At 50.1% G+C, this 71,172-nt stretch overlaps 1 protein-coding gene and 1 long non-coding RNA gene across 3 annotated transcripts; one reads left to right on the top strand and one right to left on the bottom strand.

Annotated features, from left to right (window-relative positions):
• Positions 1 to 497: 497 nt before the first annotated feature.
• SLC2A1 (solute carrier family 2 member 1) lies at positions 498 to 39,774 on the bottom strand. 2 transcript variants are annotated; one of them, XM_008169803.4, is made up of 10 exons: positions 39,573 to 39,774; positions 25,052 to 25,144; positions 11,130 to 11,290; positions 8,181 to 8,421; positions 6,757 to 6,919; positions 6,483 to 6,670; positions 5,982 to 6,086; positions 4,257 to 4,358; positions 3,550 to 3,753; positions 498 to 2,325 (listed from the first exon to the last, which is right to left on the bottom strand). In XM_008169803.4, the coding sequence occupies exons 1-10, from the start codon at positions 39,588 to 39,590 to the stop codon at positions 2,128 to 2,130; spliced, it is 1,473 nt and encodes a 490-aa protein (XP_008168025.2). In that variant the 5' UTR covers positions 39,591 to 39,774; the 3' UTR covers positions 498 to 2,127. The 2 variants fall into 2 exon arrangements, with proteins under 2 accessions (XP_008168025.2, XP_042700900.2); XM_042844966.2 differs by having other exon boundaries at positions 25,032 to 25,144; positions 39,573 to 39,665.
• On the top strand, positions 14,491 to 15,649 carry LOC135976968 (uncharacterized). Its single transcript, XR_010594247.1, has 2 exons — positions 14,491 to 14,641; positions 15,061 to 15,649. It is a non-coding gene; the product is annotated as an uncharacterized LOC135976968 (long non-coding RNA).
• Positions 39,775 to 71,172: the final 31,398 nt, after the last annotated feature.

The raw sequence follows: 71,172 nt of genomic DNA on the forward strand, positions 1-71,172 counted from the left end.
TTAGCTTAGATTTTTTTTGGTTTGGCCACTGAACTAATATAATAAAAAAGTAAATCCACTTATTTCCACAGTTCTAAATGAAAAACAGGGACAGGAGTGTAGGTGTTAGGGTCAAAACAAAGGACCTCAGCAAAGAACTCTGGACAATGCGGAATCACCTGTAGAATGAAGTGGGCTGTAGCCCACGAAAGCTTATGCTCAAATAAATGTGTTAGTCTCTAAGGTGCCACAAGTCCTCCTGTTCTTTCTGCAGATACAGACTAACACGGCTGCTACTCTGAATCCTCTGGTAAATTGCCCCTTGAAGCCCTGAGCTGGCCACAGTCTGAGCATCGCCCCCTAATAGAACAAATCCACACAACACTGCACAGCTTGTCCTGTGGACTTAATTCTTTCCACACCACACACGGTTTTTCTTCCTTCTCTTGGCACTTTTATTTATTTTTTTAAAAAAACAAAACAAATTAGTCTTTCAGACTTTGCGCTGTACACAGAGATGATTTTTTGCTAAGTTTATTTTCTTCCAAGTGTGGTCACTTTAAAAACAGACAAATAAATAAAAAAATACTATTAAATAGCTGTATGTGGCTTTGGAAATGTGCCATGAGCCTCTAAAACATATGCACTCTAGGGGAGCAGTTTGTTTTGTAAATGACAGGGTTTTTTTTTTGTTTGTTTGTAATATGCTAAGACTAAAATTCAGTGCAACAGATGCAACTACAGTGCAGGTAAGTTAACTATACAAAAGTCATTCATTCTATTGAACAAGCCTTTCAGTACAGTTGCTATAGAAACTATAAGTCTGTATCTCTACTTTGTTTACATTGTACAATGTGAATATAGTTCAAGAATATTTACAGTACTTTGCTTGTCAATCAGAAACACTATAACTTAATGTCCACTATTAACACCATTGAACAAATATATATATTTATAAATATCTTCCAGTCTATACACAAAGCAGGAAATGTATGTCTCCATTCAACTGACTAATTTCTGAGAGTCTCGGACTTACAGGGTAGTGACTGGGCTAGTGTTCGTATTGTCTCATCAGCCAGTTTATTTTGCCCAAAACTGGCTTTTGCGGCCTGTAAACATACCACTCCTGCTTCTCAGCTAAACCTTCAACGCAAGGGTTGCTTGTGGTGGGAGCAAAGCAAGACTGGATTTCAATTCTGGAGTGTTGGTTTGTTTTTAACAATGAGCCGAGGGGGCAGGTTGCTGCTGGTTTTTCAGTAGTGAGGCTTCCCTGCCCACATACTCTGCAATTGACCTATAAGGCAAATATTGCCAGACTAAAAAAAAACACCACAGTAGTTTTTAACTCTCCCCAAACCCCTCAAAAAACCCAACCCCCAAACAAAAACCTCATCCCATCCAAACTGTACCCATCTGACTCAGAGGAAATGATTCATCCAGGTGAGGGAAGTATATTCGTCTGGGGACAGGTTCAGAAGGACTGAAGCTGCCACTGGAGGTTCTAAATCCTGGGAGATGTGGTGGTGACCCCAGAAGGCAGGTCCCCCTAGGACTGTCCACGTATCACTACAGTACTACAGCCCTTTCAGAGCTTCTCCTGCAGCCCAGTTCAGGGGTAGCTACTGCTCAGAGTTGTAGAGGAACAGAACGAATCCATTAACATTACAATCCTTGCCAACTTCCCCCCTAGTCTCCTCTTCCCCCAACCCACCGGGGGTTTGAAATTTTAGACTGTTTGAGACATTAAAAATCTGTTTTAAATACTTAATAAAGCAACAGGCTTTCTTCAGTGATTAAAACCCTTGAAAGTATTGACCTTTAAAAACTTCTCGTTAAAGAACCTGTTGCTTCATTAATAAGGGAGCTGCCTCCAGCTCACAAAATTGGAGGTGGGTGGTTGGTTGAAAACATTAGTTGTAGTTTCTGAACCTATCATCTTTGAAATCCTGGACGTGAAACCAGCTAAAATTGTTCCTAGCAAATGTGTGTCAGTATATTGCTGGCCAACCAGGTGGCTGGTGGGGGACTCTGGAGATGGAACAAATGCACCCGACCCCCCAAATCCCTCCTGCCTGGTTTCTGTACAAGCATTAAAACACTCGGGAGAGAAGTTCAGCGGCTGGAGCAGAGGGACGAGCTGCTGGCTTGTTAGACCTGCGAGTCCGCTCCCAAGCTGTGGAACTCGTCAGGCGTCTTGTCGCTCTGGCTGGCACCGCCCTGGCGGAACCCGGAGGCGATCTCGTCGAAGGTCCGGCCCCTCGTCTCGGGCACCTTGAAGTAGGTGAAGATGAAGAAGAGGATCAGCACCGCCGTGAAGATGATGAAGACGTAGGGGCCGCAGAGTTGCTGAAAAGGAAGAGCCAGAGAAGCGGTGAGGTGCCGACGGGCATTGGCACAGGGCTTGCCTGGTGTGGGGTGCTCAGAGGCACCACACAGCTTGCCAGGCACTAGGTTACAAATCCTTAAGCAGCACCCACTGCCTCCTGATCTAGTAACTATTTCTATGCAGAGTGTAGAACACTCCGGAATCCGACCCCAGGCGAACTTTCCAACCCGTCCCTCCCAGTGCAGGGCAACAAACGGCTCTGCCCCAGCTCTGCCTGTATGATGGAGCTAGGCAGCTTTGTACCTAGAGGGCCATGTACAGAGCTGCTCCTGGGGTTAGAAAGGCACCAGCAGCACCTCAGCTCAGTCGCTGCCTCACGAAGAGGAGCTGCACACCTGCATCTCCCCCGCCCAAGTAGCTTGGGGAGCTCCCTCATTCAGAGCGAAGTCTGAAGCTGTGCTGACCATGAGCCTCGTGCTCTCACAGGGCCCTGGTCAAACCCATTCGTGTGGAAAGCAGGAGATTTTCCTGGCTGAGCAATGCTGAGCTGTTCGGGTTGGGTGGGCCCTTTCAGCAGGTGACCTGGCCTGTGTCTTTGTACCATTCACTGTGAGTGAAACTCAGCTCCGGGCATGGAGCCAGCACATGGCTGAGGCACCCCTGAAGCCTTTGAGGCACTGGGCAGAGGCAGAGCCGTGCCAGACTCCTGCTGGGGAAAATACACATGGGTCTTTCTGGTTAGCTGGAAGGCGGCAGGGTCGTGTGGTGGGCACTGCTGGGGGCTCCGAAGAGCCGGGTGCTATCCCTGGCTCTGCTACGAGTCCTTTAGTCTCCCTGGGCCGTACTTTCTCCATCTGTACAACAGGGATAAGGATAATGACTTTCCTTTGCACGGGGCTTGCAAGAGATCCATGGATGAGACAGTCCTACTTGACTAGCGTCATCCAACGCGCTGCTGCTCATTCGGTCTTTACAGAAAGCCAAGGAACCAAACTGAGCCAGGCTAAGTCTGAACTCCTGGATGCTAATCAGTCTCGGTCTTACTCGCTCACCCCTGCACTGCAGGTGTCTGCATCCATTAGAGCTTCCTTCTCTAGCCATTTGCCAGCCTATCTGGCTGCAGAGAGAGATGGGCCCAAGCCCCACTGCAGATGTGGATGCAGGGAAATCCTGCGAGTGGCTCAAAGCAGCCCCATCCCCTCAGCACTCGCAGAGCTGGAGGAGAGGCAGGGCAGGGGAATTACCTCCACATACTGGAAGCCCATGCCCACGATGAAGTTGGAGGTCCAATTGGACAAGCCGGCGACGGCGAAGGCGGCAGGGCGAGGGCCTTGGCTGAACAATTCTGCCACGATAAACCAAGGGATGGGGCCCGGGCCAATCTCAAAGAAAGCCACAAACCCAAAGATGGCAATGATGCTGATGTAGGACATCCAGGCCATTTGGTCCTAGGACAGGGAAAGAGAGAAGAGTGTTATTTGCTTCAAACGTACGTGGACCCTGCATCTCTGGTACAACCATATTCCAGGGGCACCGAAACGGATGTGAGGGGCAGGGGGCTTTGGCCCCACCACTTTTAGGAAGCTTCCGCCACTCCTGCCGTATTCCTTTGACAAATGATCTCAAGGCGCTTCCCTCCAGTGCTGGGCGAGCCTGGCGGCAGGTGTCTTGCAGCAATGAGCACGGCCATCCCAGGAGCCAGCGCTCTCCAGAATTACGACCCCATGGAGGAAGAGCTTCTTGAAATGACATCAGGGATTCAGGCAGCGCTGATTGGCCAACAATGTGACATCATCCCCGCAAGGTCTCCCTTTCCACCAGCCCTCAGAGTAACCACCCCCTGGGGCTGATGAGTGCTCAGTGCCCCACCCCCTCCTTTCCTTGGGTTACTCAGGAGGGGGTCTCCAGGTGGCCCCAAACCAGTTACTCTGAACTCGGCGCACTCACTCACCAGCAGCACCAGGGCGATGGTCATGAGCACTGCGCAGCCAGCCATCCCAGCCAGGCCAACGAGGTGCAGAGTCCTGCGCCCGGCTCGCTCCACCACAAAGAGCTGTCAGACAGAGGGAGGCAAGCACTGTTCAGCACATCAGACCCACATCCTGCCCCACCAATACCCCACCCTGGGGAACACGCTCATGCTCTCTAACCTGACTGCAGCCCCACCTTGTGCCTCCAACAAGGGGTAAAGTCAGTCACCCTAAAAAAAGGCACCCAAGCAACTTAATGTGAGCTAGGTACAAATTGGCAATGCCGTGGCAATGCCAGGGTGCCTAGGATGTGATGGAGCCCAGGAAGCAGCTGGTCTGTTGGAGCGGGAGGAGCCGTGCTTCAGCGGGAGTCGAGTGGAGATGGGGCAGCAGACGGGAGGGAGGGAGGAGAGGAGATTGGCTGGATCAGCGTCTAGCACTAGGGACCTTTGCTTTTTATTGCTCTAGCCACTCTAGCCAAGCAGCGCCTAAGGCAGAGGAGGGCAAACTGCGGCCCGTGGGACCCACCTGCCCAGCCCCTGAGGCTCGCCCCCGGCCCCTCCCCCTCCCCTGCAGCCTCAGCTCGCTGCGCCGCCGGCGCAATGCTCTGGGTGGCGGGGCTGCGAGCTCCTGACCTGCAGCTCTGTGCTGTGCGCGGCTGCGTGTCCTGATGCTCTGGGCGGCGCGGTAAGGGGGTAGGGAGCAGAGGGGTTGGATAGAGGGCAGGGAAGTTTGGGGTGGTGGTCGGGGGGTGTGGATGGGGTCAGGGCAGTCAGAGGGCAGGGAACAGGGGGGGTTGAATGGAGGCAAGGGTCCCAGGGGGGCAGTCAGGAAGGAGAGGGGGGGTTGGATGGGGCGGTGGGGGGGAGTCAGGGGTAGGGGTTCTGGGGGTGGTCAGGGGACAGGGAGTGGTGGGGGAGATGGGGTAGGGTCGGGGGGGGGGGCATCAGGGAGCAAGAAGCCGGGGGGGGGGGGGGGGGGGGGGTGTCGGATAATTTCCAAAACCCGATGCGGCCCTCAGGCCAAAAAAAGTTTGCCCGCCCCAGTCTAAGGCAGCGGTTCCCAAACTGTGGGCCGGACCCCAAAGCGGGTCACAACCCTATTTTAAATGGGTTGCCAGGGCTGGCATTAGACTTGCTGAGGCCCGTGGCTGAAGCCCAAGCCCCACCACCTGGGGCAGTGGGGTTTGGCCTTCGCCACCCGCCCCTCCCCCGGGGTGGTGGAGCTCGGGCAGGCTCAGGCTTTGGTCGTGTAGTAATTTTGGTTGTCAGAAGGGAGCTGCAGTGCAATGAAGTTGGAGAACCCCTGATCGAAGGCATTAAACAGCCAGAGGCCGATGTTCTAATCCCAGCGTTGCTGCTGTTTCATTCCATGGCCTTGGGTAAGTCACTCGTGGCCCAGTTTTCAGAGGCACTAATGCCAGTGGGACCTGCAGGGCTCGACATCTCTAACGAGGCTGCCATTAACTACACCATGCCTCAGTTTCTCCAGCTGTGAAATGGGGGACGTTCCTCACATTTGGCGAAGTGTTCGGAGATTAACGGAGGAGGAGTGCTAGAGCAGCGTGAAGTAGCATCACATTTGGGTATGTGTTTATCTAATGGGGCCTTGCTCACAGCCATATCCACACACATTAGCACTGGCCCCAATCCTGCAAGGACTTACAGACAGGCAGTGAGAAGGAAGACTATTCAGCAGACACTCACCGAGACAACCGTGAAAGCTGTGTTCACCACCCCGGAGCCTATGGTGGCGTAGACGGGCTGCTCCACGCCTGACTTTTCAAAGATGCTGGTAGAATAGTAGAAGACCTACAAAACAAAGCAACACGCCATGAACAAGCTTTGCAGATCCCAGCCTGAGACGTCTCTGAGCATCTACAGGCACAGCAGGACTTCAAACCGTCTGACCAATGCTGTGTGTGTGTGTGTGTGTGTGTGTGTGTGTGTGTGTGTGTGTGTGTGTGTGTGTGTGTGTGTGTGGTTATATAGAACACCACAGGGCTTGGTTGTGGTGTTCAGCACAGCCCTGTGTGGAGCGTTGTGCAAAGCTCCACCAATGGGAGGCATTGTGGCCAAGTGGGCAGGGCACTGGCCCCAGGGTTCCATTCTGAGTGGGACCCTGGATGTGGAGAGCTCACTGCCCTCCCCTCCTGGTACAGCCCCGTGAGATTCCCCGAGGCCGGTACTCGGCAGCTCTGCACTCACCGCATTGATCCCCGAGAGCTGCTGAGACAGCTGCAGCACAATGGCAATGAGGATCGGCTGCTGATACAAAGGGGAGCGGAAGAGCTCCAGTATTGTGACCTTCTTCTCCCTCATCATCTGCCGACTCTCTTCCTTCATCTCCTGCAGGTCGCTGCTGACGTCCGTCGTCCCTCTGAGCTTCTTCAGGACTGAGGGGAAGGAGGTGGAGAGGTGAGGAACGCTGAAGGGTGCAGGCCCTGCACGGCCTTTTCCCGGGCGGGGGCAGCCAACTCACCACTCTTGGCTTTGTTCTCCTCATTGCGGTTGATTAGGAGGAACCGGGGGCTCTCGGGGGCGAAGGGCAGGATGATACATTGCAGCAAGGAAGGGACAAAGGTGAAGCCCAGCAGGAGCGGCCAGAGCGACTCGTTCCCCATGATCAAGTCCATCCCAAACACCTGTGGAGAGACAGCGAGCTTAGCCCTTCCTGCGTAACAGCCAGGGGGTAAGGCCAGTTTCTCTAGTCCAGTGGGTCTCCAACTTTCGTACTGGTGACGACCCCTTTCACAGAGCAAGCCTCTGCGTGCGACCCTCCCTTAAAAATTAAAACCACTTCTTTACATATTTAACACCATTATAACTGCTGGAGGCAAAGCGAGGTTTGGGGTGGAGGCTGGCAGGTCACGACCCCCCATGTAATAGCCTCATGCCCCCCGAGGGGTCCCAAACCCCAGTTTGAGAACCCCTGCTCTAATCCAACCTCCACTGTATCACCTTCACACTAAACCCAACAACCGATGGGCAGGGACTGAACCTGGCATGTCTGGATCTGAAACCGTGCGCTTCTACTGCCTGAGCGAAAGGAGCAGGCCGAGGGTTGGAGGCAGCAGCAGACTCAAACCTCATTAGGTGGTCAGCAGGGAGAGAAAGCTACACTGCGTTAGAGACAATACTGTCCCCCACCAGTTCCTGCTCTTCCCGCCTGAGCCATGCCATGAATGCAGGAACCGTAGACAATCAGACAAAGGATAAGGTAGATCACATAGGTCTGCAGGACCAGCATGAGAACCTGGGAATTACAGCACCAGGATCACAGCCCTAGGTCTAGATCTCTCGCCCTCTCTGTGCATAGCCACTAGAGAACATCACAGGCCAAGCCAGCACACCGTGCAGCACCAGACCCCAGTCTCTCTAGAGGAGCCAGACCACACAGGATAATTGAGCATCTTCAGTCCCCATGGACACCAGACCACAATGAGATGATGTGTACAGTGGACCTCATGAGCACCAAACCTAGATCTGCCCATTATACATTAGCCCCTCAAGAACAAGGCCCCATTGTATTAGATGCTGCACAGACACCCCACAATGAGCGCACAATCGACAGTCACGGGGACAGTCATTATAACCATTCTACAGGTGAGGAACAAGCACAGAGAAATTACAAGACTTGCCCAAGTCACACAGCAAGTCACTAGCAGAGCTCAGAACGGAACCCAGAGCTCCTGAATCCCAATCCAGCGCCCTGGCCCCAGATAACCCTTTGTCTCCCAAAGCACCTCAGACAGCTCCAATCAGTGTTGATAAAAACTCACCAACTGGTCAATGCAACGTTAAAAACAAAGGCAGGAAACCAGATGAATTCTTGAGAAACGGACCATTTGTCAGCACACCAGGGACTGGCCAGTGCAGCAGCAGGTGCCTTGGAGAACAACTCACCTGTGCGATGAGGATGCCCACGACTATGCCGAGCTGGTGGACCGTTCCAAGAGCCCCTCTCAGCGCCGTCGGAGACACCTCACCCACATACATGGGCACGAAGCCAGTGGTGAGGCCAGAATACAACCCGACGACGAAGCGGCCCAGGATCAACATCTCGAAGGAATAAGCCACCTTGGAGAACCCCATCAGGATGGCCGCCAGGAAGGCAAGACTGTTTGACATCAGCATGGAGTTCCGTCTGGGGAGGCAAAGACAGGGAGATCAGGACCAGCTGCAGGGCAGCTGTACCAATGCTGTATCCAAGAGGCACTGGGAAAATCACATAAGCCCAAAACAACGTAAGATTTAATTCTTGGGAGAAAGAAAAGAGGAAGGTTTCCAAAGCCTAATCGTGGAAAGAGAATCAGTGACACAGGCAATAGGTGCAGAACATGTGAACGAGAACCAAGTGGAATAAAGAAGTAGAAAATGAAACACACAAAGTAGTTTCCAGTGTCCAAGCTGCATGAAATACAAAAAATTATAAACAATGGATGGGTGAAAAACTTGACTTGGTTTTCAAATACTTGGTTGCAATGATCTGAGGCTAGGGTTGCCAACTTTCTACTCGCACAAAACTGAACACCCTTGCCCTGCCCCTCCCCTGAGGCCCCGCCCATGGCCCACCTCTTCTGAGGCCCCACCTCCTGTTCACTTCATTCCCCTGTCGCTCGCACTCCCCACCCTCACTCACTGGGCTGGCTCAGGGGGTGGGGGGGCTCCTGGGTGGGGCAAGAAATGAGTTTAGAGTGCAGGAGAGGGCCTCTGGCTGAGGCAGTGGGTTGGGATGCGAGGGGTCCGGCTGGGAGTGCGGGCTCTGGTGTGGGGCCAGGGATGAGAGTTTTGGGGTGCAGGAGGAGGCTCTGGGCTGAGAGGTGGAGCCGAGGGGTTCCGAGTATGGGAGGGGGCTCCGTGCTGAGGCAGGGGGTTGGAGTGTGGGAGGAGGTATGGGCTGGGGCTGTGTGTTCCAGGATGGGACCAGAAATGAGGGGTTCAGAGGGCAGGGAAGCAATCAGGGCTGGGGCAGGGTGGGGTGTTGGGAGGGCACTCAGGGGTGCAGGCTCCGGGCAGCGCTTACCTCAAGCAGCTCCCAGAAGCAACGGCGTGTCCCGCCTCCAGCTCCTATGGTGAGGCACGGCCAGGTGGCTCTGCACGCCGCCCCGTCCACAGGCGCCACCCCTGCAGGTCCCATTAGCTGCAGTTCCTGGCCAACGGGAGCTGCAGGGGCGGTGCTTGGGTGGAGCCCCCTAGCTGCCCCTACGTGTAGGAGCTGGAGGGAGACATGCCGCTGCTTCCGGGAGCCGCGCAGAGGGTAGCAGGGAGCCTGCCAGCCCCGCTGTATAGTGCCGCCAACTGGGTAGTCACTGGCCCAGTCAGCGGTGCTGTCCGGAGCCACCAGGATCTCTCTTTGACCGGGTGTTCAGGGTGAAAACCAGACACCTGGTCACCCTCTCCGAGGCTGAAGCCACCCACCAAACAAGGCCTAACACCAGCGTGGGGTAATAATTAAGCTCATGAGCCTTCACACAAAGTATGAGCAAAACGCTCCAAGCAGCTGTGATGAATGGAGACACTGGGTCTGGTCATGAAGGGAGAGATGAAGTTCTCCTTTGACAGCAAGCGGCAACCTGAGGACCCAAGCACAATAAGAACATAAGAATGGCCCTATTGGGTCAGACCAAGGGTCCATCTAGCCCAGTCTCCTGTCTTCCAACAGTGGCCAGTGCCAGGTGCCCCAGAGGGAATGAACAGAACAGGGAATCAAGTGATCCATCCCATTTGCCCATTCTGGCAAACAGAGGCTAGGGACACCATTCCTGCCCAGCGTGGCTGATAGCCATTGATGGACCTATCCTCCATGAACTTATCTAGTTCTTTTTTTGAAATCTGTTATGGTCTTGGCCTTCACAACATCCTCTGGCAAGGAGTTCCACAGGTTGACTGTGTTGTGTGAATAAATACTGCCTTTTATTTGTTTTAAACCTGCTGCCTATTAATTTCATTTGGTGCCCCCTAGTTCTTGTGTTATGAGTCGTAGTAAACAACACTTCCTTATCTACTTTCTCAATGAAGCTTTGTTTGACAGGAGTGTGCACGCAGAGCTGGAGAGGCCAATAGAGAGACTCTATGGGACATGGAGATTACACACTTTTGGCCCATGTGGAGGAGATTCTGCAATTAGCAGCCCCGGCTCCAGGTTCCCCATCTTCTCAGAAGAGTGAGTGAGGTAGAGCTGCCCGAGTGCAGCTGGGTGGTTTTATGGGTAACGCCATGGCTTAGGACTCAAGAGCTCTGTGCTCCGTTCCTGCCTCTCTGAGGCTGTGGGTAAGTCAATGAATTCTGCTGTCCCTCAGGACTCGCTCCATAGTGCCCACTGGCTGCTGGGCATTTTCCAGACATCGAAGAAGGGCAAGGGAACAGCCACAGGCAGCGGATACCCAAATCAATTCACGGTAGGCAGCACAGCCGAAGAGGGACTGAAACCCAGCAGAGCAGGGGCCTTGTGGATGAGCTCATGGAGTTGGTACCATGCATGGTGGGGCAGGACGGAAAAGGCAGAGGTGCCTGGGGGGGAGGGAGGGAGGATGAGGCGGCAGGGGCAGAGTTATGCAGTGACAAGAAGCTTAGATCTGATGAGGAGCCAGTGGAGGGATTTCAAGAGGATTCCGATGTGATGAAATTAACAGACAAGGAAGAGGATTTAAGAGGCTGCCTTTTATACAGCCTGACGGAGGTGATGGTGTGCGCGCTTGGGAGGCCAGAGGACGACGGTACGGGAGGCACGGGGGGATAATGGTATCGCCCTACCACTTGGGGGAGCTGACTGAGATGTACCCAGATACTAAGGTGATGGGTCCCCACCAGCCCCAGGATGGACAGAGCAGTTCCAGCACACACGGTACTTACCGGCCAAAGCGATTGACGAACAGCCCAACGGAGAAAGACCCAACCATTCCCCCTACGGAGAATATGGCAACGGAGAGGGACCACAGGGTGGTGAGGGTGCCAGCGGTGATCGGCTCCTCATAGCGAGTTAGCCATGTCTGGTTGTAGAACTCTTCAATCACCTGCATCAGGGTAGAGGGAAATCCAATCAGTTAGGGACAGACCCAGGTTCACACCAAATGACATTCACCCTGCTCACAGGCCCCGCACGAAGCCTAGACAACAATGAAGTCTCACTCCTCGCTCATTATCTGCACAGATCCACCCACACTCTGTGCTGAAACTTTTGAGATTTTACACATTAAGCTCCCACCCCAAACAGAGACTCCTTAATATGGGATAGTCCAGCTAGAATTAACCAGACATTTATCTACCTACGGTTCTTATCCGGCTCTCCTCACTGTAGCAGCTGAGGATCTCACAATCCTTAATGTATTTATCCTCACACACCCCTGAGGCAGGGCAGGGCTATTATCTCCATTGATCAGTGGGGAAACTGTGGCACATAATACAAGCAACTTGCCCAAGTCACACAGGAAAGCTGTGGGAATTGAACTGGAATCTAAGTCCCAGGCCAATGTCCATAAGCACTCCACCATCTAGCCTCTCACAAGCTCAGAGAGTTCCCAGACCTGGCAGCCAGACAGGGCCATCCTTAGACATATGCAGCTGTGTAGGGCACCTGAAAATTTGGGGCACTCCTGGGTCTTAGTGTCCACCCTCCCGGCTCTTCCTATCCCTGTTCTGACCCTTCCTACAGGCTCCAACAACTACCTGCTGCAGCCTGGTGAGTCCTCCTCTGGAGGGGATCTAATAACTTAGAAGTGAAAAAGCCTCCAGCCTGCCAGGCCTATCAGCACAACATTGAAACTGTTGAAGAGCCAGTCAAGGGGTAATGAAGCCATTTGCCAACCCCCAGGTTTCTGAATTTACTGACAAAACCAGTTGTGCGTCACGGTCATATTTACTCAGAACATGTCAGTCCACAGGCCCTTAGTTTAAAATTTGCTTTAAAAATATTTCATCAGTGTGTTGCTGAAGATTATAAAAATCACATCTCTAAAAAATCCTTGCATACATTTTTAGATGCACAATCTGAGTATTAATCTTTAGCCTTAAATGCTTGGATCTTCAGACAATAGTTTTTTAAATAAATCCTTCAAAAGACCACCCTGATCTAAAATACACATTTTAATTTTAATGACTATAATACAAAAACCTTGCTTCCAAAGTCTTCCTATCCATCCGTTTCTCCCTTCACCCCCTGTTGAAGAGAGCCCTTAAAGGGACAACACCCCTTTCCTGCTAGATAGCTAAACAAACATGTTTCTCTTTCTTTTTCTTCTATTTGATGAACTAGTTTTAAGAGAACCCTCCAGCAAAATCAGTACCTTAGTAAAATAAAACCCTTTGTTGTGCCTAAAAGCTTTGGAACATTTCTTAAAGTTGGTGAAATTTCATAAACAGGTCTATTGTTACGGAGATCACACAAAGTAAATTAGTTTCCCTTTTTCTAAAAGCAATGAACATTGTTTTGAACACACTAAACCTCTGTGACGGATTAATTTAAAATAGTGTCTTTGTTTCAGTGAGTTAAATATGTAGTAATCTGGAATGATAACTTTAGGATGCTAAAGAGTACATTTAAAATCAGCTTAGAAATACTGATTAAGAAAATATAAAACAGAAGAGCTGCATCGTGTATTCCATAATATTGAATGTTGGATTCAGCAAGACAGCTGACTTGCCCTTACTATGAAGTTTTTGCAAATAAATCTCTGACAAACTTCAGGGTGTATCAAAAAACCTGTGACTGAAATTTTTTATTCCCAAATTTAGTGCTTTTAATTAGGTCCCTTCTGCATGTCCAGTCTTCACCATCTGGCATGCAGTGGAAAACATGCGCCCTTTTCTTTAGAAAGAAATTGCAGAACAGTGGGTTTTTTTCCAAATGTCATTTGCTTCATTTGGGTTCAGGGATTTGGCTGGAAGGGGGTGAGCAGGGAGGAGGAGGGAAGAGGAGGGAGACAGTGGGGAGAGGGCGGGGCCTGCGCAGAGCAGGGGTGGAGTATGGGCAGGGTCACAGGTAGAAGAGGTGGGCGGGGGAGCTAGCCTCCCCAAGCGGCAGCTTCACCCTCTGCCCATGACAGCAGGTAAGAGCGGGTTGGCTCCTGCACGCCCAGCACGCGCTGCAGTGTCCTTAGGCAGGGGCCGTATTCACAGAGCCGAATGCGCTGGTGCTGTGCATTCTGCGTGAGGGAAAGGGTACGGGGGTCTCTGCGGGGAACTGTGACTCTCCGCCGCCATGAGGTATCCTTAGCTGCCTCGTCCCTCTGCCCCCAGACTGCGAGCCCAGGCTGCTGTCGGGCATAGGGGCACCAGTTTAATACTGTGTAGGGCCCCATAAATCCTAAGGACGGCCCTGCAGCCAGACCCAGGAATATGCCAAAGCCAAGTGCAGTGCTTTCCAAATGGAGCGAATAACTTAGCTCCCTTGTTATCTCCAACACTGAATCTGACATGCAGCATGTGCTGGGGTGAGACAAAACCCAGGCTCTAACCACATGGCACTTTTCACAAGAGTTGGGGTGGTGAACCTGGCAGCCCCTTTTTGGGTAACTGTCTTCTGCCTCTTTAAATTCCCCCTCCCATTTCAATGGAGACAAGATTCTCCTTGCCATGCTGCGTTACTGGGCGCTGTTGCCATGTTCCTCCCCACAAATGGCTGCATCTCACTGGAGAGTGAAGTGACTACTGCATACAGAGTCCGGACAGATACTATGGGAATGCGTGCCAGTGCAGGAACCTCAGAGAGACCAGCTACGATGTGCTGCGATCCTCCGGGAACGCACTATAGCGCTGCAAAGTATTATCACCCCCGTTACTCAGGTGAGCCACTGTGCCTACCCCTGAGCCTGCTCCCGCTCAGTAACAGAAGCGGGGAGCTCTCCCTGGCTATTAATTTACTGTCCAGTCACTAGGGCTGTCCCTTTCCTCCCATCCCCATGGACACTCTGTTCCGGTTTGGATTTCATCTGCAGGGACAAATGCCACAAATTCCCAGGCCTCACCTACAGGCTCCTTTGCTTCACCCCAGACTTGGACCATATGCCTCAGTCACACGGCTTGGCTCGTGTCTTCCTCAGTCACAAGCTGCTGCGTCACAGAGCTCACCCCCCTGCCGGCACGAGGCTGGACTCTCCTTTTAAACCAATGACACTTTTCCTCCACTAGATGGGAGTCACCAAACCCGTTCCCCACAGGTCAGGCCGGCATTCCCATAGCGCCACTGGGAGGAAACTGCCGGCAAAGAAATGTGGCCAGACAAGTTGTGATCTCACCCTAGTGACAGTCAACAAAACCACAGGACCTCTGAAATTGCCTCCTTGCTGTGCCTGCGGGGAAGAAGAGGCTCACGCCAGGCCAGAGCCAGGCAGGAATGCGAATGCAGAGAAAGGAGAGGTTTACTAATGGTAAGGTGAATTGCCCAGGGGTCTGCATGACAGAACGAATCTCAGGGAGTCTCTTGGGTGGGTGGAGCTGGGGAGAGAGAAGGGCGAGGTGCCCAACACGGGGCAGAATGGCAGCAGGTTGATCAATCACATCCCTGATCCCAAGGGGGGTTAAGTGGGGCAGATGGTCACCGTGTTGGGAGGGGAGGGAAGAGGGGAGGCCCTCTCTAGGTTTGGCTAAACACTTTGAGTTGCTTTGCTGGTTCTCCCCATTTAGTTTTTAAATGTACGATTGCCGTACCGAGGCTGAGGCCTTGCTTGCCGGGTTGGTTTGATAGAGGGCAAAAACCACAAAGTAGAAATTGATTTTTAAATCTAAATCCTGACAGTGCAGGTGCCTGCTGCCAGTGCTTGATTTTCTCTCCATTTTATACTCTTAGGCACCTCCATACGTTTGAGGGCCTGGGCCTCACAGCTTCACCCCCCCCCCCCCCACACACACACAACACAATCAGTCTCCCTAGGGGTTTTCTACACTGCAACAGAGAAGAGAAGAACTTTTTAAAAAGAGGAAACAGTGTTTGTGGAACTCCAAAGATTGCCAGCAGGACTCCGAAGCAGGCACAGCAAATGTAACTATGGGTCATTTTTGCAGCAGACTAGATTTCAAGTTGACAGTGTCCCTTTAAAAATCAGACAAAATCCAGTTTCTGACTTTTTCAATTGCTCTTCTCAAACAGAGGAAAAGCACCGCCACTCCCACCCCAAAGGGGACCAAATTTGATTCCAGTTATAAGACACTGGATCCTTCACTGTATTTCAGCCTACAAAGATATTTCTTCTGAAAGTGCCATACCAGCTGAAAAACAGCCCCCAACCTGAAGCAAATACTCATCAGCAACTACACACCACAGAAACACTAACCAGGAACGAACCCCTGTAACAACCCCATTGCCTTCTCTGTCCCCATATCTACTCTAGTGACACCATCATAGGACCCAAATAAATCTGTTGGTCTTTAAGGTGCCACCAGACTCCTCGTTGTTTTTGTGGATACAGACTAACATGGCTACCCCTCTGCTACAGGGCTCTAATGGAAGTACAGGTGCACGTCTATGTGCAAGAGCCCGTTTCATTATCACATGTTCACAATCTCCCCTTCCGTGCATTTAATTGTACTTATCCATTATGGACCTGATCCAATGCTCCCATTGACTTCAATGGACTCTGTGTAATTACAAATCGATTGCAACAGGCCAGTTTGGAAACAAGTTTCTTCTCTCCTGCCTCTGGCAAGGTCTGAGTTCAGGTTCTGCGCTTCCCCCCCTGCAGCTGCCAAGAAGCTAATCCGCAAACAGCTTAAGGCATAGGAGGAACGCGTGTGCTGTTCTGTTTCAGAGGGGCTGCTCAGACCTGGCAGGAGAGACATTATAAATACTTTGGAGAGAGAATTGAGGAAAACTGTGATGTAATTTGAGATCCCAGTGACCTCTGACCTGCATCAGAGCTTGGGCTATTCCAAACCCTGCCGCCATGTTAGGAGGAAGCGCTAGGCTTAACAGCGGAAGACACCGCCTGAGTGATCTATTAAAGGGTGAAAGGCCCTACTCCATGCAGCATGATACTTCACACAAGGCATGGGGAAATGTACGGCAGTGGCAATCCTGCACTCACTGCTAGGCGGTTGGGGGTGGGCTATGAACTGGTTGAAGTTAGGCGGAAAATACTGTGGCGGGCGGGCGTGCGTGTGTAGGGAGGGGAAGGGTGTCCTTGCTGTATCAAGTAAGGGAAAGGGGGTCATGGAGCTTGCTGCAGGAAGGGGGAGGATTACTTGGGAGTTGGGGTGACTGCTACTAAGGATGGGGGGCAGGAGAGTCACTGGGGAGGAGGAGCCAGGTGAGCAGGGCAGGTGCTGGGGCACTGGTAACCTGCCTGAGGCATGTGTTTGGGTGGGAAGATGTTTTTGGCCCTGCTGGGATGTAAACATCCCAGGGATGAATTACACAAAAATGAAAATACAGGAAGCGGATTTCAGTGTCAGCAACATACAGGCGAGTTTCCAGTTCTCTGCACAACACAGGGAGGGGAAGACCCTCAAGCCACCCTTGAGTCAGCAGGAGGCTGTTGCTGAGGTGCTGCAGGGCAGGGTGTCTTTGGCAATTGGCCTCCACTTACACACAGCAAGAAGAAAAGAAAGTCAAGTTTTGCTGGAAAGCAACCAAGCCAGTCCGAGCAGGGGCATCAGGGTTACCCTGTTATCGGTTGTGAAGGCAGGGAAATTAATACATCTCTCTAGTAAACCGTCAGGCTCTTTCCACGGTTGCAAAAGGGCTGCAGGTGGGAGAGGAGCAGTGAGGGCCGTGTCCTCAGGAACTGCTCCTCAACTGGAAAGAGGGGCACACTAGGACAGAGGGGAGCGGTGTCCCACTCAGCTTTCCTGCTGCACCACCTACAAAATCCTTGGTTCTAAAGCTTAGACTCCACAGGTCCCATTTGCTGTGGGGACTCCAATTTCAGGGGACCCTGAAGTGAAGTGGTGTCTGGTGAACATCACCCCGAGGCATCCAGCGAGCAAAGGAAAGGAGGAGAAGCACCTTGGATCTCTGCACTCACCCCCCCCCCTTTCAGTCCACATGAGCTGCATGACCAATCACCCCCTCTTTGCCGTTATCCCAGTCATGTGTCCATGGCCCCCTGCCTTAGGACTGGGCCTCGGCTGTCTTTTCCTTCAAACCCAGCCCTCCAAAGCCTATTAGCCCCTCAAAGAACCACAAATCAAATGGGCAAAGATGAACTCTGAAGAGACCACTTTTGGCCTAACAGCAAGATGCTCTGCTTCCCCACTGTGCACCTGGGAAGCGGATGGCTCACCTCTCCCCACCCTGACTCCTGTTCACTGCCCCAGGCCCGTTCTGCGAGCAGCTACGGCTGCCTGGGAGGGCCTCCCCAGTCCCCACAAACATGTGATGGAAAATTTGTTTCTGAAATTTGGGGTGTTCGTAAAGAACCAGATTTCATTTAAAACCAAAACCTTTTAGTTGCTAATCCCCCCTCCCCCCCCCCAAATTCTCTCCCCTCCCCCCGGTGATACCCAAAACATTTTCAATAACAAAAATGGAGTTTTTTCCCCAAATGAGATTTTCTGTTTTGTTTTCCAAGCAGAAAAATGATTCAATGGGAAATATTTTCTACCTGTGAGCCTCCCCCAGCCCCCACTGCTGCTGCTTGTGATCAGCCGCTTCGATTGCACAATGTCCAGGGCAGCCGTTCCCCTACATACTTGTCAAAGACCTAGTCCAGCCTGTATTGACACGCCCCCCCCCCCCCCCCGGAATTAGGTAGAAGCTATTTGAGCAATGGGGGGGGATCTTAAAGTGACAGCACAGCACATATTCATCCCCCAGTGTTTGCCCTGAAGATCTGCAAGGACTTGCTCTCCTCCGGCACAAAGTAGGTTTCTGGAAGTCTGAGGGCCAGATCCCCAACTGGGGTAAGTCAACATTGCTCCATTTGTACCACTAAAGCTACCCCATGAAATCCAGCCAATTACAGCTGGTGGAGCCACACTGATTTGCTCTAGCTGAGGCTCCAGTTTATAAATATCTCACTGAACTGTTCCAGGTGTGAAGGGTCTCTGCTGCTGGAGCTCCTCCACCACCTGACTGTGTCTAGATGTAGAACAGCAGCTCTCTGCTCCACCAGCTATTTTACTCCCTCATCCTACTCAAGACTATTGCTACAATACCTGTCATCCTGGGCTGGGGTCCCCTGGAGAGCAGGGACAATGCTTAGGTTTGCCAACCCTGACCACCCACGTTCCCAGGCTGTCCCTAAAAACAGAGGGTCATTTTAAAGAGCAGCAGTTCTCATTTAGTCTCCCTGTTTCTAGCGCTCACCCTACCCTTGCAGGTTGCCTGGTGAGTCAGGTTCTGTAACCAGCGCGGCTTTGCTGCTGCACGGCTGAAGCCTGTGGGTGTGTTTATGGGCACAACAGTGCCAGGAATCCAAATTGCTGCAGCCATTGCCGGCTTGACCATTGTTCTATGCTCAAAACAAGCTCATCAGGTAGGGTGACCAGAGGTCCTGATTTTTGGATCTTTTTCTTATATAGGCTCTTATTACCCCCCGCCCCCTGTCCCGATTTGCTGTCTGGTCACCCTGTCATTAGGAGCTTGGGCAACCCTGTGTGCAGGGTGCGACGCAGGCCAGCAGCTCCCCAGGGCAGCCCGGAGGCTGAAATCTTTGAACACAGCTTGGTGAATAAGGAGCTGGTGGAAGGGGGTGGTCCAAGGGCCCTGCAGAGCAGAGGCCTGTATTATCCGAACAGGCACAGCACCAGCAGGCAGCACATGGCCCATTAGCAGGGTTTGAAACCCAAGACCTTCAGCACTGATCTCCACCTCTTGAGCCAACAAAGTAACTCCCTTGGTTGGCAGCTGTCATAGGCTATTATCCTCTAGCAGCCCAGCCACTGGGGCAGAACGGTGGGCATGACCCACACTTTGCCAGTGAGTTAAATAAGCTTGCGCCATGCTCTGTCCATGGGGTTCAGCCCCAGTCTCTTCAGGTGAGAGGGGGCTTCGGTCTCAATAGCCCATTAAACTCTTGGCCAGCAATGATGCTGGGTGTATCCTGTGGGTATCTGTCCTTGAGGGATTTGCTTATTCACTCCCCAGCCGTCACCAATAAGAACGATCATATACTAGGAGCCGAGGCAACAGTCACACCCACTGGCTCCATATCCCAACCCCGACCTGTCCAACACCCCGACCTCGTCGCTGATGGGGGACTCGGGCTGGCCAGTGCTGTGCAGTGCTTTACTGGTACTCTTCCCCCTCCCACCCCCGGCTCAGGTTGAAGGCCTCAAGGCCGGCCATGGGGAAGAAAAGCTGACAAAGTTCATGCCCCACCATCTCATCCCTGGAGTGCCAAATGCAACGGAGTGGCATGGCACGAAACAGCCCCCTGCCGGGCCCATCGAGACCCCATCCCATGCCTAGGGAAGAGGAGCAAGCCCAGCTGCACCTGGGCCCCCGTACGCTGGCACCAGCGAACAGCCAGGGCCAGGGCCCTCACCGGGAAAGAGCTACTGAGAGCCCAAGCAGCTGGGAGGCCCCTCAGCAAACTGCTGCTGCTCCACATCCCCCCCCCCCCCCTTCTCCTTGACACAGCCCTGACCTCTCCTCTCCCCCTCCCCAGTGCTCCCTGCTCTCCTAGCAACAGGCGATTAACCCTCACTCCCATCTCCCCCCACCCCAGGCACTGGACCCCAGCACAACCCCTCCAGCTATCCTGCCTCCCCACACCCCAGCAGGCCTGGGAAGTCTCCTGCCCCATGATGCGCTCATGACCAAGCTCCTGAGGCCAGCGTGTGGGGTGGGTGCAGAACTGGCTACACAGGGGAGTGGCTGGGACACGGGCTCTGCAGATAATTTTATAGGGTCAGGACACACACAAACCCAGGGAGGGTAATTAACGTCCATGGGTTTGGTTAAGTCCTGCTTCCCTCCTTCCCCACGGGGCAGCATTTAACCCCCAAATGCATCATTTAAATCAAAACCAGCCAAACCCTCTTCAAAAGGAATGTATTACTCAGACTTCCCATGGGCCTTTGTGCACGCCTTCATGGGATTAGTATGCATGGCCTGTTGGGGACGCACCCCACGCACCCACCGCAAAGTAGCATGGATGGGGTATGGGGAATGTTTCCAAAATAACCACCCTGTATGCCCTGCCCAAGGCCATGGGTAACCTATTGGGAATTCACTTCTCAAATGCATCCCTTTTTGTGTAAGTGCTTTTACTTTATCTCTGCAGGGTCAAAGAACAACCCCATGAGCTGCCAGGCTCACCAATGACCTAGAAGAAAACAAAACCACCACCAATAAAGTTTGCAGATGATAAATTGGACGAGTGATAAATAATGAAGAGGACAGGTCACTTATCAAGCAATCTAGATCACTCAATCACCTGGGTGCAAGCCAAATATGTATTTTAATCTGGCTAAATGTAAATGTCTACATCTAGGAACAAAGAATACAGGCCCTACATACATGATGGGGAACTCTATCCTGGGAAGCAATGACTCAGATTTGGAGGTTATGGGGAATAAACCACTGCAGGATGGGGGTATTTCTGCTGCAACCCCCAGGCTTCTACAGTCCATCCTAAGCTTTCACTTCACACCCTCCCCTGTGTGACGTACCAGAGAGGATTGCTTCTAACAGTCAGGCTGCAGGTGCCTTTGTTAATGCCCTTTGGCTGGAAGGAGCGAAGGCCTCCTGGGGGCAGGGCAGGGTAGTGGCCAAACTTTCTTGCTTAGTAGGAATCTGTTACAGGGTCTCTTCACTGCAGCTGTAAGCCGGAGCTCTTACCTGTCATGGCCTTGCACAACTGCAGAGGTGGATTTACCATGAAACAGTGCAGTGGCACAGGGCTCCCAATGACAGGGGCCCCCCCAAAATGCAGGACTAATCTCATCTGTCAACCTGCCCCCAAGTCCCGGCTGGTGGCACAGTAGGGCTCAGGCAGGCTCCCTGCATGCTGTGACTGGTGGCCCCACACCGCTCCTGGAAGCGGCTGGCTGCTGGCACATCCCTACATGCTCCGTGTGCGCGTCCCCCCCCCCCCCCCCCCAAGGGGCACACAGAGACGTGCCAGCAGCAGCGCAGCAGGACTAAGGCGGCTCGGTGCCTGCGCTGCCTCCCTCTCTCCGCGCCTCACTGCTCCCAGAAGCGGCTGGTTTGTCCCCGCGGCCCCGGGGGCAGGTGTTTCCAAGCGTTGCTCCCACCCCAAGCGCCAAATTTGCAGCGCCAATAGGCTGGGAACTGTGGCCAATGGGAGCTGTGGGAGTGCGCACAGAAATCCCCTGCTCTCCCCCCTCCCCCGGAGCCGCTGCCAGAGGGGTGTGCTGGGTGCTTTGGGAGCCGCACCACCCAACCCCTCCTGCACCCCAAGCCCTGTCCCAGCCCAAAGCCCGCACCCAAACTTCCTCACAGAGCCTGCACCCCTCACCCCCTCCTGCACCCCAACCCCCTACCCCAATCACGGTACCTCATTTTATTTTCATGTACTTCCATTACTTATAATATAGGAGGAGGATGAAGAAAAAAGAATGAAAACGGGGAGATGAGAGAATGTTCTTTTTCTTGGTTAGGTCCCAGGGGCCCCCCCAAAAATGAAGCTGTGCCCAGGGCCCCACTAACTAACTTGCCGCTGCACAACAGCCTTTCAGCACAGGCACGTTGGCTGGGCCGGGTCAGAGCCCAGGTTCCGGTTCCACTTCCCCGCCGGCTGGTAATCTGCCCTCTTTGCAATGAGCCCTCCAGAGCTTTCCCACAATTCCTCTCATGTGCCCAGCAGGACAAACAAGTTCTCCAAGAATCACAGAGCGGCTCAGCTCGCTGCAGCATGGAGACCCATGGGGTGCACCCCCACGTCCTAGCGACACACATGGGGAGCACAGCACCAGTGAGGACTCTAACTCACGTAGGGCTTTGCAGCATGGCTGCTCGGGATTGCTCCTTCGCAGCCATGCCCTCCCTCTCCTGGGGCTCTGCAGGACAGGGGAGGCTGCTCCTCTGCTCTCAGTGGGGACGGATCTGCAGCCAACAACATCCCGCAGACTCCCAGTGCTCTTGGTGAACACTGAGCATTCTGGGCTGCCACCGACTCCACTGGGAACAGCCGGAGCTTCAGCATCTCACTGCATTAAACCCCTCGTGCAGAATCACTCTGTTCAGCTGCATCGCTGAGGAGTAATTCTAGCACTCAGCCAGCGCTTTCGCCTCTTCGGAGAATTGTGCAAACACTAGCTCTGCTCTTGCAAGACTGTAGCCTACAGGTTGGTGTCAAAGGGGTTAAACCCCCAAAACTAGTTTCCTGGCTCACAACTGTACTTTGCAAGAATGTTTTTCATTGCAACATGCAGTCTCCTAATTAGCCAGATAATCCATTTTCACCTCAAATTAATATGGATCAAGTCACTACAAATTTCAATACTGTTGACAAAGATTAGAAAGTTTTAAAAAGGAGCTTTTTTTTTTTACCTCTTTGAGCTGTTTCAGAGTAAAGGGGCCTTGTTTGCAATTCAAATGGTGCCACTGTGCAGCTGGCCTGCTGATCCCTCCTGCAATAGGCTTAATATTCCTGCAGCACAAATTCTACCTCTGTATTTTTAATTATTTGGGATTGTTCACAGATGCTTTGATGTTTTAATTCTCTCCATGGCCCTGGAATGCCTGGTCCTTTTCAAGCTGACCGGCAGCAGTCAGTTCAAGGCTTGTCTCTTGTCTGCCTTAGGGCAGTGGGTGTGATCATCAGGGTGGGGGTGGATTGTCCTTCATGGTGGACAAAGATGTTTCAATTTGAGACGTTGGGGCCCTAAAAACAGCTACGAGTCTGGCATCTGGGAGAAACATGTCAGAGCTTTTTCTAAAAGTTTGCTGGAGATTCAAGATACACATTAGATACCAGAATGAAACAGTGATAGGTAGGATTTTCAGAGTCACTTAAGTGAATTAGTTCCCAGCTCCTGTTGACTGTCAATAGGGCTTTGTCACTGGGCACCAAACACACAAAGGTGTCAGAACCCCACCCTTGGGTGATGATCCACTTAGAGCAGAACCCCATCCTGGTTTCTTTGGCATTACTTCCTCCCCCCACCACCACCACCACTTCAGGGCACTCTCCCCCTGGTCTCCCAGGCTCCAGTCCCCAACACTCGTAGTGTCCTGCACTGTAGGATATAAGTAACCCTGCTGAAGCTATTGGGAGTTAGTTGTATTTTGCTAGGAGATAATTGGGTACCTTGGTGCGGTATTTCCCGACTGATTCCACCATCACTCACACCAGTAAGAATCAGGAGTGACTCCAGTGAATTAATGGAACTCCATTAGAAGTGTGAGTGAAAGCCCAATATTTGACACTGGTATCGCTACCCTGAGCGTGCAAGCTAGCTAGGAAGGGAGGTTGGGCAACGTGTCATCCCCAGCCCTCAAGGACAGCGGGTTAAATGGAATCAGGCTTTAGAGCAGGGGCAGTCTGGTTTTTGTCAAGGTCCAGACTCCAGAGAAACATTTCTCACACCACAATAACCATAAGTAACAATTAAGATTTTGGGGTCCATTCAAAAGCATCTGGCAGTCTGGATTTGGCTCTGGGTCTGCTGATTGACTACCCCTGCATTAGAGGATCCCTTTTCACAGGGAGTCTCTTCCCACCCTGGTTGCAGTAGTCTCAGCATGAGGATGCAGATCTGGGGTATGACGCAGCTGGCCAAACACTCAGACAGCTGATCTAAAAGGGCAGTACAGGAAGGCAGCAGACGAGGGTAAGGGCCAGCAATAAAGCGTAGGTAATCCCCATTATCAGCACCTGGGCAGCTGGAGAGATCAGGTTCCCTGTGCTGTCAAAACTCCCCCTGCTTCAAAGCAGCCAAGATTGTCTTTATCCCAGCCCAAAGGCATCACACCAGCAGGACCTATAATCTAGGCAACGCTCAGTGTTGTCCAGACCTGCTCTTAGCTGGCACTAAAACTCCTGAATCCCATCCCACTACAGGCTCCTCCATCACTGTCCCCAGCGGAGGTGGGAGGGTCCCAGAATCCAAATGTCAAATTGAACAGCCCCTTAGCTGGAGCACCATGAGCAGAGGCCACCCTGGTGGGGAAAGAGACATGCAGAGTCACATGCCCCTGCAGATTTGCTGCTTGGTTTGTACTGAGCATGCTCAGTAACACTGCTGAAGCCAGCTGCCCTCACTCTGCCCCCCCCAAACCCACAGGCATGGGTCCTCCGCCCACGAGCCAGAGTCAGCTGGCATGGGACCAGCCAGGGGTGTCTAACTGCAATGTAAACATACCCAAAAGGGCCCCAAATCCAAGCCCTGAGTCTGAACTAATTTGGGAATGCTCAGATCTGCATTGCTGGGGCCTCTCTCATTAGTCATGAGAAAAGGTCAGTTTATGTAATAACTTTCCCAGAATTCTTTAACAAAACAGTAAACAAAGAGGAAACTTTAATGCTCCTGGGAACAGCCAAATAACTGCTTAATAAATCTCATTAGAGTTGGTAAGCTGCTTAACAGGATGTGCTATTTTAGCTGAGCTTGGAGTGGGGAGGTGTGGTGGGTAGTATGTGTAGGTGTGTGTTTTCATGTGTGGAGTTGTTTTGGAGGGTGCAAGTATTCACATATTGTGTTGCAGCATTCAAGTGTTGTGTTACAATGATGGATGCATTACTCTGCGTGTACACACCTGCGTGGCAGTTTGTTTCCATGTGTGGTGTTGTGCTGCAGTTTGAGAGGTTTCATGTTGTGGAGTGTGCAATGGATGTGTGCCTGTGCGAGGATGCACTGCAAAGCACAAACACAGGGGGCAGCATGAGTACAGCAGAGAAGATTTGTACTTACACCAAACCTTTCACCCTTACCTTCTGCGGGGCGTTGATGACTCCAGTGTTGTAGCCAAACTGCAGGGAGCCCAGCACTGCTCCTCCCACCGCCAGCATCAAGCGAGCTGTCATCTGCTTCAAGAGAAAACATGCAATCAGGTTGGGAAACACTCTTCTCTCCAATGCAGGACTGTGGGGGCAGCCCCCCATCCGGGGCACCCACCTGGCCCCTGACCTGAACCATTCTAGGATCCAGTACTCTAGATCTCAACCAAACAGCAGCTGTGCACGTACAAGACTTGTACACCCGCCCCTGTCCCCTTCCCATCCGCAATGAGCCAGGAGAGTTAAGGCTCATCTTTTCCTGGCTCCCAGCGTATCCACTACAGAGCAGAGCAGTGCTCCCACAGCTTTCTCCCTACACAGAAAAGTAGCTCCTTGCTGAGAGCTTGCAGATCGGGGCATGGTGTAGCTCTTCGTGAATTAAAAAAATCCAAAGTCCACCCATGCAAGCTCACAAATTGCAGTGGAGTTGCCCTGATTTACATGAAGACAGGTTTGGCCCACTGAGTTCATATCCCATAAAGGTTATCCCTTGTTAGCATTTCATTACTTGTTCCATCAGTGCATTTATCGATTAAATCCACCCATTTTCTAAAGCAGAGTGTCGCACCAGATCTTTCAGGGGTTAATATATACGTAACATTAGGAAAAGTAGTTTCCTGGGAAAGATGTGGGGCCTGAATCTCCTCTCACTTAAAATCCAGGACCCTCAGCTGGGAGCCCCAATCACCATACTGAGGCTGTGGTCCCTTCTTGGGGAGGCAGCAGGTTTCAGAGTTAAGATGGCTGGGGCTACTGTTTCAGGCTGTCTGCAGACTCAGGCAGGCATTAGTCATTTATTAATTGCAATGGCACCAAGAGGCCCTGGTGATGGACCAGAATCCCACTGTGCTAGGCGCTGTACTAACAGAAGAGACAGTCCCTGCCCCAAAGAGCTTACAATTATAAGGAAACTCGGGTCAAGTTTTTACACTTTTCTTTCAATCCACAGAGGCTGATTTTTTTTTTTTTAAATGAACATTGAAATTTTGTGACTCCAGGGCACTAGGCCATAGGCACAGGCCTGCCCTGCCCTTTAATCTGGGTGTGCAGGGCAAGGTCTCTATGCAGCTAACCAGTATCACCAGGTTTTTCGTGACAGCCCTTTGTGCAGCTGCAGTGCAACAGATGACGCACATTGTGGATGAATGCCTGACGACTAGGGTTAGCGGTGGCCTACAAGAACTGCATCACACCACTGCAGATGTCATCGCTTGGTTACACTATGCACATGCTAAATAAATAGTGATACTATATTGACCTCCATGGAGTCACTCTGGTTTTAAGCTTGTGTAGGTAAGATAAGAATCAGGTACAGGCATTCACTAGTTTAAATCTCTGCAAAGCTGAGCACCACAAATCTGTGACCTTGCACCCCATAATGCTTTATAGAAATATGCTTAGAGTATATATGACATAACTGGAATACATTTTATGCTGGATATGCCATGTAGCATATCTCTGCAAAGGTTATGATCTACTGAGTATGTTCATCCTATTTGTAGGAATGTAACATTCTTGTATCTGAAACTAGGAATATAAAATATAACTCTGAGGTCCTATTGTAGTTATGCAAAGTGTGGGCCATTAATGGTTGTTTGGAATCTTGATGGCTCCCATTAACCAGGACAATTGGTTATAAATGGCTCTGTTTACTTGTAAGTCTTCCTGTATGTGCTGGCAAGTGGGTAATGAAGTCTTACAGTGACATGTGATCATGTCACCTGAACTGGAATCCATCTTTAACCTGGTGCTTTTCCATTTAGAAGGAAGTGTGGGAACCCAGAGAGGGACAAAGGATTCCCACCTTGTGTCAAAGACACAAGGGGGTGGAACAGAACAAAGGAGGCGGCCATCATGAGAAATCCCCTAGCTACCACCTGAGCTGGAACAAGGACTGTACCACAGGAAAGGATTGGGCCCAGACTAGAAGGAGGCTAGTCTATCAAAGAAGCTTATTGGAACATCTGAGGGCGAGATTTACCTACATTTATTTTCTTACTATATTAGGTGTTGACTTGCGTGTTTTATTGTATTTTGTTTGGTAATTTACTTTGTTCTGTCTGTTATGAATTGAAACCACTTATATCCTACTTTTTGTATTTAATAAAAATCACTTTTTATGTGTTAATTAACCCAGAGTATGTATTAATACCTGGAGGGGGGCAAACAGCTGTTCAAGCTTTATACAGGGTAAAATGCATGTATTTGGGGTTTGAACCCCATTGGGAGCTGGGTATCTGAGTGCTGGAGACAGGTGCATTTCTTAAGCAGTTTTCAGTTAAGCCTGCAGTTTGTGGGGGACGTGGTTCAGACCTGAGTCTGATGTGTTTGCAGCAGACAAGCGTGTCTGGCTCAAATAAGGCAAGGTACTGAAGTCCCGAGCTGACAGGGAAAACAAGCTCAGAGGTAATCCCAGCACATCAGGTGGCAGTTCCCAAGGGCGTTTGTGACCCAACCCGTCACACCTACTGTTCATGAACTGGGGCTGGGACAAACAGTACATCCATTCCTGGGAGCAGCACCCATCCTCTGGAGTCAGGGTCCTCTCCTCCCAGCTGAGATGAATCAGAAGGCCCCATCACTTGAGCAGGTGAAGGGCTAAGTAACATCAGGGCTGAAGTTTGAAAGGAAAGCAAAAGCAGGACTGCGCTTGCAGCCTGGTTCAGCCGAGGCAAACAACAATCTGTGTCAGAGTCTAGTTCACAGTTACTCAGCAAAATCCCTGCATTTATGCAACTGCTCAATGCCTACAGCTACTTGGCAAGTCCTCTCCCAATGCCTCTCTCCCCTGCCTAAGGTTAGGGTAACAAATGGAGGAAGTGAGGGGTGTGGGTAGGGAGTGTCAGCACAGGCTGGTAATTGGACACCTCCATGAATGGCCCATTTATCCAGGCAGGAAAGTTGCTAGTAGCTCAGCCTGGTGGTTGTACCCAGAAAACTGGGATCCACTTTTCCCAGGCGGGGCTGATCAGTGTTGGAACAGCCATGTGAAATTAAAGCCCCTTTGATTGCTTCACACCCGCTCTCTGAAGCAATGTTGGTGGAGGCAGAGTTTGCTGAAACAGCCGTGCAGATTTGCCAAATCTCAGTGTGCCTTTGTTGGAGATCCCAAACCTTTAACCTGGGCCACGTGCATCTGACTGGGGCGATGATCCAGCTCCACCCCAACCCCTTTATTGTACAGAGCCAGGACCCAGAGCCTGGTAACGTGGGAAGATTCATTCTGAGAGTCACAATTAACTGCAATTACTTCTCTGCTCAGGAAGGACTTGCAGGGGTCAGACCATGACCGAGCCCTGTGCACAAGACACCGGCTCCTCCTCCGTCTTAACCACAGCAACTCTGCAGAACAGCATCTGTCAATCTTGGCTCCCCAGACCACTAGTACATGCCCCCTGCCTGCTTGCATCACCCCTGCTGTCCCGGAATGATCTCTCTGGGCCCTCCTTGAAACTGCCTCCTTCATTGACCCCTCCACAGACTGATTCAGCAAGCCACCCCGCTCAGGTCCCTCATCCTTTCCCCTCTGCAGCCCGGCTTCGGGAGCCCTTTCCTGTGCAGCTCTTGGCTTAGCCAGCTGCCTGGTCTCTGTCCCCTCTCCTCACAGCTCAGTTGGAAGCAAAGCCTCCTTCCCCGGCCAGGTCCCCTGCATTTCCCTGCCCCCTGTTCTGCTAGGGATGTGCTGAACCCACTTTTTAATTACCTGACTTATTACCAGCAGCTGATTTCATTGGGTAGCAAGTATGAGCCTGGATAGCCAATGAAGTTACCATCTCCAGTTACCCAGCAACAGTAAACATAAGGCCTCAATTAAGTCATGAGATCTGCATCCACCAGCAAACGAAGGATGGAGCATGAGAGGCAGCTTATGTGACATGTTTGAATGGCAGCTCAGCATTTCAAGCTTTCCCAGAACCTCCCCCCAGACAGGTAAAATGCAAGTCTCCCAGTCCTCCCAGCACATCTGGCCCTGCATCTGGAGGGTGCTCTCAGCTGGGATGCAACCGATGGGAAGAGGGGGGTTTGTTCTGTTCTAAGACTCAGGCCCTCCTCTGTCAGGCAGCTTCCCCTGGATCTCAAAGGGACTTAGGACAAAGGAAGGAAACATTGCATGATTGTTGCAGAGCTCCAAGCACCACTTTTTGACACAGGGCCAGTTTCTCCAACTGCACAAAGGAGCCAGGCTCTGGGTGCAAGTGGCCAACCGAGAATTCCCCTGGCAGCAGGGGTATCAGCTAGTGTAAAGATATCAGAGCTGGGTTCTGCCCCCAGCCTGGCACAAGGGGCACGTGAAAGAGTAATTCAGTGGGGAGGGACAGGACTGAGTTCCACCCTGCTACCCCAGTCTACAGCTGATATAAGGTCCATATGCTGCCGGCATAAATTAGAGCAGCTCTAACTCATACAGGAGCCAATGCAGGCTGGCTTTCAAAAATCAAGGAGCAGAAGCTGGCATCAAGAGGACCAGTACAAGCTCTAAGGCACACAAGTCCACAAGATTGTGCACCACCGGGGATGTCTATCTGCACAGGGGTGAATACTGTGGCAGTATTAAGGGATGCCAGGCCCTACAGCCGGACACAAAATAATAATAATAATGGAGATATCCCATCTCCTAGAACTGGAAGGGACCTTAAAAGGTCATCGAGTCCAGCCCCCTGCCTTCACTAGCAGGACCAAGTACTGATTTTGCCCCAGATCCCCAAGTGGCCCCCTCAAGGATTGAACTCACAACCCTGGGTTTAGCAGGCCAACGCTCAAACCACTGAGCTATCCCTCCCCCACCATAAGGACCAGAGATACTGGGTACTGTGAGAAGTGAATAGCTCTGGGTACAGCTAGTTCTCTCAAGCCCAGCTGATCAGAGCTCCCCAGGAGCCATCGCCTGCAGCCCAAGCTCATCTCCCCAAACACACTGAGGGACAAGGACCTACACCCAAAGGGCTGGGGGGAGGGGATGAAGAGGACACTGAGCCTACATAGGAAGTCAACCTTTGGGGGTTCTGGACAAAGGTCTCACTTGAGTTGGGTCACCAGCTGCCTGCAGCCCTGCACCAGAGACTGACAAGGAAGGGGTGGCGCATGTGAGCACACGCACACACCATTCATGATGCACGGGGCAAGTGTAGAGTGGGATTCAGGCAGAAGCAGAGGTTTTCAGATAGGTTTATAATGATTCCTTTAACTGCTCACTTTGTTCCCGTCTCTCACGGGCACTTTGCTGAGCTCATGTAGAAAGGGGCCACTTCCTGTCTGCACAGGTTCAGAGGGGAAAGAAATCCCCTTCCCCAGCAATACATGCTCCCCCTTCCCACCTTGCACTCCTGAGTGCCAGGCATGGCACCCAGCTGCCACGCCATGCTCCTGCAGCATGTTCTGATGTACAGCCAGCGCTAGTGCTACTCCCTGAAGTGGTGTGTCCCTTTAAGGGCATGGTACCAACGTAATCCGAGAATGCCAGCAGGCAGAGGCTGAGCGCCCACGCTGTTACCCGCTGCCTCTCTGCTAACAAGAGAGCATTGAACAGGCAGCTGTGTGCGCGTGACTGCATTTACTTTCTACTATGTAATAAACTCCCCTTTAAAAAAGGCACAAGGTGGGGCCCATTGTGGTTAATACAGCTGCATCAAGTCCCAGTAAGGATCTGGCCCCATTATGCTGGGTAACGCACAAATCACCACGTGCTCCCACCCACACTGAACTATCACGTGGTAGGATGGCTCTGGGCCTAGCCTTGCTGCCTGGCTAGATTTTGTACGGCTTTGCTCATTGCTAGTCAAAAGATGTAACGTGCCAGGTTTTTTGGGTGATACCTGCAGTGATCATGAAACTACTTGCCATGCACATCATATGGCTGGGAGCCTGGCTGGCACCCTGGTCCCTCCCCTGCTGAAACCATGGTGCCAGGGGCCAGCAAGCAGAACGGACAAGGAGTGGGGTGAGGGGGGCAGTGGCTCATCCTGGGAGGGGACAATAGGTATTCCCTTGAGGGCTCCAGGAAGCATTATGGACCCGAAGGCTCTCCAGCAGAGCTGGCAATAGGAACCTTTTTGTTTGGGGTGGGGGGTGGCCAGAGATGGGGTTTTTTGCATCTTGTAGGTGGCAAACCTACCTGGGCCCCCAGAGATTCAGCACCATTCCCAAACCTCTCCCTTCTCCTGAATCTTGGCTCCTTCCACACAGGGCAAACAACTATTTTACAGCTAAAGCCGTTTAAATGTTGTGGTGGCTGAACTAGATTAAATGCAGTTTGGCTGTTGCAGCTCCGATCCTGCAGGCCTGGAGCCAATGGGAGTTTTGACATGGACTTAAATGGAAGTAGGACCAAGCCCTACAGCGGATGGGGCCAGATTGGACTAATCAAAAGAAATAAGCCATTCCCATTGGCCAGCCCCATGGCATTTCAGCCTTTTTGGGCCATAACTTGGTTTTAACGCAGCTCTTAGACACACTCGTTTGTCCTGTGTGCATGAAGCCTCTGACTCCAGTCCTGAAAGCTGCTCTCTGTGGATGGATCACAGTGGTCCCTGCCAGCCTTAGCTGTATGGCAGGATCAGGGCCTGTCTTTTTACAACCGTAAGCAGGTCTGGAGGTGGCTGGACAGCTGTGGAGCAGCTCCCTCTCCTTATCAGTGGTTCAATCCAACTCCTAGTTAATCCAATGGGAATCTTTTCCAGCAAACTGGAGCTGGACCAGACTGGTGCTGCAGAGCGTGGCACTTTTCAGCTGCAGATTTCAGAGCTGCACTGAATGAAGCCCCTCAATACCCAGGGCATGGATCAGTATCAGCACAGCACACAGTGGAGCTGCAGTACAGCAAGGCTAACTGGCCCAAGGTCACAGGAAGCAAGTGGCAGGATGTCAATGAGTGGCCACCTCCCAGGTGCCCCACTGCCCTCAGGGCAGGCTTGAAAGCAGTCCCGCAGTTGGCCCTCCTGAACCCTTCAGTGACCCGAAGGCTTTGTTCCTTCGGTCCGGTTTAACATTGAATCATCTGAATAGGAGAGCTCCAAGTCCCAAATTCAAGTCTACAAAAGTTTTTCTTCCAACTCCAGCCTTCCTGCCTGGGTCCGTTCCCGCATGGCCAGGCCAGACTCTCTTCCTTCTTACAGCTGTGGAGTCTGCCCTCTCTGGCTTCCAGGCTCAACCCCATCCCTGGTCAAGGGTCTCCTGCAGGAGCTGCTGACTGCCACCCACAGCTTCCTCTAGTTCTTTCTTAAGATTGCATCATTCCCTTTCCCTTTCTGCAGCTTCCTGCTGCTCCTTATAGGGTAATCACCTGACCCCTGGCACAGGTGTGCCTTCTTCCTAACTAGGACTGGCTAGCCCCAGGCTTCTAGCCCTTAAAGGGTCAAGCCATCCTATTACACACATCAGGACCAGATCCCTGAAGTCCTGACTCCCTGTCCCATACTCTGTCCAACAGGCAGCACTCCTTTCTGCACAGCTGATTTCCCTTCGTCCCAAGGCTATTTTGCATAAATGGCTGACACACAGGACAGCTTCCCCCTACGAAAGCTACAGTGAGTCATCACTGTGGACATGAAAAGCAGCTCGTGTTTGAACATCACCTAACACCACTGTTATAAAAGATTGATCATTTTTTAAAAGGCCAGTAGTCGCGGCCTTATGTAAAGCACACAAATCATTCCCCCTCCCCTTTAAGAAAGGTCCAAGAGGCAGACCCTTCTCCCCTGCTGTCATGGAATCAGCTCCTACCAAACAGAAGGACTTTCCTTCTGCTCAGTGCTGGAGCAGAGCAGTTCACACCAGCCTGAAAGTCTAAGACTATTTCTAATTGGTCATCATGCTTTGCACACCTTGAATGACCAGGCAACAATAAATGGATCTGCAGAATGTTGTACTATGAAACATTACGTCAATAAGATTGCACCACACTGTTTGCATAAAACTAATGATTTGTACAGTGATCTTTTATGGAAGGAGACTGTAGCACAGGTCCTTGAGGGGTTTAGATGTCTAGTACAGTCAGGTACTGTACCTGTTCTCAAGAACTTTACCCCTCATTTAAAAGGAATTTGATCCATACACACTACACTATAAATTCACCTTTCAATGCGCTTTCTCCCATTACATTTGGAATCACACTGATCTGCGTTCTCTTCAGCCAGCTGTGCCTTTCCTCTTGCAGGACTGTTTAAATTATCAGTGGCTGAACATCTAACAGTCATCTTACACCATGGCCAAGATTTTCAAAAGTGACTAGCTATCTTCGAGCACCATAAAGGGGCATAGTTTATAGAAAAAGTGTGTGCTCCGCACTTTGAAAATCAGATCCCCTTTAAGGTATTTCAAGATGGGCATCCAAAAATCACTAGCCACTTTTTTAATTGGGCCATAGCTTAAATATATAATTCTTTTACATACTCCATGTATTAACACCTTCGATTGTTAAACCTCAAAATTTTAAAGCTCAATTTACTCTTCACTATTTATGTTGCATGTTATGTTTTTACTTTTTGGATTTCTATCTTCTTGGATAGTGAAAGTTATCCAGTGAATGTCACTTTTGTTTAGAGACAGTTTCCATTCAATTCCATTCTCAGGTTTTCATGCAGGATTTTGCAACAGTTTAGGTTGCAGTCAAGGCAGAAGAATATATTTGTTTTTTTAAACTTTTCATTAGAATTAAAAACCCCTACAAGATACTAGAAGATTTCTATTGGTTGCCTCTTATGGAAGTCTTGTAGAAGTGAATAGAAAATTAATTTTCTACAGGGTTATTTTAAAACCCATCATAAGATCATATAAAATGATCTGTTACAGAATTCTAAAGGATGGTTCAAAACTCATGAAAAGGATTTTGTGCTTTATTAAATTCTGCAGGTATTGAGACTAATTTTTTATAGAACCAAATGAAGTTTCTACCTAAAATTCTATTGTTTTTGTCCCCAGGCAATTCTTATAGCATTTCCTATAATACAGTCTCCACCAATAAATTTTACAAAACCTAAATTTTGGGTTAAATTTGATCTGTATCTCTTTCAAAGGTTTAATGGTCAGATCAGGCACCCTAAAGGTTATAAGTTTAGCCAAATCTTACCCAGACATCTGGAGTCTGCAAAATTGGGAATGAAATTCCATAAGCACAGCCTCTCCCATGGTATTTTGCCACTTCCTGCTTCATGGACTAGCCTGAACCAGGACGTGTAGAGACTCACAAAGAAGGTACTTTTAAAGGTGTTATTTGTAGCTTTTTTGACTCTCACAAAAGGTTCAGTTAGGGCTAAAATTAGTTGAGAGTCTGAATGGACTTGTTTTATCCCAATTGGATCATCCATTATCTCAAATTTAGAGCCACCCAACAAAATCTTCTCCCACTGAGTTAAGACTTAAGTTTGTCTAGTTGATAAACAGGAGTATCCACAGCTGATTGTCTTTCTCTACAGTGGTTTCACTTGTCTTTCCCCTCCATCCTTTTACCTATTCATTCCTCTCACAACTTCATTTAAAAGGGCTGGGCCTACAATTAAGACACAGGAAATACGGAATTCTTTAGTCCTGGAAGGGAATTACAGGCGTTTCCACCTTTGAAATGACGGTGGATAAAAAGTGTAATGCAATCTGCTCCATAACATGACCCAGTCAGTTGCAGCGTATCCTGTAACATGATCTAAAAGTAGCAGGGCTCTGTCTGAAGGCTACTGATAGCAGAGCTGGAAGGAAGAGGGAGGTTACAGCATTTTGCAAGCAAAGCGGTGGGCCCCGCCTGGCATCAGAAGGTGCTGCATTGCAGCTGTTCAATGGAGGGTGCTTCCGTCAGATATTTATTATATAAAAACAGTGGTTTAGTATTATCATGCTTGGTGCTTTGTAAAGAGACTAAAACTTGGTCTTGTGACGTACATTAGAAATACAGTCTGAGCTGCAACCCCCTACTCAGGTATGTAATCCTTCCTCCCAAGTGGTCCCTCAAGTTCCTGCAAGTCAGGGTTGCATGGTCCTGTCCAGATCATGCTACCTGAGGAAGGTTTCATTGTCAAAGTTACCATGTCCAGGGACTTCCCTCCCCTATCTCTGCCCAGAAAGCATGGGAGCTACTACACATTAAAAACGCAATCACTGGATCTTAATACAGAGAACGGAGAAGGCCTTGATTGATTAGAGAGATCTGGCTGGGCAAAGAGAAGCCGCACCCGGCAGGAATGCGGTGACTAGCCCTTGCAGCAAGCCCAGGTAAGTGACAGATGCGGAAGAAGGGCAGCCGGGGAACACCTCCCCAGCCGTGCCCCTGTATCCCTGCCGCAGCTCTCCGGCCCCCCGGAGCAGGCAGCTGCTGATGCAGGTTCGAGGCGAGGCTCCCCCGCGGCCCCGCTTGTGCCCCTTCGCCCGCTGAGAGGGGCTCGTCCCCGGCCGCCAATGGGAGCGAGCTCCGGCGAGGCCCCGCCCCGGGATGCTGGGCTCGCGCTCCCCTTTGGCCTGCATGGCAGGGGCTGGCGCAACCCCCCCGCCCCGCTCCCAGGCGCGCAGCCGCGGGGCGGCCCCCGCACGCCGGGGACATGCCGGCGGCCTCCCTCCTAATGGAGGCGGGCGGGACGCTGCAGCGCGCCGCGCCAGCCAGGAGCAGCCCAGCCCGGGGAAATCCCACCCGAGCCCGCGAAGTACCCGCGAGACAGAACCAGCCCCGGCCCGGGCCGCTGGGAAACACGGGGCACCCCCGGGCCCGAGTGGATGGGGGGCAGCGGGTAACGGGGTGCCCGGCTTAGCGGGTGCTTGCCCCGAGCTCTGGGCGCTACTCGCCCCCAGGACCTGTCTCGAAACAGTTTGAAATGGACCCCCCCCCACCCCGAAATGAAGGCAGCATCGAGGGGTTGAAACGATCAGCTAGAGACCAGGAAATATCCCCTAAACACGGAGCGGATCGGGACCAGCCTCAGGGGTTCTCTTAGATGAACCGGCCCCTTGTCCCCCTTTGGGGCTTCTACAGGGAAATGCGACCTACTGCGGAGTTACACCCCCTGGCCGAGATCCGAATCTGGCGCAGTGTGTTGGGTTTCTGTGGTCAAACGGGCAAAATTCCCTCCGTCCCAGCCGTTCGCCTCCTCCAGGCTCTGCCCGTGAGGTGCTCCCGGCTGTCACGTCCCAGAGCTCCGGTTCCAAACCCACAGCTTGGAGCCCAGGGACGCTCCGCTCCCCACCCCGCCAGCAGCCCTCCTGAGAATGCACACGAGCGCCGCGAACTAAATACGGTAACGCGCCGATCCCAAACACATTCCAAAGCTAGGGAGAAACGAGGGAATCTGGAGACAGGGTTGCACACAAACTTTACAAGCATCTTGACCCAGAGGAAAAACAAACACAAACCACCCAGACTGCCGGAAGGGCATTGCAAAGAGGGGCATTGCTTCTCCTGGGACCTCACTGCGTTGTCACAAGACCGGTTTTTTAAAGGAGAGGGTAGAAGCCTGCTGGACTGAATCCCACGCCCCGGAATCTGGTATCCCCTTTCATTGCACATTGTGGCCTAAAATCTGCTTTAGGGACCCGACCGTCTAGTATGCAACTTGAATTCATTCCTTGCCAGTTGACTCAACTTACCTAATAGGATTGTAAGTGCTAGTCTACACATTTATCTTCACACAAGAGCTGCCAGATTCACTAACATCATTATTTTAAATCAATTTGGTTAAACTGGTTCAACCCCCTTTGTGGACACTCGTAATTCAATTTAACCCAGACTTACACGGATTTAATTTAAATGAGCAAGAAATCAATTTAAGTTAAATCGATGTAAGCCAGATTTATACCAACAAGAGAGGCTACATAGGGGTTCGCATGGATACTCAATATTTAAACATGCACCGTTATAAACTCAGCCTAGTGCAGCTAGCCCGGCCCCAGACATGGCCCACATGTTCGTTCCATGGCCATGGTTTCTCAGCTGTAATCTGGAGTAGCACCACCCAAATCAGTTACACCAGGGCAACGCAACAGGATGAGCCTGTGAAATGGAAGGTCACCAGGGAAGATGCGAGCAACTGGGGGACGATTTACTCAGTCAGGCGATCCGAGACCCATAGGAAGTCAGATCAGAAGAGACCAGGTTCGAGTCTCAGTCCGAATCCCTCTGTTGCTTGAGTTGGGCAGGGATGGGATTTTTCTGGTTTTTGCTTTGGATCCCCCACCCTTTTCTTCATTATAAACCTACTCCTTTTACCTCGAGCACCAGTGTAATCACAGACCAATACTTTTGATAATAAGACCCCAAACAAACTGGCTGCAGATTGAAGAGGGGGAAAGAAAAACAAGAACTAAAGGGTTAATTAATCCGTTTAGTGTTTAAGAGCTCAGCATTGGATGGTACTAGGTATGGGCCAAGCACAGAACAAAGAGATAGTGTCCCTGCCCTGAAGAGTTTACCTACGGGACTCTTCCACCAAGCAAATAAAAACAAGGGGGGGGGGGGGGGGAGAAATCCTTTTAACACAGTCCTGCAAATGTACCAAAGAGAGGGAAAGTCAAGCCTGTGTGGGGATTAGATTATAGGAGATTTGAACCCTGATGCGAGGCCCAACTCAAGGGAAAATTTATTAGAAATACACACATACTATTTTTCCCGTAAGGCCTTACTGTGATTGTATAATTTGTTGGTATCCTTGGCGGAGATCACATTTCACTTTAGAGACCAACAGTTTAACTTTTCTTATCGGAATCAGTTTTAATGTTAAAAGTCCTTTAATTCGGAGTCTTTAAACATGGAGTGAAATCCTAGTTCTAGTGAAAAAAAAAAATCGATGGGATATTTGCCATGGACCTCAATGTCTCTGGAACGGGATCCGGGATTGGATCCCTGCTCTAGTTGAAACACAAGTTCCAGGCAGGAATCACCACCAGGTGAAATTCTCGGCCAGACTAAAAGAACAGGAGTACTTGTGGCACCTTACAGACTAACAAATTTATTAGAGCATAAGCTTTATGACCAGACTAGATGATCAGAATGGTCCGACCCATTAAGTAATGAAACGAAGTAGACCGATCGATCAGGACTGCCAGCCCCACATCTTCAAAAGTACGGAGTCAGGACCCACATGCTTAAAAATCATGAGGTTCCCCCAATAAGAGCTTTGGGGGTTTATTTGCCTTCTAGTTTCTAAACCTTTAGAGGGGACCTGGTCTCATTCCCAGGCTTTTCTCCATAACAAAGAGTGCTCGGAAAACCATGTAAAACGGAAGTGGAAATTCTTATTGAAACCCTCGATTCCAGGAGGTAGGGCTTGAAAAAAACCCGACAAGTATCAAGAAAAAAAATCCCCGGGAGTTGGCAACAGGGCAAACCTGCCAGGTGCCCGAAGCACAGCATCCCCTCGCCCGACTAGCTGGAAACGCGGGGGGAGTTTTCTGGGAACGGCCCCGTCCCGACCCGTCAGGCTACAGCCTTCCCCGCTGTGCCAGTGTGAGCTTTGGGGTCACCAGTGCCCGGTGTCCGCCAGGCCAGGCCCGAGTCTAAGGCGTACACAGAAGGACCGGGGTATTTTAAGCAGCTGGACACAGACCGGCTACAGGGCGCGGACATCCTTCCCACCAAGCACAACGTTTCCACGGACCACCCCCTCCGTCCCTCCCCAAGGCTCCGGAGCGGATCCCCCTCCTAAGCCTGCAACTGGCCCTTGTAACCCACACCTCGGACGTGGCTTGATTCACTTGCGTCTGGGACCCGGCAGGGAATCGCTCCTGGGCCCCCCCCCCAGCCACTGGTCTGTTTAGTTATTTTAAACACACCATCGCCGCTGGAGGCTGAAAATTTTCCACTCCGCACGCTGCTCAGACCGGGATGGGCTGCGCAGTACGTGCAGTACTGCCCCCCCCCCCGTGCCAGCGCCCCTGCCCGGCAAGGAGGGATGGGGGGTCCCAGGAGGGAGCCGAGGGGACACAGACGGGTCCCATCGCTGCCAGCCGGGCACCGGCTAAGGGAGCCAGAAGCAGGTAGCGGCTCCAGCTCACAAGGCTCCAAGGCGGGGGAAGGTCATTTTTATTTCCCGGTTGTAAAACATCCGCCCAGGACTCGGCCCCCGGGAGCCGCGGATGCTCCATTGGGGGGGGGGGGGCGATTCTAGCGTTTTCAGCCCCGCCTCGGCCCAAACGGGGTCCGGCCCGAATGACATTGAGCCCTCTCCCAGCCAGGCCGGGGGGCAAGCAGATGTCCCCGGCAGAGCCGCCCGCTCCCTGGGCGCAGACCAGCCGCCCTGCCCCATACATCCCCGTGCCATGGGGCTCGGCCGCGGCGCGTCCCCCGCCAAAGGGAGACCGCCCAGGGCTGCAGGCGGGAGGATGCGCGGAGCAGAAAGCGCCTGGAAAGCAGAGACCTCCCCCAGCCCGCTCGCGCCTCCCCCAAGTCCCGCTTCCCTCCAAAACGGCCGTGCACACGCACCCCCACCCCCGCCGGAAGGTCCCGGAGCCGGGGAAGCTCCCCCGGCCCCGCCAGCCCCCTAGTCACCTTGCTGCCCGACTCCATGGTGCTGCGTCCGCGCGCTCTCTCCAAAGGAAGCTACGCCGCGCCGAGCCCAGCCGGCCCCGCTACTGCCGGAGCTCCGGCGCCGAGCCGAGCCGCGTCGCGTCGCGTGCGCACAGCGAGTCCCCGGGCGGGCTGCTGCCTCTGCCGCGCGCCGCGCTCGGAACGTGCTGTACAAAACCTGCCCTCGCGGCTCATTGACCCGGCTTAAGTGTGTGTCGCGAGCGCCCTCCTGATTGGCTGGCCCGTGAGGGACACGGGGGTGTGTCGAGGGTGTGTAGTTGGCTGAACGGAGGGGGCGGGGACCGGGGTCCTGAGTGGCTGGCCCGGCTGTCCGTCATAGCACCCGGCCCCACACTCGCTCCGCACGGCAAGGGGCGGGGGGAGCGGATTTTGTTCCCATTTTTAATGCACTGACTGAGCCAATTGCAGGCTCCGCGGGCCCGTCCCGGCTCTCTGCCGGCCCCCAGCCCTGATCCCCCAGGAGCTCGCTGCAGAGGCGGGCCTGGAAACACGAGGGCAGCCCTGCAGTCCCTGAAGCTGTCTCCTTGCCGTGCAGCGTGCTCCTGGCCGGGCCCTTCCCCAGCTGTTCACTCGTCCTAGGGGCGCCCGCTTGGCCTGTCGCTGATAGGCCAGCAGCCTTCGACTGTCCCGGCCGGGCCTGGCCAGAGACAGAGATTTAAAGGTGCTGCGCTCCTCCCATGGACACTCTGTCTCACACACACACGCCACAACCGCCTCATTTATAACAGGGTCCGTCCGGGGAAAAGGAACAGGGCCTGCAATTCATTCCTTGCTCGTACCAAACTCCTCCCTTTGCCATTCACTCAGCCCCTGGCGATGTTGTGCTGGGGGGGGGGGGTAGAATTGCCAACTTGAAACGGTGTTTTCACACTAGGGTTTCTCCTGTTGGGTTTTCATCCCTCGGAGACTTCGCTGTTGTGAATTTTCGGCCGCTCACTGCACCTGCTGAGCTGAAAGATGGAGCTGGCTCCTCTGCTGAAAGGAGATTTTTGCTCCGTCTGCTGGAGGCTCTCACACAGGACACTGACTCTATTCCACACTTCACGCAATGAAAACAAAACCTATTTTCCCCACCCCCTTGCTCCGGGTCCCTTCCCCAGCAGAGGGAAAAGAACGGAGTAAAATCACCCACTGTTGACTAACAATCAATCTTGCCAGGACCGCAGGTTAAATACTAATATAAGAAAGAGAGACAGCAAAGGAGCTCTTGGGCATGTCGTTTTGATTGGCATTTTGAAATCTGCTACAATCGGCCTTGTGCGTGACTAGGATCACTGGGTAAACATGAGAAATGAATTTTAATTTCCTGTGGAAATGTTTTAGCTCTGTAAAAAGTGAATACTAGCAAATTGATAAACGCGAGGACAAAACAAAGTGATGGCATCAACGCGGTTTCTTATAACTGTAAAGCATTAAAAAAAAAAAAAAACAGGAACCCACATCTACTATAGTCGTGACCACGGATAAAGGTGGCAGTGAATTGCCAGATCTCATCAGATCCTGTCTCTGACAGCAGTCAGCACCAGATGAAGGGGCAATAAACGCCATAGTGGGCAATTTCTTCCTAATCCTAACCCCTCTCATACAAACAATCGTTTATCCTTTCTGATTGTTTATCCTTTCTAAACATTGTGTGCGTTTTTAAACCTCGCTAATATAAATCTGGAGACATTCTACTACCCCGTCATCCCTTTCAATGGAGAGAGATCCCCACTGGATTGCTTACCACATGCTGAACCTGTACATCAGGGCAGAGAAGACTAAAATCCAGAATTTCCAGTTCCCAGGAATTTTTTGTCATTTTTGAATTTTGTTTCGGGTGGATTCATGCAGAAAACAGATTTTTCTAAACTTCTCAGAACTGAGGATTCCAAAAATTTCATTTAGGAAACATGGAAACATGTTGTTTCCAAAACACTTTTCATCCCAGCAACTAAGTGATCTTGACATGATTGATGCCAGTGTTTCACTGCTGCCCCTATCTAAATAGCAGTCATGAAACTGACAAGAATCATATCAATTTCACTCCAAGAGATTCCAGGATCTGCGCAGCCCTGCCATGCAGACTGCCTCAGCGCTGTGGACCCCAGAGCTTCCAAATTCCCTGGCCAGCTGGCTCCCCACTCTGCCTGGCTCCCGCATCCTGGGGGAGAAAGACCACATGGTGGAGCTGCCCAGGAGCAGATGACCCTGGGGTCCCCAGCCCTGGGGCTGACTGCATGGTGGCAGTCTGGAGCCACAGATCCTTGAAAGCCCTGAGGTCTTCAGAAGCCCACTAGGTGCCCTGGCTCAGAACCAGGCAGATTTCTATCCACACCCTGCCTGCGGGTTGACTAAATAGTTTTGTAAAATATTTCAGGTTTGACAAATCAGCATTTTCTAATGAAAATTTCTGACCACTTCTATGCAGGACCCTGTTGTTCTCCATGCTAATCAACCAGATCTTTGCCATTGTCTGCAATGGGTGTAGGCTCAGCCCCTGGAGTGCCTTCTAGCTGATCAGGTCACATGAGACGCAGACTCTGAAATATCTGCCTTTTGCATCTGGGCATCTTGAGCCAGATTATTTTAAAATCTTGGGCCAGCAAATCTTTGTGAAACATGAGGAAGAGAGGGAGGGAGAGGAGACCTTTTCACAGTGTATATGTGACAGGATGCATGTACACTGACTCCTCCCTTTTTCAACAATCCATGGACCTTGCCTGTCTCTTGCATGGACATAAAAGGTGTGTGTGGGGGGGTGGAGTATTGATCTGGGGATTACCCTCATGGCACAAAGAGATGACAATCTTTGTTTGTTTCCTTGGGAAACCCTGCATTTCTTACCTTTAAAGGAAGGTGGTAGGAGATAATCATGGAGAAGTGCTGACGGAGGGATAGGGGCTTTGTAAATACAGAGGCAATAATCCCCCTTTGTGCTGAGTAAGGCTGGTCCATCAGTGTTTACAGGGGGATTTAAGGGATATTTGCTAGTCCAATCCTTTGAGTGGGTGGGTAGACAAGCTATTAATAATGATGTAGAATGCATACGTTTCTAACTGCTAGTCCAGGTGTGCAGAGACACCAGCCAGTTTTTTCAGTGTCAGTTGGTATATGTGCAATATGGGAGGGATTCGATATTCCATTTGACAAAACAAAATCTGGCCTTTTCCCTCTCTTTTTGGATTCAGTGCTGGTGAAAGGTGTTAGCCTGGCAGTGCTGGAAACCGGACTCCTCTGTCCACACAACAGGGACAGGAGCACTGCAAGCTTGTCTCACTATGCCACCCCCCACCACCCCTTACTCTGATCTGGAAGGGTCGCTACTGGAGGTGAGAGGAGGTTTCCATGCAGGGCCGGCTTTAGGCCAATTCCACTAATTCCCCCGAATCGGGCCCCGCGCCCAGTGGCAGGGCCGCTGGGGTGGGGGCAAGTGGCCGAGAATCCCTTCCCTGGCTAGAGGCTCCTTTTTAATTTTTACTCACCCGGCAGCGCTCCGGGTCTTCGGCAGCACTTCAGCGGCGGGTCCTTCACTCGCTCTGGGTCTTTGGCAGCCCTTCGGCAGCAGGTCCTTCAGTGCCACCAAAGACCCGGAGCGAGTGAAGGACAAACCGCCGAAGACTACGAGTGCCGCCCGGTGAGTACAAGCCCCACATGTTTTTTTACGTTTTTTTTTTTTTTTTTTTCAGTCATCCCTGCCGGGGCCCCGTCAAAACTGTTTGAATCGGACCCTGCACTTCCTAAAGCCGGCTCTGTTTCCATGATTCACTCATCTTGACCTTTCTGCTGAGATTGGTAACAAGAGGGCCAATTTTGATCGTTTCTATGACACAGACCCTTGAGACGAGCTACCTTTCTAAGGAGCTACACTCAAAGAAGCCAAGTCAGCAAAACACTAGCTAAATACAGCTGGAGCAGTGTGGGCTAATGGCTGGAGTAATGGACTAGGATACAGGAGAGCCAGGTGCTACTCTGGGCTCTGCTACTAGCCTGCTGGGGGACCCAGGCAAGTCATCTCACCTCTCCGTGCCTCGGTTTCCCCATAATGATATCGACCTCCTTTGTATAGCACTTTGAGCTCTACTGATGAAAAGAGTTAGGCATTATTATTATTAAGCTCATGCTCAGAGTTAAACACATGCATATGTGGTTAGATAAACTGGGGCCAGCGTCTGCAATTTATTTCACATATGCAACATAAAAGCTTTCTGATTTCAGCCTCTAAAGTTGAACTATGAACGTGGGTCATTTTTCGATCACTGACCTAGAAGTGGAAGGCTCAGTTTGCCAGTAGCAGTCCTGTGATCCATCCAGTTGCCCTGAGCCTGACCATCTCTAATGATTTACCAGCTAACATTTATATAGTACACTGCTTATAGAGATATACACCGGACAGGACCCAGCAGAGAAGGCGGCTTTGGTCACCAGGTGTATATCCTCTTGCAGGCAGACTGGTTATTCATGCTCCCATGTAGTGACTTAGCGGATGCAAACATATGTAAATAAGAAAGAATGAATCACTAACTCTTATCAGAATGTGCCTGGACTCATCTAGTGAGCAATATGTAAACTCAGAGGGATATATATGGAAATCTGACATTGGCACGTCTTGCCCAAAAGAGGACTGGTCACATGACTGACAGTCAGGCTTCTATAGATCGATCTCTACCAGCATTCCAGGAAGTCGGCTTCATTCTATTTCCATAGACGCAACACCTTGGCATTGCAAAACAAAGTCTCTGGCTGTATATTCCAGACACACCTGACACTTTCCACTTCCCTCTGCCATAACAGTATTCCCACTCACAGTCCTTCCTGCCTGTTAACAAATGTTTTGAAACACAACAAGAGAACAAATATCTTGTGAAAGTTTTTATGACATTATAGTCTTAGTAATGCTGGTGAGCATTCAGACAGCTTTCACCTGGCCAGAGCTCCAGGAAGACATTCACTAAACAATTCTCCCTTGAAAGGTAGACAAGGTAATTTAGTCCTGGTGAAAGCGATCAGATTGACAGGCCTGGTGACTGACACTGTTCATCCACAGAGGATTTGTAGTCCTGAAGTGATTGCCAACAAACTCGAGGTAATGGACACAATTAGCTGCTAGTCTGGACACTGACTTTGATTCACTCGCATTAAAACAGGATCACAAACTCTAGTCTGAACATACCCAGAAAAAAAAAAAGTGGCAGTAAAGCTTCCCCTGCCTGAACCCTGATCTGGACACAACTCCTCTATGAAGATGGGCACTTCCATCTCTGTGGTACAGCCAATCCACCAGGGCTGGAACAAAACCCCACCTACTTATTTATATAGGCCCCTGAATAGCTATTACTAATCTAGACTGAATTAGAACCAGTGACTCTCAGGTGAAAACCCATCACATCCCATTACCAACCCCTCAATTCACACCCCTTCTAATAAATAGTTTGTTTAAAACAAATATGTTTTCTTTTAATGAATGGATCTGACCGCTATTAAGTGCTTGTCCCTTTGGATAAACTTGTTTAAAGCTATAGTCAGATGCTTTAGTTCCATTGGAGCTGATATTTGTACAGTACTGTGTCCAGTTTTGGGCCCCACACTACAAGAAGGATTTGGAAAAAATGGAAAGAGTCCAGTGGAGGGCAACAAAAATGATTAGGGGGCTGGAGCACATGACTTATGAGGAGAGGCTGAGGGAACTGGGATTGTTTAGTCTGCAGAAGAGAAGAATGAGGGGGGATTTGATAGCTGCTTTCAGCTACCTGAAAGGGGGTTCCAAAGAGGATGGATCTAGACTGTTCTCAGTGGTAGCAGATGACAGAACAAGGAGCAATGTTGCAGTGGGGGAGGTTTAGGTTGGATATTAGGAAAACCTTTTTCACTAGAAGCACTGGAATGGGTTACCTAGGGAGGTGGTGGAATCTCCTTCCTTAGAGGTTTTGAAGGTCAGGCTTGACTAAGCCCTGGCTGGGATGATTTAGTTGGGGATTGGTCCTGCTTTGAGCAGGGGGTTGGACTAGATGACCTCCTGAAGTCCCATCCAATCCTGATATTCTGTTATTCTATTCTATGATTCTATGATATAAAGCCCAGCAGAGACTTGTGGTGGCGGTCTTCACAGACCAGATCAGCTTCCAGACTGCTGCACTGGATAGCACAGTATGGGGAGGGGGTGAGCAGCCCTCAATGGTGAAAGAACAGGTTCAGGACTATTTAGAAAAGCTGGCCAAGCACAAGTCCATGGGGCTGGATGCGCTGCATCTGATGGTGCTGAGGAATTCGCTGATGTGATTGCAGAGCCATTGGCCATTATCTTTTAAAACTCGTGGCGACGAGGGGAAGTCCTGGATAATTGGCAAAAGGCTAATGTAGTGCTCATCTTTAAAAAAAAAAGGGAAGAAGGAGGATCCGGGGAACTACAGGCCAGTCAGCCTCACCTCAGTCCCTGGAAAAATCATAGAGCAGGACCTCAAGGAATCCATTTTGAAGCACTTAGAGGAGAGGAAGGTGATCAGGAACAGTCAACATGGATTTACCAAGGACAAGTCATGCCTGACCAACCTGATTGCCTTCTATGATGAGATAACTGGCTCTGTGGATGAGGGGAAAGCAGTGGATATGATATACTTTGACTTGAGCAAAGCTTTTGATATGATCTCCCACAGTATTCTTGCCAGCAAGTTAAAGAAGTATGGATTGGATGAATGGACTATAAGGTGGATAGAAAGTTGGCTAGATTGTCAGGCTCAACAGGTAGTGATCAACAGCTCAATGTCTAGTTGGCAGCCGGTATCAAGTGGAGTGCCCCAAGGGTTGGTCCTGTTTGTTCAACATCTTCATTAATGATCTGGAGGATGGGATGGATTGCACCCTCAGCAAGTTCGCAGATGACACTAAACTGGGAGGAGTGGTAAGATACGCTGGAGGGTAGGACTAGGGTCCAGAGTGACCTAGACAAATTGGAGGATTGAGCCAAAAGAAATCTGATGAGATTCAACAAGGACAAGTGCAGAGTCCTGCACTTAGGATGTAAGAATCCCATGCACTGCCACAGGCTGGGGACTGACTGGTTAAGAGGCAGTTCTGCAGAAAAGGACCTGGGGATTACAGTGGACGAGAAGCTGGATATGAGTCAATAATGTGCCCTTATTGCCAAGAAGGCCAACAGCATATTGGGCTGCATTAGGAGGAGCATTGCCAGCAGAACGAGGAAAGTGATTATTCCCCTCTATTCAGCACTGGTGAGGCCACATCTGGAGTATTACGTCCAGTTTTGGTCCCCCCACTACAGAAAGGATGTGGACAAATTGGAGAGAGGCCAACAGAGGGCAACAAAAATGATCAGGGGGCTGGGGCACATGACTTATGAGGAGAGGCTGAGGGAGCTGGGATTGTTTAGGCTGCAGAAGAGAAGAGTGAGGGTTAGTTCTGTAATGTAAAGCTCACATCCCATATATTTTATATAGTAGGAGTTATCCATTCCATTTCTAGAGTTAAAGTCCTTGCATACACTGCTATGTTGCACCCGCACTGCCTCTGAAAAGTTTGTCAGTTGCATGATTGCCTTTGGCAGGCAGAGAGCTATGTTGGAACTCCTTGTTTCTGTGAAGAGGACAATGAAGAGAGTTAAAAACAGTCTCTAGTGGAATGACTTCTTGTTATTCCCCCGCTTATTGTTTCTAGCAGGCTTCTCCAGAAGAGTAGGAATGGACAATCTCTCCTTTTAAAGAGCAAGTACTAAAACAAAAATCATGAAAGAGCTTATCTGGTGCATTTCACCCCTGCTCCCCAATAATTCACCAGTGTGTAACTGAAGATGTTCCCCTGAATGAGGCGAAAAAGGGATTAATTAACAGGTACTTATCGCTGATGTCGGCCATTTCCTTCCCATCAGTTCAAATCCACATCCCTCCAGCTATGGTATCCACCCCCCACAAAGGCTCTGAATCAGCCAGCAAACCTCTCCATGCCTCATGGAAGAAGACATAAGCTCATGTTATAAGCACTAAGGGCTTGTCTAGGCTTAAAGTGCCAACATTAAGCCCTGCTGTAGTGCAGACACGCCGACGCCAGGGCGAGGGGTTCTCCTGTCGCATAGGAGGAGGTCGTACAGTGGTTAGGTTGCCAGACGCTGCCTACACCAGGGGTTACATCTCAGAGGGTGTGGATTTTTCATAACCCTCAGAGACACAGCTATACTGATGTAAATTCCTAGTGTAGCGCAGGCCTACGCAGGCTCCTAGGGCAGGAGAGAGGGTCCCGAGCAGTGGTCAATCATGTAACCGGGGTGTGACATAGATACAGTGATCTCACCCACAAAGAAGGCCTCTTCACCTTCATAATGAAAATGCATCAGTTCCCAGCAGAGAAAGCCTGCAGCTGGAGCAGCACAAGCCAAATTCTCTCTGACTTGCACAGTGTCTGTCTGGAATAATTCCCCTGAAGTCAGTGGGGTTACCTTCTATTTGCACTGCTGAGACTGACAGCGGGATCTGGCCTCATCGCTGCAAGGACAGGAGAAGGGATAGAACACCATGTGTGTGTAGGAGGGGACTCTCTTGTCTGTGCAGCCCACTCGCTAAATCTGCGCTTATCAGATGTGGCCACTAGGTAACTCTGCCACACATCAGGAGACAGGACTAGAACTCTTATCTTTCAGTTCCACAAACAGTCCTCTGTCCCCTGAGCTAAAGGAGATCTCCCTTAGCAGCACTAGCAGCGCTTGTAACCTCTCTTCCACCATTAACTCACCAATACACAGAAAGCCAGTGCATTACACGTACACCCCAGCAGGTGCCCCTTAACCCTCCCTGCTCCTGCTCCCTTTCTCGGTCTCTCTCTCACCCGAGTTAACAGAGCCCCTTCAATCTCACTAGCCCATCTGGGTGCCACCCAACGGCACCTGCAGCTGTACGCACATTACACACCGTACACACCATTGGCAGCGGCGAGGTCCCACTGCCCATTCACATGTGGCCCCACTGGTCCTCCATCATGATGGTGTGGGGGGGAAAGCTGAACCAAAAAAAGCCACACTTATAACAGAAAAAGCATGTCCACACAGGTATGACTAGACCTGTATAGTTATATCCGTGGCCACATCCTAATGGAACAGCTATCGCACCGTGACTCTGCCACCATAAACCAATAGTGTAGACACAGCCTGCACCGACAGAAGGGGTTTTCCCATCAGTTTAGGAACACTGCTTCCCTGAGTGACAGCAGCTAGGTCAATGGAAGCATTCTTCTATCACCACAGCTGTGTTTACACTGGGGGGTAGATGGCCGTAGCCATGGTGACCTACATTTTAAATGTTGACCAGGCCTATCTAGCCAGTAACATTTTCCCCTGTAGCCAAGGCCTTTGTTGCTCCTGCTAAATGTGTAAAACACCTGAGGATCTGCCCGTGTCCAAAGCGTTACACTCAGCGGCGGCTCCAGGCACCAGTGCACCAAGCGCGTGCCTGGGGCAGCAAACCGCGGGGGCGCCCTGCCGGTCGCTGTGAGGGCAGCAGTCAGGCAGCCTTCGGTGGCATGCCTGCGAGAGGTCCGCCGGCCACGCGGATTCAGCGGCAATTCGGCAGCAGGTACGCCGAAGCCGCGGGACCGGTGGACCTCCCGCAGGCATACCGCCGAAGGCAGCCTGCCTGCCGTGCTTGGGGCAGCAAAAAAGCTAGAGCCACCCCTGGTTACACTGTCCTGGGGAGAAGGCCTAAACTTTAGGTGACTAGTGATTTGGGTGCCTCCATCCTTTGGGGCCCAACCCAGAGACACTTTAAGGAGCCTGATTTTCAAACAGTGCTTGGCACTCACCCTCTGCAAACCAGGCCCCTTTATGGAGCCTCACCCTGGGCAGCCAAAAATCGCTCATCACTTGGGAAATGTTAGGCCTGAGATAGCCACTGCAATTGGTTAGCTCAGTGTGAATCATACCCTTTTTGCCAAAGGCAAAGCCCAGATTGAGCTAATGTTATTTTAAAAGTCACATTGTTTCTGTGTAGACATGGTTTAGAATGGACATCTCATAGGGCCTTAGGCTTCAGAGCTGTTAACCTTCAGGCCTGGTCTACACCTAAACCATAGGCCGATCTAGCTATGTCACTTAGGGGTATGAAAAATTCACCCTCCTGAGAGACGTAGTTAAGCCAACCTAGACCCCCAGGCAGACACCACTATGTCAACAGGATAATTCTTCTTTCAACCTAGCTATTGCCTCTTGGAGGGGTGGATTAACTACAGTGATGGGAAAAACTCTTCTGTGGCTAGAGCAAGTGTCTACACTCTGATGCTAAGTGGCTCAGCTGCAGCACCATAGTGGTGCTGCTCTAGCATCTGTAGGGTAGACAAGCCCCCAGTAAATATGCACTGGCTTAAAAGGGAAGGGAAGGGAAATCAGCTCTGCCCAGTCTGGCTTGTAAAGCAAACAAAACAGACTCAGGGCACCTATGACACACTCAGACCTTCCCGTTTGCTTCCTGGAGTGCAGATGTCAGTGAGGCTGGAATATATGTGAACAATCCTGAATAGACTCAGTGAGGTAGGGGTGTGTGTAGGGGAGGGAAGTATGGGGATTGGTTTCACAGCACCTTTGCTGCTACTGTTGTGTAGTGGGACAGCTTTTTGGCAGGTGGGGCAAATGGTATGTTCATTAGATTCTGGCCTCTTCTCCACAAGTGAGAGGTTTCCTGGGTTTGAGGGTCCATTGGTTGCATGCCTGGGAAGTGCTGAGTTCTGGACAGTGGACTCTGGGGTAAGGATCAGTTTGGAAAATCCCTGTTTGATCATTAGATGCACCTGATCCTAACAGTGCATCGGGGTCTGGAGCAGAGCCAAAGAGTCCCTGGCTTGCGAGGACAGAGTGAGCAGGCATCTGAGTACCATGCCAGGTCAGTCTAATTGTTACTGGCTTTACTGATGTATTTAATTGATTTGATTTAAAAGCACTTGTTAGTGTGTAAGGACAAGTGCATTACAAATTAAACCAAACAGATTAGGTTAAAAAATACAAATATAAGAATGTTTGTACTGGGTCAGACCAATCAGAATATCAGGGTTGGAAGGGACCTCAGGAGGTATCTAGTCCAACCCCCTGCTTAAAGCAGAACCAATCCCCAATTTTTGCCCCAATCCCTAAATGGCCCTCTCACGGATTGAACTCACAACCCTGGGTTTAACAGGCCAATGCGCAAACCAGTGAGCTTTCCCTCCCATCTAGCCCAGTATCCTGCCATCTGATAGCGGCTGATGCCAGATGCTCCAGAGGGCGTGAACAGAACAGGGCAATTATCGAGTGATCCATCCCCTGTCATCCAGTCCCAGTTTCTGGCACTCAGAGGTTTAGGTTTTGCAACAGTGTAACGCTGTTGCAAAAAAAGCAAACATCATTCTGGGATGTATTAGCAGGAGTGTTGTAAGCGAAACATGAGAAGTAATCCTTCCGCTCTACTCTGTGCTGATTAGGCCTCAACTGGAGTATTGTGTCCAGTTCTGGGCCCCACATTTCAGGAAAGATGTGGACAAATTGGAGAAAGTCCAGAGAAGAGCAACAAAAATGATTAAAGGTCTAGAAAACATGACCTATGAGGGAAGATTGAAAAAATTGGGTTTGTTTAGTCTGCAGAAGAGACGACTGAAAGGAGACATGAGAACAGTTTTCAAGTACATAAAAGCTTGTTACAATGAGGAGGGAGAAAAATTGTTCTCCTTAATGTCTGAGGATAGGACAAGAAGCAATGGGCTTAAATTGCAGCAAGGGCGGTTTAGGTTGAACATTAGGAAAAGCTTCCTAACTGTCGGGGTGGTTAAGCACTGGAATAAATTGTGGACTCTCCATCATTGGGGATTTTTAAGAGCAGGTTATACAAACACCTGTCAGGGATGGTCTAGATAATAATTAATCCTGCCTTGAGCACAGGGGACTGGACTAGATGACCTCTCAAAGTCCCCTCCAGTCCTATGATTCTATGACACCCAGAGCACAACATTGCATCCCTGACTGTCTTGGCTAAGAGCCATTGATGGATTTATACTCCATGAACTTCTCAAATTCTTTGTGAACTCAGCTATACTTTTGGCCTTCACAACATTCCTTGGCAACAAGTTCCACAGGTTGACTGTGTGTTGTGGAAAGAAGTACTTCCTTATGTTAGTTTAAAATCTGCAGCCTATTAATTTCGTTGAGTGATCCCTAGTTCTTGTGTTATATGAAGGGGTAAACAACACTTCCTTATTCACTTTCTCCACATCATTCATAATTTTATAGACCTCTATCATATTCCCCCCTTAGCTGTCTCTCTTCCAAGCTGAACAGTCTCTATCTTTTTAATCTCTCCTCACAGGGAAGTTATGCCATATCCCTAAACATTTTTGTTGCCCTTCTCTGTACTTTTTACAATTCTAATATATATTTTTTGAGATGGGGTGATCAGATCTGCAAGCAGTATTCAAGATGTGGGTATATTTATATGTCATATATAGGCAATATGATATTTTCTGTTTTACAATCTATCCCTTTCCTAATGGTTCTAACATTCTGTTTGCTTTTTTCACTGCCGCTGCACATTGAGTGGATGTTTTTAGAGAACTATCCACAATGACTCCAAGATCTCTTTCTTGAGTGGTAACAGCTAATTTGGACCCCATCATTTTGTATGTATAGTTGGGATTATGTTTTCCAATGTGCATTACTTTGCATTTATCAACATTGAATTTCATCTGCCATTTTGTTGATCAGTCACCCAGTTTTGTGAGATTCCTTTGTAACTCTTTGCAGTCAGCTTTGGACTTTTTACCCTTTTCCCAGTCGTTTATGAATATGTTGACCAGCACTGGTCCCAGTACAGACCCCTGGAGGACATCACTATTTACCTCTCTCCACTGTGAAAACTGACCATTTATACCCCTTGTTTCCTATCTTTTAACCAGTTACTGATCCAGGAGAGGACCTTCCTTCCTATTCCCCTTTACAAAAGCCATGCTGACTCTTCCCCAACAAATCATGTTCATCTATGTGTCTGATAATTCTGTTCTTCACTATAGTTTCAACCAATTTGTCTGGTACTGAAGTTAGGCTTTTTGGCCTGTAATTGCCAGATTGCCTTTGGAGACGTTTAAAAAAATCAGTGTCACATTAGCTATCCTCCAGTCATCTGGTACAGAGGCTGATTTAAGCGATAGGTTATGTACCACAATTTCATATCTGAGTTCCTTCAGAACTCTTGGGTGAATACCATCTGGTCCTGGTGACTTATTATTGTTTACTTTATCAATTTGTTCCAAAACCTTCTCTACTGACACCTCAATCTGGGGCAGTTCCTCAGATTTGTCACCTAAAAAGAATGGCTCAGGTGTGGGAATCTCCCTCACTTCCTCTGCAGTGAAGACCAATGCAAAGAATTCATTTAGCTTCTCTGCAACAGGCTGGTCTTCCTTGAGTGCTCCTTCAGCACCTCCATCATCCAGTGAGTGGCCCACGGACTGTTTGGCAGGCTTCCTCCTTCTGATGTTCTTAAAATTTTTTTACATGCTACAAAAGCAGTGGAATTAAATTGTCCCATACAACCCACCTTCTCCAAAAAGCCCTGGGGAATCGAACAGCTCCTGCAGTGTGTCCTGAAGGTCAGAGAACTTGGGCTCAGATAGACAGAGGGCACATCTGTTCCAGAGCTGGAAAGTGAAATCCCCAGCTCGAGGACACATACCTGCATAGCATAGCTCTCATTGAGTCACTGTGCTACAAACAGAAATTTAGCAGCAGTGGTGTGAGTGGTGGAGGGGTAACCACCCTGAGTATAAGAACATAAGAATGGCCATACTGGGTCAGACCAATGGGCCATCTAGCCCAGCATCCTGTCTTCCAACAGTGGCCGATGGCAGGTGCTTCAGAGGGAATGAAAGAACAGAGCAATTTATCAAGTGACCTGTCCCCTGTCATCCAGTCTCAGCTTCTGATGTTGGTATGTACCCGTCTGAGATCAGGTATGTAGTGGAATGGCTAACCCCTCACACCATTGGGTCAGAGCTAGTTGTCTCCTGGAGCTGGAAATTACACCTTCCAGTTCCACTGTAGTCACACCCTAAGGGCATGTCTACACTACGAAATTAGGTCGAATTTATAGAAGTCGATTTTTAGGAAGCGATTTTATAGTCAATTATGTGTGTCCCCACTAAGCGCATTAAGTTGGCGGAGTGCGTCCACAGTACCGAGGCTAGCGTCGACTTTTGGAGCGTTGCACTGTGGGTAGCTATCCCACAGTTCCCGCAGTCTGGGGGAATTCTGGGTTGAGCTCCCAATGCCTGATGGGGCAAAAACATTGTCGCGGGTGATTTTGGGTACATGTCATCAGTCACCCTTCCCTCCATGAAAGCAATGGCAGACAATCATTTCGCGCCTTTTTTCCGTGCAGACGCCATACTGCTTTCAGCAGACGGTGCAGTAGGATTGTTAACCATTGTCATACAACCACCGCTTCCACTGCAACTCTGCTCTCCTGCTCTCCTGGTGCCATGAATTCACCTCGCAGGTCCTCTCGTCATTCTTTATAAATATCTATTCTCGTGGCATTCCGTCGTCATCCACCGCTTCCGCTGCAACTCTGCTCTCCTGCTCGTGTCTCGATAGCGAATTTCTCCATATTGTCTGTCATGGGCTCCCAGGAACGTGTGTTCTTCCTCAGGAAATGTGCGCGGTGCTAATCATCGTCCTCCACTGCTTCTGCTGCAACTCTGCTCTCCTGCAGACGCCATACCACGGCAAGCATGGAGCCCGTTCAGGTCACCTCTGCTGTTGTGAGCATTGTAAACACCTCACGCATTATCCTGCAGTATGTGCAGAACCAGAACGTGCAAAAGCAGGCAAGGAGGCGACGACAGCGCGATCACGATAGTGATGAGGACATGGACACAGACTTCTCTCCAAGCACGGGCCTTGGCAATTTGGACACCATGGTGGTAATGGGGCAGATTCATGCTGTGGAACGCCGATTCTGGGCCTGGGAAACAAGCACAGACTGGTGGGACCACATAGTGTTGCAGGCCTGGGATGATTCCTAGTGCCTGCGAAACTTTCGCATGCATAAGGGCACTTTCATGGAACTTTGTGACTTGCTTTCCCATGCCCTGAAGCACAAGAATACCAAGATGAGAGCAGCCCTCACAGTTCACAAGCGAGTGGCGATAGCCCTCTGGAAGCTTGCAACGCCAGACAGCTACCAGTCAGTCGGTAATCAATTTGGAGTGGGCAAATCTACTGGGGGGGCTACTGTGATCCAAGTAGCCAATGCAATCACTGAGCTGCTGCTATCAACGGTAGTGACTGTGGGAAATGTGCAGGTCATAGTGGATGGCTTTGCTGCAATAGGATTCCCTAACTGTGGTGGGGCGATAGACGGAACGCATATCCCTATCTTGGGACCGGACCACTTGGCAGCCAGTACATAAACCGTAAGGGGTACTTTTCAGTGGAGCTGCAAGCACTGGTGGATCACAAGGGACGTTTCACCGACATCAATGTGGGATGGCCGGGAAGGTAGATGACGCTCACATCTTCAGGAACTCTGGTCTGTTTGACCAGCTGCAGGAAGGGACTTACTTCCCAGACCAGAAAATAACTGTTGGGGACATTGAAATGCCTATAGTTATCCTTGAGGACCCAGCCTACCCCTTAATGGCATGGCTCATGAAGCCATACACAGGCACCCTGGACAGTAGTAAGGAGCTGTTCAACTATAGGCTGAGCAAGTGCAGAATGGTGGTAGAATGTGCATTTGGATATTTGAAAGCGCACTGGCGCAGTTTACTGACTCGGTTAGATCTCAGCATAACCAATATTCCAATTGTAATTGTTGCTTGTTGTGTGCTCCACAATAGCTGTGAGAGTAAGGGGGAGATGTTTATGGCAAGGTGGGAGGTTGAGGCAACTTGCCTGGTGGCCAATTTCACACAGCCAGACAACAGGGCAATTAGAAGAGCGCAGCAGGGCACGCTGCGCATCAGAGAAGCTTTGAAAGCCAGTTTCATGACTGGCCAGGCTATGGTGTGACAGTTCTGTTTGTTTCTCCTTGATGAAAACCTGCCCCCTTTGTTCACTCTACTTCCCTGTAAGCCAACTGCCCTTCACCACTTGCAGAGGCAATAAAGTCATTATTGTTTCAAAATCATGCATTCTTTATTAATTCATCACACAAATAGGGGGATAATTGCCAAGGTAGCCCGGGAGGGGTGGGGGAGGAGGGAAGCACCGGGTGGGGTTGTGGATGGGGGAGGAGGGAAGGACAAGGCCACACTGCACTTGAAACATATTGAATGCCAGCCTTCTGTTGCTTGGGCAGTCCTCTGGGGTGGAATGGTTGGGTGCCTGGAGCTCCCCCCCCCCCCGCATTCTTGAGCGTCTGGGTGAGGAGGCTATGGAACTTGTAGAGGAGGGTGGGCGGTTACACAGGGGCAGCAGCGGCAGTCTGTGCTCCTGCTGCCTTTCCTGCAGCTCCACCAGACGCCGGAGCATATCAGTTTGATCCTGCAGTAGCCTCAGCATTGCATCCGGCCTCCGCTCATCGTGGTGCCGCCATCTCTCATCTTGCTCCCACCACCTCTCTTCTTGCTCCCGCCACCTCTAATCTCATTCGTCCCTCCTGTCCTCGCTTTCATTTTCTGCTTTCCTGGACTCTGACATTATTTGCCTCCACGCATTCTGCTGAGCTCTTTCAGTGCAGGAGGACTGCATGAGCTCAGAGAACATTTAATCACGAATGTGGTTTTTTTTGCCTTCTTATCTGTGCTAGCCTCTGGGATGGAGAAGATAGGGGTAGCGTTGAAACATTTGCAGCTGCGGGGGGGAAAAGAGGGAAAGTAGTATTTAAAAAGACTCATTTTACAGAACAAATTAGAGGATTGGGCCAAAAGAAATCCAATGAGGTTCAACAAAGACAAGTGCAGAATCCTGCACTTAGGAGAGAAGAATCCCATGCGCTGCTACAGACTAGGGACCGAATGGCTAGGCAGCAGTTCTGCAGAAAAGGACCTGGTGGTTACAGTGGATGAGAAGCTGGATATGAGTCAACAGTGTGCCCTTGTTGCCAAGAAGGCTAACGACATTTTGGGATGTATAAGCAGGGGCATTGCCAGCAGATCGAGGGACGTGATCATTCCCCTCTATTCAACATTGGTGAGGCCTCATCTGGAGTATTGTGTCCAGTTTTGGGCCCCACACTACAAGAAGGATGAGGAAAAATTGGAAAGAGTCCAGCGGAGGGCAACAAAAATGATTAGAGGGCTGGAGCACATGACTTATGAGGAGAGGCTGAGGAAACTGGGATTGTTTAGTCTGCACAAGAGAAGAATGAGGGGGGATTTGATAGCTGCTTTCAACTACCTGAAAGGGGGTTCCAAAGAGGATGGGTCTAGACTGTTCTCAGTGGTAGCAGATGACAGAACAAGGAGTAATGGTCTCAAGTTGCAGTGGGGGAGGTTTAGGTTGGATATTAGGAAAACCTTTTTCACTAGGAGGGTGGTGAAGCGCTGGAATGGGTTACCTAGGGAGGTGGTGGAATCTCCTTCCTTATTGGTTTTTAAGGTCAGGCTTGACAAAGCCCTGGCTGGGATGATTTAGTTGGGAATTGGTCCTGCTTTGAGCAGGGAGTTGGATTAGATGACCTCCTGAGGTCCCTTCCAACCCTGATATTCTATGATTCTATGAAAGAGGAATGAAGCGAGGGCCCTTACAACCTGCAGGGAGCGCTCTTCTCCCCTGGGGTTGTGCAGAGGCTGGATCCTAGGGGAACCCAGGCCCAACTGAGGCACTCAGCAAAACAAACAGGGGGAGTGAAATTAACATGAGCTGAAAACAACCACCACCAAACCCTGATTGGACTGAGGCAGGCCTCTGAGCTACATTGAATTCCTCCCTTTCCCCGCGTTCTCTATGCGGAAGAGAGACTGCCAGTTAGTCTAGAGGGAAAGGGCTGAATTCAAGGGGGGTAAAACCCCTTCTCATTCCCCATGGGCAGGAGCGGCGCCAGGGTTTTTGCTGCCCTAGGCAGCAGCTCCTCCTTTGAGCATTTGGCGGCCGAAGACCCGGAGCAGAAGGACCCCCTGACGCCAAATTTCCGCCGAGGGCAGAAAATTTCCGTCCCCCAAATCCTGCCACCCTAGGTGACCGCCTAAGGTCGCCTAGTGGAAGCGCCGGCCCTGTCCATGGGGCAACAGCTGGAGGCTTCTCACTGAGGCTGTGTTGGATCTAGACAGCTGGGTTCACCTTCTAGTGACTGTCCAATCTGTGCCAACATGTCGAATGTTGGGGTAGGGGGAAAGAGGGCACCCCTCCCCCGAGAAGGATAGACAGCAGTGCCCCCTCCCTCAGAAGCAGCGGCCGGGGAATGGCCACACTGCGGACTGCAAAGGACCTAGCTCTGCACAGTCCAGGGCACAGAAGGGAGGCCCAACTGCAATGTATACCCCAAATTAAGAAACACAGTAAAAGAACTAAAAAAGAGCCACTGTGACTTAATAACCATGTGAAAGAAGCAGTGAGAGATAAAAAGGCATCTTTTAAAAAGTTAAAGTCAAATCCTAGTGCGGTAAATAGAAAGGAGCATAAACACTGCCAAATTAAGTGTAAAAATGTAATAAGAAAAGCCAAAGAGGCGTTTGGAAGATCAGCTAGCCAAAAACTCCAAAGGTAATAACAAAATGTTATTTAAGTACATCAGAAGCAGGAAGACTGCTAAACAACCAGTGGGGCTCCTGGACGATCGAGATACAAAAGGAGCGCTTAAAGATGATAAAGTCATTGCGGAGAAACGAAATGGATTCTTTGCTTCAGTCTTCATGGCTGAGGATGTTAGGGAGATTCCCAAACCTGACCTGGCCTTTGTATGTGACAAATCTGAGGAATTGTCACAGATTGAAGTGTCACTAGAGGAGGTTTTGGAATTAATTGATAAACTTAACAGTAACAAGTCACCGAGACCAGATGGCTTTCACCCAAGAGTTCTGAAAGAACTCAAATGTGAAATTGCGGAACTATTAACTATGGTTTGTAACCTGTCCTTTAAATCGGCTTCTGTACCCAATGATGGAAGATAGCTAATGTAATGCCAATATTTAAAAAGGGCTCTAGAGGTGATTCTGGTAATTACAGACCGGTAAGTCTAACATCAGTACTGGGCAAATTAGTTGAAACAATAGTAAAGAATAAAATTGTCAGACATATAGAAGAACATAACTTGTTGGGCAAAAGTCAACATGGTTTCTGTAAAGGGAAATCATGTCTTACTAATCTATTAGAGTTCTTTGAAGGGATCAACAAACATGTGGACAAGGGGGATCCAGTGGACATAGTGTACTTACATTTCCAGAAAGCCTTTGACAAGGTCCCTCACCAAAGGCTCTTACGTAAATTAAGTTGTCATGGGATAAGAGGGAAGATCCTTTCATGGACTGAGAACTGGTTAAAAGACAGGGAACAAAGGGTAGGAATAAATGGTAAATTCTCAGAATGGAGAGGGGTAACTAGTGGTGTTCCCCAAGGGTCCTAGGACCAATCTTACTCAACTTATTCATAAATGATCTGGAAAAAGGGGTAAACAGTGAGGAGGCAAAGTTTGTAGATGATACTAAACTGCTCAAGATAGTTAAGTCCAAAGCAGACTGTGAAGAACTTCAAAAAGATCTCACAAAACTAAGTGATTGGGCAACAAAATGGCAAATAAAATTTAATGTGGATAAATGTGAAGCAGGGGTAGGCAACCTATGGCACGCGTGCCAAAGGCAGCACGTGAGCTGATTTTCAGTGGCACTCACACTGCCCAGGTCCTGGCCACCAGCTCGGGGCTCTGCAGACGCCCTCAGCTGTGGCCCACTGGCCCCAGCCTGGGGCAGTGAGGGGTGCAGACAGGGCAAGAGGGGGTGCAGCTCAGCACCCCACCTTAAAAATTGTTCTAGCGCAGGGGTCGGCAACCCTTCAGAAGCAGTGTGCCGAGTCTTCATTTATTCACTCTGATTTAAGGTTTCGCGTGCCAGTCATACATTTTAATGTTTTTAGAAGATCTCTTTCTATAAGTCTATAATATATAACTAAACTATTGTTGTATGTAAAGTCAATAAGGTTTTTAAAATGTTTCAGAAGCTTCATTTAAAATTAAATTAAAATGCAGAGCCCCCCGGACCGGTGGCCAGGACCCAGGCAGTGTGAGTGCCACTGAAAATCAACTCGCGTGCCATAGGTTGCCTACCCCTGTTCTAGCGCCACTGTACTGGGATATTTTTAAGTCCTGATTTTCTGCTTACATCACTATCACGCCACGTGGAACAGCGCACTGCGTTTGATGTTGAGATTAGAATGTACATGCAAGAACAGGAATCAGAATTTTCTGACAGATTTCAAGCTTTCCAGCAATTTGGCCCAATACTTTCTTTTCTAATTAAACCTGAAAAGTTCAACAAAAGCGACTTGGATTTGTCTGTATTTCAGTGGATGGGTGTTGAAGATTTCGAAATGCAGCTCATTCAGTTAAAAAGCTCAGAATTGTGGGCATCAAAGTTTGGAGATCTGCGGAGCGCACTTGAAGCTACCGAGAGAGATCATGGGGCCTCTATTCTGACCTGCTGGACGTCCCTGCCAGTGAAATGTAACTGTCTGAAGAAAATTGCGTTGGCAATGCTCTCAGCATTTGGATCCACATACCTGTGTGAACAGGTATTTTCACACCTGAAATCTGTCCTCTGTCCCTCTCGGAGCCGGTTAACAACTGATCCCTCAGAAGCCTGTGTGCAGCTTAAAGTATCCAAATCCGGGCCAGACACTGGAAAACTCAGCAAGGAAAAGCAAGGGCAAGGATCACACTAAAACTGATAAGATCTGCATTTTAATTTAATTTTAAATGAAGCTTCTGAAACATTTTAAAAACCTTATTTACTTTACATACCACAATAGTTTAATTATATTTTATAGACTTATAGAAAGAGACCTTCTAAAAACGTTAAAATGTATGACTGGCACGCAAAACCTTAAATTAGAGTGAATAAATGAAGACTCGGCACACCACTTCTGAAAGGTTGCTGACCCCTGATATAAAGTAATGCACATTGGAAAAAATAACCCCAGCTATACATACAATATGATGGAGACTAATTTAGCTACAATTAATCAGGAAAGAGATCTTAGTGTCATCGTGGATAGTTCTCTGAAGACGTCCATGCAGTCTGTAGCAGCAGTCAAAAAAGCAAACAGGATGTTAGGAATCATTCAAAAACGGATAGAGAATAAGACGGAGAATATCTTATTGCTATTATATAAATCCACGGTACGCCCACATCTTGAATACTGCGTACAGATGTGGTCTCATCTCAAAAAAGATATACTGTCATTAGAAAAAGTTCAGAGAAGGGCAACTAAAATGATTAGGAGTTTGGAACAGGTCCCATATGAGGAGAGATTAAAGAGGCTAGGACTTTTCAGCTTGGAAAAGAGGAGACTAAGGGGGGATATGATAGAGGTATATAAAATCATAAGTGGTGTGGAGAAAGTGAATAAGGAAAGAAGTGAGGTTTTTTACCCACAAAAGCTTATGCCCAAATAAATCTGTTAGTCTTTAAGGTGCCACCGGACTCCTTGTTGCTTTTGTGGATACAGACTAACATGGCTACCCCTGATAAAGGAAAAGTTATTTACTTGTTCCCATAATATAAGAATTAGGGGCCTCCAAATGAAATTAATGGGCAGCAGGTTTAAAACAAATAAAAAGAAGTTCTTCTTCACACAGCGCACAGTCAATCTGTGGAACTCCTTGCCTGAGGAGGTTGGGAAGGCTATTGACTATAACAGGGTTTAAAAGAGAACTAGATAAATTAATGGAGGTTAAGTCCATTAATGGCTATTAGCCAGGATGGGTAAGGAATGGTGTCCCTAGCCTCTGTTTGTCAGAGGGTGGAGATGGATGGCAGGAGAGAGATCACTTAATCATTGCCTGTTAGGTTCACTCCCTCTGGGGCACCCAGCATTGGCCACTGTCAGTAGACAGGATACTGGGCTGGATGGACCTTTGGTTTGACCCAGTCTGGCCGTTCTTATGTTCTTATGTGTTAAAGGCACCTCAGCTGTGGAGGAGGAGTGAAGGGGGGGAGGGAATCCGGGGGAGAATCCCAGAGATATTTGCCAGCGAGAGGGGATCCATGTGCATCCTTAGAAACGCCTCCATGCTTCACTCATGTTTTCACCCAGCAGCTCGGGGGGGAAGGAACAAAGAGCTCTCTAATCTCCCAGACCCGCTCTGGGAAATACAGACGCTTCTCAGAGTGTCACCCACTGAGGCCCTGGAGATTTCGTTCATTGCTGAGCTTGGTGCATTAATGTGCTGGATGCCAAATCCTCTCATTCTAATACCAAACGTCGGGCCCCGCCCTGCCCCACCAAATGAGGGCTTGTTTACATGGGGACATCCAGGACAGTTAATCCAAATTAATTGAAGGTGTGAATTTGAAGTGGATTAGTTAAATTGCATTAAATCCCCTTGTGGACACTATTATTTAGTTTTAAAGTGGCCTTAATTCAGTTTAGTTTAATTCACTCATGAATTCACACCTTTAATTAATTTGGATTGATTTTCCTGGATGTCTCCATGTAGACAAGCTCTGAGACTAGTTTAGAAATCAACAGACTAACAATTTAAGAAATCACACTGTTGTTTTCTATATTCCAGTGAAATCACTCAGGAGAGCAGGTTTCTGCCTTCAGCATTCTCAGCAGGGTGGGTGGCAAATTCCTGAGTGGGATCTGTGCTGGCTGGATTCCCAGGTGGTTGGATGTGAAAACTTTCAGCGTTTCAATGCAAAGTCCATGCTGAGCTCCTGCTCCCCTGTTTAGCCTGGCCAGGTGGCTGATGAAAGAACGAGCAAGGGTTTGAGGTGTCTGGGAACTATTATATCTCCAGTGTGCTGCAGGGCATGTGGAGGCCAGGAATGGTGCCCGCTAGTCCTGGGTGGATGGTACATGAAAAGCAAGGCTACTCTGAGTGTCCAGAGGCCATTGCATCCCCAGGGAACCGAGGGACATGGGTACTGAGGATAAGGACCAGTGCCTGCTGAAGGCGTGTGAAAGGCAGGGCCCCTCCAGGTATCCGGGGGCTATCTGAAGATCCATGCCCACCTCCTGGTCCCCTGGGCTGGCCTGGCCAGGTTGATACAGGCTGGTAACACTGGAAAGCACCCAGCCATCTGCTCTGGGACACCAGAGGCTGCAGCTGTCTAAGAAAGCACCCTAAGAACCCCACAAAAGAGTAAAAGTCATAGGAACCTGGAGTATCATGAATGGGGAGGCGTACGAGGTCAGGGTCCTCTGGCGGTGGGGATGGACAGCTGCACTCCTGCAGACTCAGATGCCTCTCTCCATGCAGGATGGGACCCAAGATGCAGAGCAGGTCAGGCAGCCCTCTTCCCAAGTCCATGCACCCTCCCTTGTGCTGGAGGGAAAGGTGAGGCCAACAGAGGGGGTTTCTTCCAGCCCTGCTGGACTCCCTCATCCTGCCTCCCTGTGTGCTGTCATGAGGACACTCCTCAAGGCCAGCCAAATGCGCTTCTGGCTCCTGACTAGCTGCCAAGCCATGTGGCTGGGCAGGTCCTCTACATGATGCCCAAGGGAGTGAGCTTTGAGGGGCACCGGGAGGGAGGCCGAAGTGAGACCCAGATGGTCTATGCACAGCCCCAGACCGAAGCACCCTGGGGAACCTGGCCCATAGTTGGCAGGAACCCTTCAGTGAGGAAAACCTGTGGGTGGCAAGTCTACTCCTGCCTCTTCGTGGTGAGAGCTGCCAACTGGCTGGCGCTGCCTTCATATGTGGGGAATGGGAAGGAGAGGGTGGCTCCAATATCCGTCCCCCTGGCACAGCTAGACCTGCAGGCATGTTTTCTAATCTCCATGGGGAGGGATGGCCATGGGGAAATCTTTTCATTCACCAGAGAGTTTAATTATAAAGCATCCTGGACAGTGGATGGGTCACACAACCCCCTACTCCTGCCTGTGATGCCTCGGTGGGGTTTGCAAAACATCAGGGATGTCTCCAGCCTCAATGAAGGCTCCCCGCTGCGCTGGGAGAAGGAGCAGAGGGAAGGACACTCCCCAGGAAGCCCCTGCAGGTGAGAGCTGGACAGTGAGCCTGTCTCCCCTGGTTTTGCCCACAACTGTTTTGTGAGAGCAGGCAGGGCGGTTCTGAGCTCCATCTTCTCTTTCAAGGAGCCAGATCCCCTTAGAGACCTTTGTCCTAACCTATTTAGAAATAGCCATCACCCTTCGGTCTGACTCTGAGGTGGCTGCCCCATTCTTCTATCTCCATTCCTTTGCACTGGCTGTCAGGGGCCTTCAAGACCCACAGCTGGGCAAAGGGGACAAATGTATTCACGTTACTCACAAACATCAGTCTAGTAGGAGGTTGTGCAGAATGTGGGGGTACAAAAGACCATGGCACTGTACAACACGGGCAACCTGAATTCTGGGATCTCCTATCTTCCGAGGGCTTGACTTTGCACCCCAACATTATTTCAACTGTTTTTTATATGTCATTTCCTACATTTTTTAAACTTAAAAATACAAAAATGTCAACATGGATGACATACTGACCCCTCCACTGGGTTGGGATCATTGTCCTCTGCCACTTTTGATCACGGAGTGACCTGCAGCAGTAGAAGGCTGTTATCTTCTAGGTGGATGAGCTGCTGGGGCGCCGCGGTCAGTGGGTTTCACAACTATTTGCTGAGGACAGCAGCGGAATGGTGACGCTCAGGACTTCTGGGTTCCGTTCCCGGCTCAGAGGGCAGCGTTCATAGATTCATAGATTCTAGGACTGGAAGGGACCTCGAGAGGTCATCGAGTCCAGCCCCTGCCCGCATGGCAGGACCAAATACTGTCTAGACCATCCCTGATAGACATTTATCTAACCTACTCTTAAATATCTCCAGAGATGGAGATTCCACAACCTCCCTAGGCAATTTATTCCAGTGTTTAACCACCCTGACAGTTAGGAACTTTTTCCTAATGTCCAACCTAGACCTCCCTTGCTGCAGTTTAAACCCATTGCTTCTTGTTCTATCCTTAGAGGCTAAGGTGAACAAGTTTCCTCCCTCCTCCTTATGACACCCTTTTAAATACCTGAAAACTGCTATCATGTCCTCTCACAGTCTTCTCTTTTCCAAACTAAACGAACCCAATTCTTTCAGCCTTCCTTCATAGGTCATGTTCTCAAGACCTTTAATCATTCTTGTTGCTCTTCTCTGGACCCTTTCCAATTTCTCCACATCTTTTTTAAAATGCGGTGCCCAGAACTGGACACAATACTCCAGCTGAGGCCTAACCAGAGCAGAGTAGAGCGGAAGAATGACTTCTCGTGTCTTGCTCACAACACACCTGTTCTCTAGTGGATATAGACCCTTCCTCTCCCATCCCCCTGCAGAGGCCCATAACTTGGTCAGATTTTCACATTGGCAAGCAAAAGACGTCCCTGACACCAGGATGACCCACCTCTTCCCCACCAAAAGTCAAGTCCATTCTGCAAAGCATGGAGGTGCTAGAGCTTCTCAACAAAATGGTTGCAAGATTTTTTTTAACATAGGCAAAATAACATATTTCCCCCTAGCTGTCAAAACTTTCCAAGAACATTCAGCTGGCGGCAGAGATGCCCAGCATGGAGAATTTCAGCCCAAATGGTTATAGTTCGGCAAATGTCAGGGTTGCCTGACACTTTCTTATAACAGAAAGTGTCAGGCAACCCTAACTATAGGCTACTTTGGTCACCAATAATTATGAACTAAAATGTACAGGGCCAAAATAAACCCTTCTGCTCATTACTCTGAACTCCTTCCTTACACAGGCCAGAGAATTCCCGTTTGAGGATTTGCACTCCACACTGGTTACGGCCCTGCTCCTACAGTTGGATCCCTATAGCCCCGTTTTATTCCTCCTGCTCCAGAGGAACAAGGGGACATTTGTCTCAATTAAGGCCCCAATCTTCAAGGTCCTGAGCACCCATAGTTCACTGAAGCTAATAGGAGTGGAGGGTGCTTATGGCAGGCGCTCAGCACCTTGCAGGATTGGCCCCAAATGCCTAGCCAATGAATCATATACCTGTATCCAGAGGTAATGGTCTGGAGCCTGTGGTCCAGGCAAGCTGGTCTCAGTGCAGGACCAAGCTGGGGAGCAAAGGGGGTTTTATGTCAGCATCAGTGCTCAGTGTCAGGGTTATTTTAAGTTGCATCTGGCTGCCTATGGCCTTAAGGGGCAGCTGGCAATCACCAGAGCACAGCAGGTCTCCTTGGGAGGACCTCTGCCTTGGAGAGTGGAGGAGGGGGTGACACGGGGCCACTACACTGACTCTGCCCCACCCAGGGATTCCCCCATGAAGTGGGGCTGGAGTGGCACAAAAGGGCTGAAGGCACACCAAGGATCTTGCCTGGTACTTGTCCATATCTGGGTCTCAGCGTTCCCCTGCCCCAGAGAAACAAAGCTTGTTCTTTGATGTTTTTTTTTTACAGACTGAAGGGTAGGGCACTAATCTGGGACTTGGGAAACTGAGGTTCAATTCCTTGCTCTGGCACGAATTTAATCTCTGACCTTGGGCAAGTCACTTAGGGCCAGATTTTCAAAGGTATGAAGGCACATACAGGTTTTTTTTCAAAAGCACCTAGGTTGGTTGCTTGCTTGGGTGTTCTGAAAATTCCTCTATGCACCTAAATACCTTTGAAAAACTGGCCTTAGCATCTCGAGGTGCAATGCACTAACTTACTTAGGGGTCTAAGTCCCATTTTTAGGTATCATCGTGAGCCACAAAAATTCCACTTGCTGCTGCCCAACCCTATAGGTGCCTATCTCAGTCGGCACCTATGTTTTTGCAGTCAGAGTTCCCTAGGTGCGCCCCTACACACTGGTAGGGGTGTGTGATGTACACCCAGCCCTTGAATACTGTGTCCAGTTCTGCTCACCCCATCTCAAAAAGGTTATAGTGGAACAGGAAAAGGTTAAAAAAGGGGGCAACAAAGATGATCAAAGGTATGGAATGGCTTCCTTACAAGGAGAGATGAGGAGAGCCCATATGAGGGCTTTTCAGCTTAGAAAAGAGACCACTAAGGAGGGATGTGACAGAGATCTTTAAAATAATGAATGGTGTGAAAATAGTGAATAGAGAAGTGTTATTTATCCTTTCCCATGACACAAAAACCAGGGGTTACCTGGTGAAATGAATAGGCAGCAGGTTTAATACATAAAAAAGGAAGTACTTTTTCACACAATGCACAATTGCCATGGGATGTTGTGATGACCAAAAGTAGAACTGGCCTCAAAAAACAGCCAGATAAGTTAGCCAAGATGGTCAGGGATGTAACCACATGCTCTGGATGTCCCTAAACCTCAGACTGCCAGAAGCCAGGATAGGAAGATGGGGGTGGATCACTCCAACTGCCCCCTGAAGCTCTGGTACTGGCCACTGCCGGAGACAGGATACTGGGCTAGGTGGACCATTGGTGTGACCCAGTATAGCAGGTCTTAATATTCCTGTGTTCTATAAAATGTTCCTTATATTCCTAATGGAAATCAACATGGATTTATGGAAAATAGATCCCGTCAAACTAACTTGTTATCTTTTCATGATGAGATTACAAGTTTGGTTGATAAAGGTCATGTGCTGATGTGATATACTTAGGCTTCTAGGGATCAGTTCTTGGTCCTATACTATATAATATTTGTATTAATGCCCTGGAAGAAAACATAAAACCATCACTGATAAAATTTGCAGATGACACAAAAATTAGCCGCTGGCCTGGTCTACACTGGCACTTTACAGCGCTGCAACTTTCTTGCTCAGGGGTGTGAAACCCCCCCCCCCCCCTGAGCGCAGCAAGTTACAGCGCTGGAAAGTGCCAGTGTAAACAGTGCCCCAGCGCTGGGAGCTACGCCCCTCGGGGAGGTGGAGTACCTGCAGCACTGATGCCGCAACCACACTCGCACTTCAAAGCTCCCAAGTTTGGAGTTTTGGAGTTTCGAGTGTAGCCATGCCCTCAGTTATCCAGTCACTGAGCGTCACTCAGTTATCCAGTTTGGCTCTTTGAAGAGACCCAACAGAGGTAATCAGCCAAACAATGGGTCTCTGCTCAAAGTGCAGGTTCAAAAGGATGGGTTTCAGGTGGGTTATTTGCATTCTCCTCACCCCCAACTATTTCCTAGGGAATCCACCTCACACCTATTGTCCCAAAAAGTCTTTTGAAGTTTCTAGTATCTCCTAGAGATTGCATTAATCCTGCCTGTCTCCTAAAGAAGTTCTGTATAATCCCACAATAGTACGCAAAGCTTTCCATTTTCAATACTATGGACTCCAACATATTAAAGTTAATTCCATACGGTTTGTCCAGGAAATTGCAGGATGTTGTCATATCTGTCCCCACCCCACCTGACATACTCATCGCAGCCTTGCTCTTTGTACCTTACTGACTCACTGTGGTATCTTGACATTGATTCTCTCTTCCCTCACTGTGTCACTCAGCTGCAACCAGTCATTATCAGGTGACTGTAAGTGGGGTTTGCTTCTGCTCAGTGACTGATTTTCAGAGTCAATCAGCACCGCTCCATCAGCTTCAAATGAAGTTACTCCAATTTACCCCAGCTGGGGTCTGGCTTTGTGTCTATAATTATACACCCAATTTCTTATTCTGCTTTTCCTGTGACAATTTTAAAAAAATCTATCAGTGCTTCATTTCTTCACAACTGCCTTTTGAACAACGAGAGACACCAATTTGATTAATTATCATTATTGCCTCTCTGAGACGTCAGCCAGAAGACTTCTCTATCTTGCTAGAGACTTTTTTAACCCCAGATGAACATAGTTAAAGTTTTCATTCCCAGTCACATTCTGAGCATCTGGCTAGTGTCAGTGCTGGTTGTGTGACCTACTAAATATGCGCCCCTTGTGAAGCTTCCTGTAGGAATCAAGTTACCCCTTTGCGAAAGGAAATGCGCACGGTGGCTCATATGAGTCTGTGTGCAGGAGACTCAGAGCCTGATTCTCATTTCACACCAGGCTGAGACCAGTCCCATTTCACCAACCTCACTGGGTTCCTGGCACTGTAAGTTGAGACGAGCGAACGGAGAATCAGGGCTTGTCTACCCAGCAAAGGTTTTTGGATTAACTTTATTTTGTTCAGCCTAGCCTGCCTTGCATCCACACACAAAGTTCTGTATTCAAATGATCAGGCGTCTCATTCCGCATTAATTAATCCACCTTGGAAGCAGGTTAACTCCATTTCAGAATGAGTTATCCCAGAGTAAGGTTCATGTACATCCATCCCCATTTATTCAGCGTCTATCAGTCCTCCCACGGCCATCCCACATACCTGGCTGGGCTGGTGGTTTGCCTGTATGCCTTTTTCTGCTCCAGGCCATCTCCGGGCCCTGCCCATTTAATATTTTACTTAGCAATGCAATATGGTCCCAGTCTTGCACTCAGCTCTGTGGGGGTTCACAGACCCAGCTGTGCACACGCCAGTGCAGGATACAGGTGCACATTTTTACTTTCATTAAAAAGGACTTTTTTATGGCAATATTCTCTGTAGTGAATGGGACCAGCTAAGATCCGGCTCCCATAGTGCAGGGTGCTGTACAAACACACAGTAAGCGACCGTCCCCGCCTCAACTAATAACACCTAGCTCTTTCTAGGGCTGTTCATCAGTAGATCTCGAAGCTCTTTACAACAGAGGTCAGGGTCATTATTCCCAATGTACAAATGGGGAAACTGAGGCACAAAGAGATTAAAATGACTTGTGCAAGGTCACCCAGCGGGCTAGTGGAAGAGACAGAAATGGAACACACATCTCCTGAGTCCTAGTCCAGTGCCCTACCCATTACACCACACTGCCCACATTTTAAATTGACAAGATAGACAAAGGGTGCAGGGGAAACAGTCAGCAAGAGGGGGAGTGAAGCGAACACTGTCCAGCAGGTTCACCTGGGAAGCCTTTCCCAGGACAGATTTGAGGTGACTCGCAGAAGCCAAGTGGAGAGCAGCTGATGCAGAGCAGAGGAAACCCTCATGCAAACAAAGCTTAGCTGGCGTCATTCCCCAGGCGGGGAAGCCCAGCTGACGTTCCAGAGCCCCAGAGCCGTGGGCTGAGGTGAAGCCCCTTGTGCGATACATGAGAAGACAAACCACAACTGCAGGGAGCTGTGGAGAACCAGTCCCTGGCTGGGGAGTGAATGAGCATTCCGAGCCAAGGGATGACTAGTTTAGAGGCGGGTAGGTGGGATTTCCATAGCTTCCCCTCACAAATACATACAGCACTGCAGAGAAAAGCCAGCTACCACTTCAGCTGTCCTAGTAACTCCGGGCAGACACTTCAGGAGAAGCTGATGGGGAAAAAGAAAAGGCTCCGTTTTCTGTTTTATGAAGAGCAGCATGTGTCTGAGGAGGAGAGAACATGGGGTGTAGTCACCTCACGAGCAGGACTAGGGGATCGCTGGCCCCAATTCCCAGCCTGTGTGTGCCTGTCTCACGGGGGCCTGTGCGGAATGCAGCCCAGCCCAGCCTCGAAGCAGTGACCAGCAGTGCGAGGGCTAATTCTTTGCACCTTTGAGGCTCTTATACCCGTGCTTGCTACCCACTGTGGTGAGGGCATGGTGCTTCCCAGAAGGCCCGTAGCTGGTATCAATTCTCAGCTTTGCTATATACCTCCTGTATGGATTTAGGCAAGTCCAGTGGCCTGTCTTTGCCTTAGTTCCTAATGGGGACAGTAGCCCTGCCCCTGCCTCTTGGGGGGTTGTGAGGATAAATCCATTTCCTGCAGGGGGGGTGCTCAGATATCGTGGTGATGGGGGTGGCAGAAGTGCCTGAGGTAGCTGCTACCCCTCTGTCAACTGATCGAATGCTCTAGTGTCGTCTAGTTCATCCCCTGCATCTACTGGCAGCCCCAAAGGGGCTCTTCTCCCCCCTCCCTGGGGCAGCCGATCACCTCCCTGCATAGCCCAGAAGGACAGGCACATGTTGCTTTGTTCCTGGGGTAGGGAGGACAGGCACATGGTGGGTCAGGACCAGCACACAGCAGGGCCGGCTTGCTTCGCTCAGCTGTTGTGCAGGGAACCCCTGCTGCAGAGCTGATGGCTCTGCCGGGGAAGGGGGAGTGGCATATCTGTGATGCTCAAACATGCCTGAGTTGCTTCATGCTTCTTGACTGTGCCCAGATGGACGGGTCCTGGCTCAGAGAAAATCAGGACCTATTCCTGACAGCACCCTCAGCCCCGCCGCTTTCCTGGCGCCAGCACCGTCAGCAGCAGCAACTGGCCAGCACCTGCCCATCTCCTCTGCTCCCATCTCTTGCCTCTCCGTGTGGTGCCATAGCATAGCACATAGCAGCTGTGGCCAATTTGCAGATGGGGAAACTGAGGCACGCAGTGGTTAAGTGACTTTGAGTCATAGCAAGAGACGGGAAAGGAACCCAGGAGTTCTGACTCCCACGGCCGGGCTCTCACCCCTAGACACATCTCCTTCTTTAATTATTGTCATCACCATTCCAACTGAGAACCAAAGTCGGAAGCCATCGGGGCTGGTGCGCTCAGTTACCTAGTGAATCTTG

Source organism: Chrysemys picta, chromosome 21 (assembly GCF_011386835.1).
Source record: "Chrysemys picta bellii isolate R12L10 chromosome 21, ASM1138683v2, whole genome shotgun sequence".
NCBI classification, from domain to species: domain Eukaryota; kingdom Metazoa; phylum Chordata; order Testudines; family Emydidae; genus Chrysemys; species Chrysemys picta.

Excerpts from the sequence above, each read along its gene's own strand:
- SLC2A1 (XM_008169803.4), bottom strand. Across the intron at positions 6,920-8,180 it reads TGGGCATCCTCATCGCACAG|GTGTTTGGGATGGACTTGAT; the intron begins GTGAGTTGTTCT and ends GTCTCTCCACAG. Across the intron at positions 3,754-4,256 it reads CCATCGCCCTGGTGCTGCTG|GACCAAATGGCCTGGATGTC; the intron begins GTGAGTGAGTGC and ends TCCCTGTCCTAG.